Here is a 70,205-nt window from a genome sequence, read left to right on the forward strand (position 1 = left end):
TATCTTTTTGATGTTTTTATACTATTTACACAGTTTCTTACCTTAAACTTAATTTTAAACTAATAATAGACCCAAAAATGTGTACTACCTGGAGGAAATTTGGAAAACTTGGAAAAAATTTGAAAAAACAAGTGGCAACCCTGAGGAAAATCCATAAGCTTAAATTTCAAAGCATGTTTTTACAGACATTGCAATTAATAAATATACATGCAATCCCACTGACTGGTCACTGCATTATCTAACAGCGTTAAAATTTTTTTCAAAGTTTGAATTACTCACTAAAATTTATATAAACAAAATTTAACTAAAATTTATGAATATTTACTTATGTTTATAATCAGTGTTATACTCAGTTGATATCAGTATCAAAAAAAATTCTATTTAATTTCGGCATTTCATATGATTAATATTTTGTCATATTACCAAAATGTTTCAAATGATAATATATTTGAAATTAAATAGTTTTGAAAAAACATCTAAAATTCAAGCTGGATTATTTTGTGATTGTCAAGGTTATTTGCTTTAAGATTATTTGCTTCGAGGTTATTATTAGCATTTTGGTAACATTAATGCAACAATGATGTTAATTTATGTGAATATCTGTGAATATATTATATATCACAGTTAGCATGTTATACTTGAGTTACATACATAATAGTTTATAAATCAACTTATATATTTTAGTTTTTTTGTATCAAGTACAGTAAAAGCGGTTGTCAAAAACAAATTCCAAATTACAATACTTCTGTACAAAAGCTTTAGTACAGACTGTCAAATGAAATATAACCAAACAATAATTCTTTCAAGTTTTTTGTTCTAATACATATTTTTAATATGGCTTGAATAAATAGAATCTCTAGATAATTAAATAAATAACTAAAATAATTTTATTTATTCTAATAGAAACTTGAAGCTGTATTTCATTGCCAATGTTATAACAAAATAAAAGCTTTGAAATAATTATTGTTAGGTTGTAAGTCATTTGATTTTCCAAGGTCAAGCTTGTATAAGCATTTGTTACAACAATTAAGTCAGCAGGACAGCTTTTAAGCCTTTTCCATAAGTTCCAAAAAGTTGTTTTTCAAAATAGTACTGCATTTTTACTGAAAAAATAGTACAAAAATGTATCTGAAAAAGAAGGAAAAATTGGTGTTGTTTTTAAGAGTGTACTTTTTATACAATTGCTATGTTATTTAAAAAGTTGTTTTAAATGCTGATTTAAGTATTTGATGTTGTACAATTTGTTTTGTGCTAATTTATTAAAGCAAGTACAATTTGCAAGTACAAGTGTTATACTTTTAATAAAATACTTGTAGAAAGTTTTTGTGAAGTTTTATTAAAGACACTAGTAACTTATTAACTTTAAACAGTGTTTACATTAATGTAAACTTAAGATTAATCTACTATTTTAAAGACTTTTCTCAAATTTATTGCTAAACTTGAAATAAGAGCTAATAATTTGTAAAATTGTAAAAGCTAATTTAGGACCTGAACTAAACAAAATTATAGAATAAGAAGCCAGCTTTTGTGTAGAAACATAAATTTGTCTGATTACAAAAGTTAATAATAAATAAGTCCAACTCAGGTATAAGTTTATAGATTATTCATCAGTTTGTTTATTTTATTAAATTTTACTGAAAATTTAAGTATCATAAAATTTTAAGGTTTTATTACCATTGGCATTAATGAAATAAGTACAGGAGGGTTCTTGTATAGAAAAAAATGCACTCAATTTAAATAACTGAACTTCACTATGTCAATATTTGATAAGCTTAAATTTGAAGTTTCTCCAAATTAAATTAGTCTGTTTCATTATTGTCTATGCTATGGTGGTCTAAAAATGATATTTTTAAACAAAAGCTTATTCTTTGCTATTTTAACTACTAAAAAAATTTAAATTATTTTATCTGTTACTTATTTTCAAGTATTTTAAAAATTAAAAGGCAATTTAAACGAAAAAAAAACTTTTAAAGTTGGGTCCAAGGACCTGATTTAAGAAAAAACCTTTCAGTTAACAAGTCATACACCAGGATACAGTTTAATGTCATGTCCAGGACAAACCAAATTTAATTAGTATGTTGGTTTTTATAGAAACTTCAAACAGTTTTAAATATGTATTTCCAAATTAAACTGAATAACAAAATTGTCTCAAGTTTATAGGTCAACATAAATATGGCTGAATCTTTTCCAACAGAGATGTAAAAATGAATTACAGTTTGTTTAGTTTATTAAAAAAGGCTATTAACAAAGAAAAAGAAAGCTGCAATTAGCAAATGAATTACAGAAAGTTTATAAGAAAGTAATAAACCTATTACAGGATTGCAACTTTACCTGGAAAAACCTGGAATTTTGAACAAAAAATCTGAGAAAACTTTGAATTTTGACAATTTTATTATGTTCAGTAGTGAAATTTCAATTTGACTCAAAAAATCTATCATACACACAAAAAATTTTTGTCAATATCAAATTTTTTTTTAATAAAAAACACATTAAAGTAGCTTTACAGTATAATTTCAATGTTTTTAAACTATTCAACACAGTTTCTTACCTTAAAATTAACTCTAAACTTCAATAGACCAAAAAATATGTACCTAAAAAAACCTGGAAGAAATTTGGAAAACCTGGAAGAAATTTGGAAAACCTGGAAAATGTTTTGAAAAAACAAGTGGCAACCCTGCAAACAATTCTGCTTGACATAGTTTATTGATGTTTGGTTTAAACTATAGGTAACTAGTAGACTTTGTTTTTATTTTATTTATTTTTTATGCTAAATTATCTAAACTAATAACTTGTACAACTTTGTACTATGAATTTTTGAATGGTTTTGTTTGTTGTACAGTTGTATTTCTACCCTTTTAGAATTTGAATAAAATTAAGAATACATTGAAAAAATATTTTTACAAACATTAATCCTGTTAAAATCTACAAATCTACCCAAAACAAAAGTATGAACTTTAAAATTTTAGTTGCCTATTTTCCAAAAAAAAAGTGATATTCTTTTTTATTTTAAAGCAGTTAATCCAAACATAGGAAATTTTTTCTTGCGTTATAAGAAAAAAGAAAAAAAATGTGACAAAAAGCAAAGAAAAACTTTTTATTCAAAATTAAAACAATTTACTAATCTCTACCATTGTTAGATTAAGAAAGTTTGCAAATATTTGTTTGTAAACTGTAGTGAAAAATATAAACTTTTCTATCCTTTTGTTTTTGTCCTTCCATAATGACATAATAAATTTATCAAGATTTCTGACTTTTGAGCTTTATATATATCTCAAAAACTTATTAGAATTCACAAAAAAGGATACTATCAAATTTTAGTTAAGTTAGAGGTTTTTCAAGTTTGATAAATTGAAAAAAAAATCATGTCCCTAATTTATTTCATATCATATCTATCTCTGTATTTGGTTAATTCTGATACTTTGAAAAGTTTCATCATATATACTTAAAACTTGAAATAAGGGCCTATATTAGTTTTTCATAACATAAAATTCATTAACTAAATATGGACTTGATATATGCTAATATTAGAACTTTATTTACTTTGCTGAATCAAAAATTTAAAGTAAAACTAATAATATAAGTATAATATACATAAATATTATAAGGATAAATAATTTAATTTTTACTTATAGAATTTTAATGAATTGATTCGTAGCTTTTGTGTTTTAGAATTTAAAAAATTTGAACATGCAAAGTTCATAAAAATAAAACTCTGTATATTTTTGAATGAATTATGATTTAGTTTTAGATGTAATATAACACATAAAATTACCATCTTTTAATATTGCTTTTGACACAAATGTCTGTAAAGCTAACATTAATAAGAGTAAACTTTAAATATATCTGGATGGGTTTTTAAACAACATATGGCATTCTGATTGTTCAAAAAGTTTTATACATTTGTAATGGAAAAAAAATACAGCTGTAATAATTTTGATTAAAAAATTTTTTTTAAATATTTATTTTTAAATAGTTCAAGATGTAGATTTTTCGAATTATATTTTTTACAGTGAGATAAATATTTATATTAAAACATCTTTTATTGAGCTGAGTTGATTAATTATGCATGAACTGAAATTTTTCACATAATCACAGCTAATATTTGTTTTAGTATTTTAATGTATGAAAATCATAGTAATATAAACTTGAACCTGAAGAAAAATATTTTTACTATCAGGAAATAATTACTGATTATATTATTGATTATTAATAGTATTAAAATTTAATTAAATTAAACTTACAATAAATAAATTATGTAGTTCTAAGTACTTCATAATTGAGTTTCAATAAAACTTTTAAATTTTGATTCTATAGTACAGTTTTTTTAATTTGTTTATAAACCTCCTGAATAAAAGGTTTAATTCTGTACAAAATACTGCTTTAATTTTAACCTTTTGAACACTTAACAAACTTCAGACCAATTACTAAAATAAAAAATGACCAAGTTTTATTTTGTCTATTCTAATTGGTATACACATATTTATATTTTTACATTTAATCTGTAACTCAGAAAAATTTCTTATCTACAAGTAAAGAAAGGCCATAGGCTATTTCACAAAAAATCAATTTCCTACTTACTATAGTTTTTGAGCAGTTGTTTTAAATTTTTTCAGTATATTTTTATTTAACAGTTTGTAGGTGTAGAGTTGAAAAAAAATTTAAGTACTGTTTCAAATACTCAACAAAAAAAGTTTTTTTTGTTTTATTGCTCATAATATTTATGTTTTTCTTTATAAAAACTATTTTCTTACACGTTGTTCTTAGTAATGCCAGTAACAAAAGTTTGTGGTAAATTTGTTTTAAGTATATAGTAGATATATTTAAACTTGAAAAAAAGGAATAAAAAATATCCAAATTATTTTGCAAAACTGACTGTAATCAGTCTTTATTATTATTCTTATAAGCTGTTTTATAGTATGTATTTAAACTTAAAAAAGGTCAATAGGGCATAAGGGAGGGGGTAAAAGAATTTTATTTAAGTTAATATTTACATAAATAAGTAAGCTACCATTTACTTTTTACCATTTGTTAAATTTTAATATTGTTTTTTGAGATAAAAGCATTCAAAGATAGAGAGTGTTTGAGAGTTCAGTATGTTCTTTATGGGATGTACCAACTAGAAAGGCGAAAATGTACTATTTCACTAAAAACATGTCTTTAAGTTTTTAAAATAAATACCTCAAACTTTCAGTAAAAGTTCCGTGCAACATTTAGAAAAATAGTGTATAAATAATTTTAGGTTTTTAAATATATTTTGAAGTTTTTCAAAGATAAACAAAAAATTCATTTTAAAAACAAGCAAGGTCTTTTGTTAAACACAACTATATTACAACAAATTTTCATCAGTGTGATACAATTGTAACAAAATAAAGATTTTTTTGTTATAATTTTATCACACTGAATAAAGTTTGTTGAAATAAATTTGTATTTAATAAAAGACATTGTTGGTCTTTAATCAAGTATAATAGCAAACTAATGTTCAAAATTTCATTTTGTTTTATAGCTATAAAATTTTTATTTTTTTTAATTGTAAAAAAAGGTTAATACATGTTTTACTAACTATTGCAAGGAACATTACCTAAAACTTGAGGTGTTTATCTCAAAAAACTTGGAAGATAGGTATTTTATGATTTTTAGTTAAACACTGTTTTATTTTTCTCACTTAATAAGGAACATATTGTACTCACTGATTTTGACCGGCTACATCTTAAAAGTTAGTTTGAATATTCAAAAGTTTGTAGAAAACGTTGTAGCTTGTTACAAAACTCTACAGATTAAGATTAAGTTGTATAGTAAGTGATTTAGTTATAAAAAAGTGTTGGACCCCATCATGGCCATAAGTTATTTTTGGTTTGAGTTTGTTTGCAACTAAAATTATAGTATTACAAATCTGAGATAAAATAGTATTAGGCTTTTTTAGCGGTTTTCATATGTTTTTTAAACACCAACTAGCATTTTAAACTTACCGGGTTTATAATAAAATAAAACTTATTTTCTTATTTATCACTATTTCTTAAAATTCATTCAACATTAGCATCAAAACTGTGTTATGACACATTTAAATATAGATATTACACAAAAAAGAATAAAGGGCAAAATTGTTGCAGTATATTGCAGTATTTGTTTAGTATTTGTTTTCATTCACTTCTCAGTGCTAAATTAATAATAAGTTATTAGTTAGTACTTTTCGTGTAGAACTTTGTACTAGTTTAGTCAACTCAAAGTTTAGTCTAATATTGTTAAATGCCATTGCATCACATTATTTGCATATTAAGGTAAAAGGGGTAAATTTAAAATTCAAACATACTGTACTATAAAAAAAGCTTATGTAGTTTTTCAAATTTCTTGCACAATAATAACTTTTTCGTTTATATTAAATTAGAAATATAGAAATTTTTTAATCTGAAACTAATCCCTTTTATTCATACTTGTTAGAGACATAATGGAATTAATCCAAAAATAATTATAAGCAAATTTGATCAAAACCTACACTCTTAAGCCTAAAATTTGACTTAAAGAACCCTGCATTTTCAATGAGCAGTAGCAAATTAGTTATGATGTAGTAACAAATTAATGATGAGAAAAAACACTGTTTTTTTTATACTTTTTAATTTTCAGTTAACAAGTTTTTGAAAAAAATCCGACTTCAAGACATTGTGTAATGGTGACTTCTTTTTGATTACAATTAGTTTCTTTTTCTTTGTATAGTTTAGACTTTTTTACATACAGATACCATAAGAAAACAAAAAATTAATGTTGATATATTGGTTATAAAAACTTTAAAAGTTGCTTGTAATTTTTAAGACAATGTTTCCTAAAAATTCAAAATGTGGAATGACATAAATTTTTTTCAATTTTAAGTTCTAAAAAAAGTTGTCATTAAAAATCCCTATCAATATGGTTATACCATCTCTATAAAAATTAAGTTATCTCAAAAATAAGTTGTTTTTTTACTCTAAAACAACATTTAATACTAAATACTATGATAAAACTACTTTTATTATTCAGGTCAATGTTAACTATTGTACAAACAAATGTTGTATCCCTTAATTTGTTACTGTTAATAATTTTTATTGTACTTTGTTAGTAATATAGTCAAACCTACCATATGTGCTTATAAGACAATTCAAATTTGGACAACTCAAATTCTTTAAAAAATGTTGAAAGGGCTACAATTAAAAACCAAAATATTTTTGAAAAAAATAAAAACATTGTAGGTTTAATTAATCAGATTATGACAGCAAAAAATTGGAATAAAAATATTGATAAAGAGATTCAAAAACTACTAAAAAATTAATATATTTAGAATATTATATAAACCATATCTTAAGAAGTATTCAAAATTTTTCAAAACAAAAAATGGTTTGTAGATATTAATTGGATTTACTTAAACAATTTTTTTTTAAAAACATATACTACTTTTTGAGCTGTGGCCCTTAAATTTTTTTACAAGTTTTAATTGTCCAAATTTTAATAGTCATGCATCCCCATATGTACTGTTCAATAGTTATGACTCTCATCTAAGATTTATTTTTAAATTTAAGTGAGAATTATCTGATTGAAATTATTTTAAAATAGAAATATTTTCACATAATTATCTAGCTATTTTTACCTATAATATCAAATTTTCTAACAAGTTATTCTTGATTTAAAAATAGTTTGATTGAGCTTTGATTTTCAGATACAATAAAAATAAAATTTACTGTTTTGCTTGATATATTTCAGTTCTCGTGCACAATATAATTATATAAAAAATGTTTAGTATTCATATGGTCACAAATAAACCCTTAAAAAGTGTATAATTTTGAATTGTTTGAAATTTTATTATATGGAGGTATCCTACAATGGTAATATTTAAGCTCTTAAAACACACTACACTAAAATATATTTACATTAAATATTTTTAAACAATTTACAACAAAAATGGTAATATTTACATTTATTGTTAAAAATAAAGATACACAATAGATACCTCCAAATACATAAATAGAAAAAAAGAGGTCAAAATGTTTAAGTAATGTTTGATAAAGTCATTGTACATAAAATAACTAAACAAAACTAACTAACTGCTTTAAAACTTGTATAATTTGGTCAAACTGTTAATAATGGTATGAACATCAATAAAGATATAAAAAGCTAATGTCATATAAAAATTTTGTATTTAAAAGAGTATTAAAATTAAAAAAAATAATCTGTTTAAATGTACAAATTGGTCAAACTTTATGTCAGTAGTTTTTTCACAATCGATAAGTTCAAAATATAAAATATTTTAAAGCACAACATTTATGAAACTGCATTTTACTCTAAAATGTTCAAAGAAAAATACACCCTTAACTGAGTAGTAGTTTAACCTCATTAAAAACAAAAGTATATTTCAAAAGCAACAATACAATTTGTACAAAAACAACTAATTTCTTATCATTATGGTGTGTAGTAATTTTAACTTTTTAAACACAAAAAAAAACTTACAAAAGTACTAATTAAAATATTATTTTATTCACACAAAATTCACCAACTAAATATCATTGAACACATTTAACTGAGTAGTAATTTTACCTTTTTATACAAAAATACTTACAAAAGTACTAATTGATACATTATTCTATTTACACATACAATCAATCAAATATCATTGAACTGAAGACAAAACTAGTTCCAACATTTTCCCAGCCGCAATAAACTCTGCACTTTCCTTGGTGAGACCAGTGCCCTCTTCAACGTGGTCACCCAATTTGCACCTGACGACAACCTCATGGTTACTAGGCGACTGTTGCTCCTCGTAAACAGGAACGTTCCACCCTTTCTCACCTAATTTAATTTCAATTCAGTGATAAAATAATTTTTAACTCGGTTAGAGTTCTTTAGTTATAACTAAATTGGTAATAAATTAGACTGATTAGAGTTGTTACTTTAGAGCTACTTAAAGAAAAGCCTATTTATTTTTACCTAAAATTAAGAACTCTTTTAAATTGTTGTAATTAAATAAATAATTATCACCTGCAATTTGATTGAGTTGGTCAATGGGGTGAACTTCCGGTATCTGATCACTTTCAACTGTGTCTATTTTTTGCAACAGAGCTTTGGCACTGGCAAGTTTGGCTGAGTTTTCACTTGCGCCAACTCCCACTGAGCTCACATCTCCAACCTAAGAAAATATTTGTTAAATATCTGGTGTTTTTTTGGCAAAGTTTGAAATTGTCTATGTACTTAAGATTAAGTACACTAGAGTTAGTAATAGCCTTATAATGGTAAAAATTTATTAAACATTTTAGAAAGTTTAATAAACACTATACTATAAATACTAAGTTTTCTTATGTAGTTACAAATGGTACTCACATGACAGTTTTTGTTCTACTAAAATATTCTGGTTTTTGTCTCTTTAATAATAAAAACTTTCTGAAATTATGTTGTGTTTCATGAGAAAGATGTAACCTTATTTATATAACTTATATAAGTGTTGTGAATAATTGTTACATTAATTACTATTGCCAGTACAGGTTCTTTAAAAGTAAATTTTGATTGAATTATTTCACACCTTAGATAGCAGAAACCTTAATAAGTACAATGTAAAGTAAAAAGCGCCCACATTTTAAACAATAACTCAACAATATAATTTTTAATTTTAATTAATTTATTGATTTAGCGTTCCTTATATATAAGTTTGTTACATTATTTAAAACTTGAAGTATAAATGAAATGCAAAACTGTTATCTATATGAAAATAATTAAATAGTTCATGGCTAAGAACATAGTAACATGCTTCAAGTATTTTACTCAAAATTTAAATGTTAGATCAATATTCAACTTTTTGTCTTTTCAAAAGTACTCAAACAACCGACCGAGCATTTGATGTTGACCATGTTTGTCATGTTTCCCATCAACAGCTCATACATGCAATTCTTGTTCATTTTCTTTGCAATCTCGTCTATTTTCACTATAGGGGAACTTTTCAGGTTCTTTCTCACACCCCTGCGGTTTCTGATTGATGATGATTTTCCTGATGGCTTTGTTGGAGGCATTTTTTAAGTTGTAGTATTTATATTATCTCTGGAAAATTGTAAATTAAAATAGATTTTTGTAGAACATTTTTTTGATGTCTCTTTGGAGGCATATAATTATTTTATAAAATCTCTGTGAAAATATTAAACATAACTATTTGTAAAAGAAGTTTTGATACACAGAAAAGTTAAAGTGCAAACTTTAAATCAAGTTACAATTTAGTTGTTTACTAGTTTTGTTATTTGTTTAAAATAGTAAATTTAATTAAGATATGCAAGCATAATAACATGATAATGTTAGATTAATATATTTTTAACTATATTTACAGTTGTTTACTACCTATGCCTACAATCAATCTCATCAATAATAAGTACCATCATATTTTGCAGTTTTAAGTAAATCTAAAAAGTCACAAATCAAAATGGACTCATTGCTAAACGAGGTGTGCAACCCGGAAAAACTGAAACAAGTAGAAGCCAAGTACAAGCAGGAGGCAGCATTAGGACAAGTGTCAAGCGAAACATCATTCGAGTACGTCATGCTATTAATAAGATCAAGGTACAAGCAAGACTGGGAAAACGGGCTTCAGTTGCTGAAGCAGTTGTACTATGAAACAAAGGACGAGCAGTTGAAGAGAGACTACACTTATTTCACCGCCTTCACCTACTGCAAGCTGAACGAGTTTGACGAAGCTGTGAGGTGTTGCGAGGCCTTCCTGACTGTCGAGCCGGGTAACAGGCAGATTGCGCAGCTGAAGCAGCACGCTGAGGAGCTGAAGAGGCAGAAGATGTACAGGGAAGCGGCGACTGTCGGTGGTACTGGGTTGGCGCTGGGGCTGGGAATTGCTGCTGGGGCAATGTTGCTGTCAAAAGCTCTGAAAAAGTGATTCTGGGTATATTTTGTTTGAAATATTTGATTTTCTTTTCTCGGCACTTGCTTCTGCCTTCCATGTTTTCTGTCATTTGGCTCAAAAAGAAAAGTAATTTTCTTGATGTGCCCTCTACAAGACCATTTATTTTCTGATAGCTAGCTCTAAAAATTTCTGAATTTGTTCCTTGCCTGAGAGGAGTTTGTTTTCAAACTTTGCCTGGCGTCTGAAAAACAACTTTTTATTTTATTGCATGATTTATTTTATGAAACTCTATCATGAAGTTGTGTATTAGACTGTGTTTTGTTTTTATCTTTTTATATAAACTAGTATTGCAATATTAATCTTAATTTAAAATTGTGCAGTGTTTTTTGACTAGAAATTTGAGTCCTGCATACTATTTTTACAAAATAAAACAATTTTCAAACAATTCCATTTTGATTAATATTTAAAAATAAATTTTGATATGCTTCTCATACTGTTTTTAAATAACTGTTGTAGCTCATAAAACTTAACTTTTTATATTTTAAACATTATATAAATTTATTCAATAAAAACGATTGTTGAAATTTTTTTTTGATATCTTTATTCAGGTCTAATATTTAAGTTTTTTTCAGGGTCATTATATTTAGTATGAGTAACCACACAACAGACCCAATTGAAAAGTTTCTACAAAAAAGAAAACCAACAAAAAGAAGAATGGACAAAGCTGACAAATGGTTGACAGACAACAGAGAAAATTTGGCTCGACATTTAATGACATATGACAACCAACAAGACCTTGAGTTCAGTTTGGATAGCTTCATTGAACTTTACGACGAAAACTTGGAAATAAAAGCAAAACAAGGAACAAATAAAAGTAAAAAGAAAACGAACAGGTCATTAAATCTTCTGTCTAACATAGTTTACTTAAATCTCATGCTTCAGGATTATGAAAATGCTAAATATTGGCTAGAAGAGTGGCTGAAATTAGAACCTGAAAATGAAGAGGCTAATAAAGTCTATTCGAATTTGAATGATAACATCACGGTTGAAACTCAGCATAATCAAGTTGTAGAACATTATGATGACAACGCTGGTAGAAATAATCAGGTTGTAGAGTATTATGATGACAACGCTGGTAGAAATAATCAGGTTGTAGAGTATTATGATGACAAAGCTAGTAAGCATAATCGAGCTTTACCTCAAAAACCTAGAAATAAAAACAAAAAAAAGAACAAAAACAAGAGAAAAGAAAAAGCTAGTAAGAATTATCAAGGAATAGATAACTTGTATGAGCATGAAATTGTTCAGTATAATCAATCTTGGAATAACCAAGATTTTGAATATATCATACCTCATGATGAACCAAAAGTAAAAGAAAAAGTTACAAAATCCAGTTATTTTACTATGAAAAATTTCTTGTTACTTGGACTAGCTTTGTTGGCTTTTAATCTTTTCAAAAAGTAAATAGTTATAAATTTAAATAATGAACTTTCTCCCAATTTAGTCTTATTTCTATTCTATACTCAATACTGAACCTTTAAGAACCTATAATTTTGCCTCTGAATTTGACCGGCTATGTCTCAAAAATTGTTATGAATTTTAAAATTTGTAAAAAGCATCTTGTAGCTTAGTTAAAACTTCAAAATTTAAGATCAAATTGTGAAAAAAGTGATTTACTTTTTACAACCCCCTATGTCCTTAACATAAGTTGGTTGTAGTTTTTAAAATAAAGTATCAAATTGAATTAACAAATCTCAAAATGTAGTTATTGAATAATTAAATAAATTAAAATGAATTAACTACTAAGTATTAGATTGGTTTTTCTTTGTATAAAATCATTAAAGTTTCAGCATAGTTCAGCAAAAACGTTACCAAAATATTAAACTAAAATTAGGCTTATTTTGAATTAATTTTTGTCTTTCAAATCATAATTAACAATCAAATCAGTAATGTTTAATCAAACTAATAATGTGCCTTATACTTACCATCATGTTATTATAATTATATTTTGAACATTTTTTAATAATTGAACCTGTTTTATAGTTATGCATTCTATACTCAATACTGCTTTTTAATTACTTTGTACTACATAATCAATTTTTCCAGCTTTTCAGAGAACTAATTTACATAAATAAAAATGATCCACAATTCTACCAATCTAAAACCAAATCACAACATCAAGCAAGCAGAACAGAAGTACAGAAATAACAAAAGTGCTGAGAACAAATACAACCTGGCCTCCTGCATGCAGGACACCAAATCTCTTGTAAGGGACAGCTTGAACCTATTTATTGAATTGCACAACGAAGACCCTCAAAATGAGGTCAAGTTCCCGCAACTTTTGGCAAAAATCACCATCATTCACATTCAGATTGGTGAGTTAAAACAAGCTGAGTTGTGGTCGAAAAAGTGGGTTGATTTGCAGCCCGACAACAAAAAGGCAAAAGATGTCCAAGAGTATTTGGCTTTTCGTAATCATCCATCTAAATTGGACCCTGCAAATAATGAAGATGATTTTTCAATAATGAGTTATTTCACAAAAGGTGACCCAACAAAAATGGAAAGTTCTCCAGAGTCTGGCAGCAACTTGAAAAAGTTCTTCATATTTGTACTTGCGGTTTTAGCTTATAATTGGTTTTACCCATCCAAACAGTAGTTTGTATCATCATTCTGGTAAGAGCAATACAAATAACAATCTGACCATATACTTGATGATCAATTAAAAAAAAATCCTAATGTACTTATAATTAAAATTTAGTATTTATTTTGCTATTTTTAAACAAATTTAAATTATTTATTAATGTGTAAAATTTTCTGATAATAAATTTGGCCTGAAACTTTATTTGTATAAATAAAGTAACTTGAGGTAAATTAACTTCAACAAGTACAGTTAAAAATTTCTATAAAAAAATAATTACTAATAAAAGAAAGTTAGACTTTTTTTGTAGCATTACTAATATTAAGCTCAATATTGTTTGTAATACCCTAATTTTACTATTTTTCTTCATTAAAAACCATAAAAATTATACTAGTGATGCTTATATCTAATCCCCAATCATTTTCTCTAATTACTAATCATACCTTTTTACCACTATGCTATAAAAGTTGTTAATAGTAAAATTAAACAAAAAAATAAAAAATATAAAAGATTAGCTCTTTATTTAAATGTCATATGAGTGTATAATAAGTTATTGTAATTACAATATGTAAAATATCTTAAGTTGTACTGTTTTAACAAAGTTGTACTGAGAATTTCCCATATATGTAATAGTCAATTCCAAATAATGTTTGCTCTCAGTCTAATATTAAGAACTATATTTTAGGTTAAACTAATTATTTATAAGTAACATCAAAATGAACCCAGTTGAAAGATATCTGAAAAGAGGGAACAAAGACGGTTTGGCCCCGGTTGATGGTTTTAGTAAGGACTCTCGCGACTTTGGACTAGGACATGGACTTTGGAATAGTCTGAACTACTTGATACAAGAATTCAACTTCATTGAACCGAGGGTACGCAAAAGTGACAGCAAAACAGTGTTGTTTGTTTCTAACATCGTGTACATCTATCTCAGGCTCAAAGATTATGAGAAAGCATTAGAGTGGTCAGGTGAATGGCTGGATGTCCAACCTGAAAATGAAGAAGTTCAGCTGTTGACCAAGTATTTGGACTACCTTGTTTTGGAGCTTGCAAGGGAAAAGAGACTTGGGATAGTAAGAACCGAGAAATCCAGTTGTTTTATAATGTAAAGTTTCTTGCTTTTAGGACAAGTTTTATGGGGTTTTAGTTATTTGAAAAAAGTTAAGTAGCTATATATATGAACATTAAACACCTTTAAAAGAAATTTAGTGAGCTTTATACAATATTTATTCACCAATTGGTATAAGTAATAAGTTTATCATTTATAAATTGATTATAAAAATTTTTATTATTTTGATATCTTTATTCAGGTGTTTTAATTATTTAAAAAATGTTAATTAGTTGTAAGAATTAAATAGTGGTAGGAATATTCAAATGTACCATTTGACTAAAATTTTAATAAATATTGCGTTAAAATTACTACTAACAAATGAGTTGATATATTTTAAAACTAAAGTAGGTTTATAGTATTATAACTTCTATTATGTTATTACAAAATAGTGTGTACATACTTTTGTACTATGTTTAGTGTTAATACTTGTAAAACTATACCCAAACGATTTTAAACTATAAAGTTGTAATTGTACTTCAAATCTTGACAAATCTATTTAACATGATATATGTGTGCTTAATCATGATTTAATAACTTTTACCATTCTTATTTAAATAATCAGTTAATGTGTCTTTTTCAATATGCCTTTTACATTCCATTTTATCTATCATCATATTAAAAACTTAATCCATTTGAGTTTGACCATTTTTTGCTACTTACTTTAATGTTTTGTGTTAAAAATACCTAACAAGATTTTGTAGCTTCATTTGTACTAGCATTTTAGAATTTTATCTTCTTTCAGACTAACCATGTAGCGTAAGTAAAGTTGCAATGAATCCAGCTGAATTTTGATTGTGTTCATCAATTTCTCAATTTTGTTTTTCAATTTCTGACTAAAAATTACTCATCTGCACATTCCAATAACTTTTTTTTAACCTATTTTTTACAGACGTTAATATAAATAATGTCTTACAACGGAATAGGGCTTTCTACGGCCAGGGGTAGTGGTACCAACGGCTACATCCAGAGAAATCTGTCCACCGTCAGAAGGGCTAAAGACAGGGTCGACTACAAGACTGATGAACAAGTCAGAGAGCTTGATTCGAGGTTTGATATTATTTTTTTAGTATTTAAAAGTATATATAGCTTATTTTTGATGTGTAATGTATAACTAGGTTAAAAAACTGATGAGAAAGTTAGAGAGCTTGATTCGAGGTAGGATATTTTTTTTAATTTAGTAATTAATTATATAAAGTTAATTTTTTGATATAAAAGAGTGATGTGTAAGTGTAGGTTTGAGGTTTGATATTATTTGATAAATAAATAGAACTAGTAGATATAACAAGTTAGTACCGACAACCAAGTCAGGTAAGTTAATTTTAGTTTGATTGATTTTTTAGTGATTAATAAAAAGTTGAAGTAGTTTTTAGCAAGTCAGGGAACTTGATTCGACAAAAAGATATTATTTTGTTTATATGTAGATTTCTGTAATACAATTAGTAAGACACTTACAACACTGACAAGCAATTCATGAAATTTGATTCAAGATTGTTTTTTTTTTACAATGATGTAAATAATAAGAGCAAATAATTAAGAGAGCTTGGCTCAAAGGTGGATTATTTAGTAAATTTTAAATAAAGAACTGACAAATTAATAAATTAAGGAAAAAAAAAAACTGTATAACTTATCAAATCAGGAAATGATAAAGAACTAATTAAAGTATTTTTTCAATCTAATTTACTGTAAATACTGATAAGCCAATTATGTTTGTTACAAATAATAAAAACATGTAATTTTTAAGTTTTTATATAGTACATTATTACGTAAATATTAAATAAATGTAAATTACTAAAAGTTAGGACACAATCCTTATAAAGCAAAAAATATTATAAATACAGAAATAATTAATGTCATCGTCTTGAAATTTATTTTACAAATACATTAAGTATGCTGACTCAGGGGGTTGAAAATCAATAAGCTTACAACTCTCTTTTTTGTAGAAAACAATTTGAAAATTTGTCTCTAATATTTAATGCTCTTTTCAGAATTCACATAGTCAAACTTCTTTTTTTTTTTGAACAACAAATAAAATTGAATAAAAGTAAAGTTCAATAAAAACTTGTATCAGGTTATTAATAGAAAACAAGTTTTGTTTTTAAAAGCTTCAAATTAGTTTCTACATCGGTTCAAATGTTTGAATTTTTTTTATGTTAAAAAAGTTTTAAGTTTGATAACTTTCCAAAGATAAGACAAGTTGAACAAGTTATTTTCCAAAAAAATGCTAAACAAAATCTAAGTTGTCAGTCATGAATTAAAAAATGCTTCTTAACTTCCAAAGTTTTGTTCAAAGAACGAGTTTTATTTATTTTAACAAAATTATAATAATACTTGAGTTTTTTTTAACTTCAAAGAAAAGCTGTTCTCCTTTTTAAACACAACTCTATGTTGTAAACATAAAACAAATATTTAAAAATCTTGTTTACATGGAATGAAATAACGTTAACTGAAATAAAAACAAAATAAAACTAAACGTACCAACCTTTGAACACAAATTTATTTATCAATGTATGAAAATATTAAAAAAATGTATTTTATTAAATGACAAGTAATCATAACAACTAAAATATATCTAAAAAGTTAAAAGTGCCTAAAAAAATTTAATATTACTAAAAAAATCTAATGTAGGTAGTTTATATATAAGGTAATGTAAAAGTATATTAAGTTAAAATAAATTCTATAAATTAATTAATTTGATTTTTTTTAATAATTGTAGTAAACGTTTGTTAAACTTGGATACATTATGTTAGTTTAAAACACTTTAATTAAATTAAATTAATTTAATAAAAAATAATTAAATTTAAACAGACTTGACAAAAAACCAAATGCAGAAATTTTGCTTCACGAGAAAAAACGAAAAGTTGAAATACGCTGCTGTGAACTTGAAGTTTGTTTTTATTTATTTATAAATTACTAAAAATTAATAAACAGTTTATTTAACTTATGTACAGTTTATAGTTTCTACTAAATTTAAGCTAAATGAATCTTATCACTAAGTTTCTTTCTAAAAAAAACAACTTTCTACTCTTGCTAGCTAATTTATCAAAATGCAATTGAAAATAACTTTCCCTTAAAACTTATATTAAATTTTTTTCTACTGTACTCATGAAATGACTGTGTTGTCTTGTGACCTCAAGAGAAAAACACTTTTGAAATAAAAACTTGTTGCGAGCATTTAATTGCATATTAAAAACAAATTCATAGGCAATTATAGAAATTCATATACAAAATGCATTAATATAAATCAAAAAGTTGTACTGTCTTTTGTAAAAAAAACTGTTATCATTTTAAAAGCATAAATTGTAGTCAGATATGTAAAAAAAAAACAAAAAAAACCTTCTGAAACTTAAAATCAATAAAAGTTGTTAAGGATTTTTGTGTTAGTCAAAATCACAAAATATTTTCAACATAAGTAATTATAAGCATAATTAAATATAAAAGCAGTTAGTACTAATAATTTTTTTTAGTTTTTAGATAGTAAAAAGCTTTTAAAAGCTTAAAATTTTAATTCTATATTTAAACCAATGATTAAGTAATTAACGTAAAAGATAAACTAACATAACTCGAGCTAAAACTGGATTAAATCATACTGGACCATTAATCACACAAATAATAATATAATTGTTAAAAGCAGCTGAAAAAATAATTTAAATTGTTGTCAGTAATAATAAACAACTTTTTTTTTAGTTGTGGCAAAAATTACAAGTTGAAGATAATCTCACTCACAAAATTAATAAAAATAGCTGAAAACATAAAATTGTTGACAGTAGTTTTTATAAACTGTTACTGCATTATTGTTGTTGTTTTGATGAAAACAAAAACTTTGTCAAATAACACTACAAAGCTATTAAAATTAAAACAGTAAATAAGTCACAAAGTTTAAAAATAATTAATAAAATCAGCAAATAATTTAAAGTTGTACTACTACTGCTATCTGCTATCTACTATAAGCGAGAAAAAAACCGAATAATAATATGCGTCATAATATTAGAGTGTCTAAATCTCAAAATTAAAATTAATAAAAACAGCTGATTTTTTAAAATTTTTACTACAACTGCTATCTGCTAAAAGCGAGAAGCAATACTGAATAATATGATGCGTCACAGCGTTTTGAGTCTAAGTAGTTTCCTGTTATAAACGTTTTATAAATAAATTTCTTCAATAGCTGAATTATTATTGAAAGTTTTTATTTGAGCCATTAATTGTCGTTGAACTCCCATAATTTTCAACAAAAAATAGTCTGGAAATTTCAAAATGAAAACATTGGAAGTTTATTATTGTTGGAAGTAATAAAAAGTAAAATATTATTTTCTTTCTTGAAGTTGAACTCCAGTTTCAAACTAAAAAGTAATGAATTATTGCACTAAAACTCCGTAAAAGTTTATTTATGAAAAAACTCAAAACTGTTTCAAAGTTATTAATATAAAATTTGTGTAAAATAAATTAAATATCAATTAATAAAACTTCAAATTCCACAAAATAAAACTTTTGAAACAGTAATACTAGTCTTATATTAGTGCTCACAATTACCTCTTTTTAAAAACTTTACAAATGTTTTTTTTTTCATTTCTCTCACTATTAATTAAAAATAAAACTGAAAAAAAAAAAATTTCTTAACTTGTTTTGCATAATACGCAAAAATATATAAATATAAAAATATCCATTTTGCGTTAGAATATAAGCTACATTCTCTCTTTAGCACTTATAAATAAAATCACTTTCTTTGCGTGAAAAATATTTTCTCTATTAGCATTTAAAAAATAAACACTTTCTTGTAGTAACATATTAAGCTCTTCTCTATTAGCAAGTTTAAAAATATTTTCTAGACATTATCCAACTTGAAAATTCATAAAAACTAACAACTTTAAACTGGAATAAAAACTTTTAATAATTAAACGCTTTTTTCCTATTTCCGCGTATGCATATGTTGCAATGTAGAAACACAACATTTTATTTTCAGCTGTTTTCTAAAACTCGAGCAGCGAATATAATTGTAGTAATTTTTTCCCCATTGCTCATTTTTCTTACCATTTCTCTTTTTTCTCTTAATGTTTTCTTGTAAGTATTGTGTAGTAGTTTGTATTGTTAGGATTATCTATTGTATTGTTGTTGTAACTCAATGACATTCTGTCTTGAACTTTTCTAAGGAAATAGCATTTTAAATGTTATTGATGAATAAAACTTAAATTGAAAATGTTTATTTATGTGTTGATGTAAACTTTAAATGTTTAAAAATGTCTCTTTTTTTGTCTAGGTTGAACACTAAAAAAGTTTAAAAACGTTTGTTTTTTGTGTCAAATACAAATAAATAGTATATTGATATTTTTAAGTGAACTTTTAATGTGGTTAAAACCACTGTTTATGTAAACTCAATCTTAAAGTTTATAGAAAACCATAAACTTAAAAAAGTTGAACTAAAATTTTATAAATTTTTATTCAATCAAAAAAGGTTTACAAAAATAATTGTTTTAAATGTTAAGAAGAGAAATCTTTTAAATTTTTTATTTAAAATTTTAATGTTTGTAAAAACTGGACTTGATTTATCACTAAATTGATGATAGATAAGATTAAATATTCCCAACTACAAAAGATTTACTGTAAGTTGAAAAACTTTTACGTTTTTATCTCATTTTAAAATGCGCCAAATGTATTTACAATTATTTTAAAAGTTTTCAAGTAAAATTTTGCTTAATTAAGTCTTCGGAAAAGTATTTTCTTTGGGTAATGAGTTTTTAATTTGTTGTTAGTTAAAATAGTGTTTTTTGTAGTAGATATGATATTTGAAACATTTTCGTACGTTTGTATTATTTTATACATGACACGAGTTGATATTATTACAAAAAAGTTTAATATATTTATAGGAAAAATAATACAAAAATGTAGAACTTTCAAACTTCAATTTATTACTTGATAATTATTTGTTTAAAAGACTTATTTTAACTTGTAACAAAATATTATTTATACAATTAAAATTCGAACTAAATGTTAGAGTTGAATTCCAGTTAAATATGTGTAAAATCTAAATAAACATTTAGTTTATATTAGATTTTTAGTTATAAATTAGTTAAAATATTCTCACATGTACTAAAATTACTATTATCTTATTTATTTAAGATAGTTTTTAAAATGTATTTAGCTAACAAAAATCATTGTTATTTACATACTTGTCTGGCTCAAAGTTTTTAAGCCTATATGAAATGTATTATGATGTCATAATTAGTTATACCTCTTAATAATCAACTTCTAGATATTAAAATTTAAAAGGGGTTAAAAGTGAAGAAATAGTATACAATAAATATTGTTTTAAATGGGTTTTTTAAGGGATGATATAGCTGTTTTATATTAACTATTGTTTATGACCTAAATGTTTTTGTTGATAAATTGTTTGATAAGTAAACTTTTACTGTTTTATATTTCTCAAATCTTTTATTGAAAAGAAACGTTTAAAAAAAAAGATTAATCGGCGACATATTTAATTGCTTAGTATAGAAACAAAGATATGAGAAAACTACAAATATGTTACACCTGATTTATAAAATATAGAAATAAGTTTCTAAAATTTTATTTTACAGCAAAAAAATTAAATATTGTTAATTTATAATACACTTTTAAATTAAATATTGTTTAATCATGATAAATTTTTATTAAATATTGTTTATTTGTGATAAATTTTTTTACTAAATATTGTTAAATTATGATAAATTTTTCATGAAATATTGTTTATTTATGAAATATTGTTTATTTATGATATATTTTTTATGAAATATTGTTTATTTATGATATATTTTTTATTAAATATTTTTTATTTATGATATGTTTTTTTATTAAACATTGTTACTTAATAATTATTTTTTTTAACAGTCGTTGATGGAGACTCAGGGGTATGAGAAGGAAAAAATTGATGAAAAAGTTACGGCTTACAGGTAATTAAGCATGTTTACAAAATTAATAATTAAAAATCTTAAAAATATAAATACAACATCAGTCAGGATTTGCAAATTGTGTAGCAGACATTTGTATATTTTAGCTAAAATGTAGTTTCTGAATGAAATACCATTATAATTTTTTTTCAATAAGGTTGATTATTTTTTTTAAATTGGTTGTGAGTAAGCAGTTATGCTTATTAAATGATTAATTAAATATTGCTGTTAAACATTTTAATTTTTATTTTAACTATATGTTTAAAAGTTAGTGCTCTCCCAAAAAGTTTTATTAACAAATCTGGCTTAAGTAAGAGACTAAACCATTGCTATATAAAAAGCTGCTAACCCCTGAAATGCGTGATGATATGAAGTAATGTAAATAGAATAATCATTTAAAATAAAAGTAAATAAATAAACTTTTTACAGAGCAATGTTGTTGAAATCGAATGAAGATGAATTAGAAGGTGATAAAAGTAGTAGTTTGAGGGATACTCATCAGGTAATAATAATAAGTAGTATATATATTAACTAAATTGATATGTTATTTAAAATATATGGGTTTGTAGTTAGAAGGGGATAAAAGTAGTAGTTTGAGAAATACTCATCAGTTTATTTAAAAACATTATTTATAAAAGTTTCAAACAAAAAAATTCAAATATACAAAATAATTTTAAACGTTGTGAGATATGTGCAATATAAAGCCAAAAATGCAACAATTTTAGATTAAAAGTTTATAATTGATACTTGTTATACTATGCAAATAACTTATACTTAGTTAAATACTTGATACATTAGGTTAAATGCAATTCATAATATATTTTGAAATAACATAGATCAGATGTTATAACTGTCAATTCATGTTGTAAATAAATAGTTGTACAAATATGATTTTCTACTCACTAGGTGGCAAAAGCAAAACGTAAAGAAAATAATCGAATCAATTTTTCTACAATATTTTTAATAATCAGATTGTAACTGTATATTCTTGTAGTTAGATAATTATTGAATTGTTATTTTTTACTCACTAGGTGGCAGAGGCGAAACGTAAAGAAAATGATCGAATCAAAGAAGCTTTTGGAATTTCAAAGGATTATGTTGGTGGAAGTGCTTTTGACAGGTTTGTTACAAATATTAGTATTAGAACATTTAATTGGGTATATTAAAAGTGTCTTATTGTATTATCTTTAATAAATTCCAGCTATTGGAATTTAAAAAGTCTATTTTGGTTGTAGCGCTTTTGATTTGTTTTCTGTTACAAATATGTTTATTATTAAATTAAAAACAATAAATTATGATATTAGTTTTTTAGTTATTTTATAAGTTTCGCTTATTATTCTTGATATACTAAAGATAAACAAAGAAGAAAACTAAGAGTTGAAAAATATTGTATTGTTTATTTGTTAGCCAACATTCCAGTTTATATGTGTAGGTTGTTATTTGTATGAAAATAAAACTAATTAATGAAAATTATTTGATAGTATTATTGTAATCAGTTTTGTGAAATGTTTAATATATTAACAATATTAGTGTTAAGTTGAGTTTATTTGGTACAACTCAATTTCACTGCTTAAATCAGATCAAAAAACTTAAATTAATAAAAATACAAATAAACTTAACTAAGCACTGATATTGTTGTTACCGCTCACTATTTTATGTTTAGGCATTCTGAATTATGTCTAGTTAGAAACTCAATCAAACCTATTTAATATTTTTAAGATAAATAATGAAAATAATGAAAATTATATTTATTGTACTTTTGATAGCCAGGAATCCAGCGCTTCTAGTGATTAAGTTGGTGATACTGTTTATAATAACTTAAAAATAAATATCTTACCACAAGAATAAGTAAGTTTTGCAGCCAAAAATGATAGTTATTTTGATATTAATGAGAGTATTTCTTATATTTTTACCAAGATGTTTTAAGAAAATAACTTTTATACAAATAAACAGTTTATAGTGAACTGATTAACATAATTTTTGCTTTTTTGAACTTCCAAAAAATCAATGATACATAACTAAATAAATAATTGAGGGTCATTCATATTTATTTTGTTTAATGATTAGAGTATGTAGATATTTTCTGAATAGTTTATTACAAAAATAGAAATACTTAACTAAATAGGCAAAATTAATTGATTCTTAATATAAGTTATTCTGTTTTAAAGTAACTATTTTTAGATCAATTGATACATTAGTCATCAATTTCTATTCGAAATTTCCCATATATGGGTATAAAAAGGTATAAGCTTAAAGTTAAATCATTTAAAGCTAGATATTTCTGAGTCGATTTAAAATTTATAAAAGCTTATAACCTTACTTGAAATTTCTTAACGCAATACAGTTTTATTTGTAACTTTGATAATCTTTATTTTACTGAAATTTAAGTTTTTAAACTTCGCAACTACCATAAAAGTGCATAAAAGTTTTCCAAATAAATGATGATTCATCAAGTTTAACAAAGTTTATAAACTGTTTCTTTGAAATACTATTCTATGTAGACCATGATTTTCAACTTTCGTTAAATAAGCTTGATGCATTTTGAGAACTTTCTTTAAAAAAATATTTAAATATAGTAAAATGTTAAATTTGAATATTTTTAAAAGGAACGGAGTTCAAGTATAACAAACAAATACTAGAAAACCTTAATAGTTTTGATAATAGACTGTAATTTAAGACGTATGAATATATATTACAAATTTTTAAATAAAAAACTGTTTGTACAAGTTGTTGATTTAGTTTAGAGTGAACTGATGTTAATAACTAACTCAAAGAACAAGACAGAAAATTGGAAAGGTAACATTTATGCACGGGTTTCATTAATAATCATTAATTAATCATTTAGAATTAAGGTTTCAAAATTGTTTAAGGTGATAATAATTACCTAAAATTTACTCAAAAAGCAGTTTAAATCCTATCAAATCTGACACAGTTATTTTAATTTAGGAAATAAACAAAAGAACAAGTTGTTCTTGCAAGAGTTCAACAAATCTATATGATATCAAGTTTATGCTTGATAAAGTTTTTATGCATCTACCATGTTTTAAAATAACTTTTATCAAAAACAACTTATACATTGTTGGTTGTCACCTTGGTAAAGTACTAATACTAATGAAAGCTTATACAGTTTTTGTTTCCAACAAAAAGTGTGGCATTCTTGACCAAATGTAGCATTGAAAAAAAAAAGTTTTTATTTCACATTGATTTACTAGTTGTAATTATTGAAGGTAAACGAAACCTAGATAAAAACTGACATAATAAAACATTGTATTGTTAATAAAATTTAAAATTTATCATAATAAAAGTCCAAAATGTAACAAAGTGTATAAATAAACATTGTTATATTAACAATTAATTTAATTTCATTAAAACAAAAACATTTTGAAAAATCAATTAAATAAAAATGTTTATTCAACAGAGAAGGCCGCAACGAGCCGAAGAAGGACGAAGCGGAGAAACACATTTTGATCTCAAGTGAATCAGAAAGCGAGGAGGTCGTAAAGAAGAAGAAGAAATCCAAGAAAGCCAAGAAGGACAAGAAGAAGAAGAACAAGAAGAAGAAATCGAAGAAGTCGAAGAAGAAGGACTCCTCGAGCGAGTCGGACTCGAGTGAAGACGAGAAGAGCAGAAAGAAGAAGAAGAAGAAAAAGTCGTCGAGCGAGGAAGAAGCGAAGAACTCGATCCAGATGAAGATGCTGAAGATGGCCGGGCAGGAGCCGATCAAGATCGAGGACAGTTCAGAGGAGACCAGCTCGAGCAGCGAGGAGGAGCGGAAGAAGAAGAAGAAAAAGTCGAAGAAGAGCAAGAAGATGTCGAAGAAGGAAAGGAAGAAGGCGAAGAAGCAAAAGAAGAAGAAGAAGAGGAAGGACTCGAGCTCGTCGGAGAGCGATTCGGACTCGGAGAGCGAAGTGGAAATTGTTGAGGTTTTTATTATTTTGATTTTATTAAAAAAAACAGAGTTGAGATTTTTTATAATGTAGAGGTGTTCATTAAAGTTTTTTTTTTATATATTTATTTTAATCAAATTATTTTCAAAGGTGTCCAAGAGAAAGAGAAGGGATTCCCCTGAAGTGTGCAGAAGGGGCAGGAGGGACTCTCCCGAGGCGAGGAAGCGAAGAGAGAGTCCTCGCGGCAGGAGGTCACCAGTAAGGAGAAGGAGAGAATATTCGATACAGAGGTCGAGAAGGAGGGACGACTCGCCGCCGAGGAAGCGGAGAAGAAACTCTTCGTCGTCGGGAGAAAGCGACGGTGACCGGAGGAAGAAGAGGAGAAATGATTCTTCGAGTGGTGGAAGCGACAGTGAAGTTGAGAGGAAAGTTCCCGAGCAGGTGATTTAGTTTTTATCAAATTAATTTTAACTGTAATTATGTTTAATTCTATTAGGTGACAGTTGCTTTTTAAATAATAATTACTTAGTTACATTCGTTTTTACTAGGTGGCTGAGATGGTTTTAACTAATATTTATTTTTGTTTAGGTTACAGTAGCTGATTGGGAGTGCGTTGCTGAAAATACTGAGGAGGAACCTTCAAGCGGAAGTGAACCGGAGGGAGAGGTTTGTTGTTGATGATCTTCTAATATTAATGTTTATTATATGTAATATATGTTTTATATGTTAATATGTTTAATGTGTAATACATGTATGTACATGTGTATATTAATCCGAGGGAGAGGTAAGTAGTGAATTAAAATTATATTTATATATACAAGCATGTTAGAACGTATAAAGAAATTAACCGGAGGGAGAGGTAACTGTTTTGATATTTATTATGTTATGTTTATGTACCAAACTTGAGCATTCAGACCAATAAAAATAATAAATTAACGTAAAATGAAGCTAGAAAAGTATTTAAACCTCTTAAACTCCTACCAGTTTTACCTCTAGGCTGCTAAGAGAATAAAACTAGTTTATAGTATATCATGCCTAATAAATTACGTTTCTCCCAACTAATATCAATTTGTTACTTAATCTCAGGTCGACATGCAAACGATAAACGCGAAGAGAAACCAGATAAACAATATGAATAAGTTTTTAAAAAAGATAAAAAAAACAATAAATAAATAATAATAATATAAACCTAGGTCGACATGCAAACAATAAACTTGTGTTCGATGTCTTACATGAAATAAATATTAAAACAAATAATATAAAATAAAATTAAAAAAATAATAGGTGGACATGCAAACAATAAACGCGAAGGGAAACCAAATAAACTTGTGTTCCATGTCTTACATAAAATAATATTAAAATAATAATAAAAATAATAATTAATAGGTGGACATGAAAACGATAAACGCGAAGGGAAACCAGATAAACTTGTGTTCGATGTCTTACATAAAATAAATATATAATAAATTATATAATAAATAATAATAAATAGGTCGATATGCAAACAATAAACGCGAAGGGAAACCAGATAAACTTGTGTTCGATGTCATACATAAAATAAATATTAAAAAATTATTTAAAAAATAATTTCAGGTGGACATGCAAACGATAAACGCGAAGGGAAACCAGATAAACTTGTGTTCGATGTCTTACATGCTGCAACGAGCCAAGGACGCGACACCGCCACCATCGCCAAAGAAGAGGAGATCAAGATCACCTGATAGGAGAAGGAGATCTAGGAGTGGTAGAAGGAGCAGGAGCCCCAGGAGGAGGTCTTCAAGGGACAGGAGCAGAGACAGAAAGTTTGTTTTGGTTATTTAAAATAATTTTAAATTTAAAAGTAATTGTTAATTACAGCTCATAATAGCTCATAATCTTCTTACTGCCTTTCATGTTGACTAATTAATATATATTAATAATAATCCAATCTAACGTCTAATAATTGGAGCAGAGACAGAAAGTTTGTTGAAATATTTTTATTAGTTAATAATACTTTTACAATTATTTTTAAATTAATTTATACTACAGCAGGGTTTTTACTTGAAGGTGGTGTTGCTCTCTTGGGGTAGGTTTTATCTTTCAGGGGGAAATGATTAAATAAAGGGCGAAAAGCTATGTGTGGTGTTAATTAGTATATAGGGGAATGTCTGAAAATTTTGGGCGATCATTTTTTGAATTTAGACCAAGTAGTCGATTTTGATATCGAGTTTGGGAAGTTTTGAAGTCAACAATACTAGTTTTTAATTAAAGTACTTGTCCTGTCATAAAAATGATATTATGTTAATTCTGAAATATTTCAAATAAGGTAAATGATATAAATATGTTTTTGATTGTAAGGTTCTTATATTGTATGTTGGTTAAAAACAAAAAAAAATTGAATTCAATAATACCAGTTTTTAACTAAAATACATGGACTCGTAAAAAAGATTTTAAGTTAATTCTGAAATATTACATTTGTTGTAAAACTATGACATCATAATAACAAAAACCAGAAGTGTAAGGTTATAATCGAAGATTAAACACACCCTAAGGCAAATATATTTTTTTTTCAACTTCATGTTTAACTTGTACTGAACAGCAAGTAAAAGTTGAGATAATTTTAACAATTAAAATCTATGTATCAAAAAACTAAAGCTAACACTTTCGCATCAACAGATCAAGTTCTACTGTGAATAACTTCTTGTACGGCGTCTAAGTAAAATAAATATTTAGAAACTTCTGCCTGAAGTCCCAATTAGTTGGAGCAAGTCAAAAATTAATAGTAAAAATTGAAATTTTGGTATATTTAGCATGGTTACAAGGTTACAGAAAAACAAAGATTATGTGACGTCATAAGCCTTTAATAAAGCTGTTCAAACCAAAAGTGAAATAAATTACACAAATGAACAAGCTCACGTTCTGTAAACTACATTCATTTTAATAAGCATTATATTATATTATCAGAAAATTTCCAGATAAAACAGTCTTTATGAAATAAAAGGTGGTAAATAAAGTTTACCAAGCTGAAATTTTAAAACCTAAATCAACAAAAAGATTCGTTGTTGTTTTTGAATTTAAAAACCTCTGTTTTAAATAATAATGATTTTATCAGAAAATTTCCAGATAAAACAGTTTTTGTGGGATAAAAGGTGGTAAATAAAGTTTACCAAGCTGAAATTTTAAAACTTCAGTCCGCAAAAAGATTCATTGTGTAACTGTTACGAAATTACAAACTTCTGTTTTAAGTGTTATGCCTTACCTCTGTTTATTTTCAAACAATACAAATTACCTCTCCACAGTCTAGGTACTAAATTAAATTCCTGAAGTTGTAGCCTAACCATCACTACTGAGGTTGTATCAAAACTTACAACTAACCCTTTACAATCTTTAAAATAAAACATTAAATTTTCTTCACCGAAAGTAGTCTCGTTATTACAGCCAAGGTTGTACAACTTCCTCCCAACAGACGCTCTTGGTCAAAAAGCAACAGGTTTACACTTTACAAGCATTCATGTGCGTTGACTCTATGACGTCATAAAGCAATTTAAATGAGAAATGAACTTAGCAATCTCATTCAAGCTGTTGTGTTTTAAACAAACAATCAAATAAGACTTCTTGAAACACAGCTTTCTAACATTAAAATAATAAAACATATTCTCACCACAGACGCTCCAGGTCACCGCGTAGGCGTCGTTCACGCTCGCGTGAGAACAGGAGGAGGTCGCGTTCGAGGGACAGGAGAAGGTCCAGGGACAGGAAGGAGAGAAGGAGATCACGTGACAAGAAGGAAGTGAAGAAGGAAAAGAGAAGGTCTTCGTCGTCAGGATCGTCATCATCAGGTTCTTCATCCGGATCCGAGTGATCTGATTGGCTGGTTCGATGAAATGCTCGAATCTCATTGGTTTGTGAATTTTCCCGCCATTTTTTTGGTGATTTTTGTTTTCGTGCACACGCGTCCAGAATTATGTTGATAAATATTTAAGTTTACATTTAAAAATTATTGTTTTCGTTGAAAAATTTTTAAGTGTTGTAAAAAAATTTTAAGAGAAAAACCTTTTCTTAATTAATAATTTGGTTAAATAAATAGGTTAAGTTTTAACTGTTTAAATTAAAATGTTTTTGTTTAAATAAAAAATAGTTGAGTTGCTTATTAATGTTTCATTTGAACAAATTTCACTTCATTTGTTTGTTTTTTGTAAAAATAATATTTTCTTGTGCATTAATATGTTGTGTACTTGGATCTTGTTTCAATTAAACTCACACAAATATGTCAAATATAATATATAAATAAATGAAATTAGGTTTTTCAGAGATATTAAGTCAATAGTCCACATTTAATTTCCGCTAAAATATTTAATTTGTTTAATAAAGAAAATAAGTAGGCCTTTACTAAATTTTGTTTGGTGAAGTTCAGATAGTTTATAATTTATAGCTTGAAGTAGCTAGTGAAATCAAGTAAAGATTTAAAAGTCTTTAACTTCATTTAACCATAGTAAATGTTTTTTAAGGGTTGATAAAAGTTACCACTTTATTATAAAGAACTTAAAGTTTTAAAATACACTATGAATAACGAAATAGTCCATATTAGTGAAGTACAATAATGATTATTCCATCTGTTAAGTAGATTTTTTATAAAACTTAGGTAGTTTCAAATCTTGCCCTTCTAAAATTGCCAGCTTCTAAATTGTTTACAGAACAATTCATGAAAGTTCAAAAACTAAGGAGTCCTAAAAATAAAATGTCAAAAACTGCATAAGTTGTTTAAGACCGAATTATGTAAATATTTTGTGATTTACTCTATATGCGTTATAAACATTTATAAAGCAGCTCAAGTTAATAAATGTCCAAATAAATAAACTAGTACACAGATTATCTGTCAAGAAGTTACCAACAAACTTCAATCGAAGTATTATAAAAATGTACATTTAATATAAAACAAATTGTATTTAATGTTTTAAGTAGTTACAGTTGCGAGCCTTATACAATCCAATTTTAAAATTTAACTTATGTGCAGTATATAGTTTCTAAAATTACTGGAAAAAATTTAGGATGTTTTAAAATTTAAAAAGTTGACCAAATCTTTTATTTATATTGCCACCAATAAGTACCTGTAAATCTAATTAATTTATAAACTTTACTTATTCTTTAATTCGAATTTATTTTTAAAGAAATCCTCCAAATACAACAAGTTTAAAATTAACTATTATTAGTTATTAGCTTAAAGGTGTGATTGTTTGCACTACTTCTACTTTCCAACCTGACATTTAAAGTTACGCGGCAGACTTACAATATTAATTTGTGTGTAATCTCTAAAATAAGATGTCAAAGTTCGGAAAAATTAAGATTTTTAAGGTTCAAATTATAAAAAAAATAGATCGCCATTACTCAAAAAGTAATAAAAACTTTATACCTCGTTAATAACTACAAATATTTTTTTTGTAAAATTGTAAATAGATTTTGAGATGTGACTACGATAAGTTTTATAACGTAATTTTTTTTATGTAATTTTGAAAATAATTTCTAATAAATATAATTTTTTACAATGAAAATTTTATTAATTAGACCTACCTAAAATTTTCTTATTTTCAAACGTATACCACTTTTGGGAGTTGTGTCCTTTTAAGATTTATTCAGGAATTTGACAGACTTAAAATTTTGCAAGTTAATTGCACAAGTTTTCAAAACATGTATGTTTACTAAACTATTACATTTTATAAAACTACTTGAAATCGTGCCAGGTAATTGCACGAGTAATAATAACTTACAAAAGATAATAGTTTAAAGCATTATAAAACTCATTACAGATATTGTTCACAGCAGTATTAAATATTCAAATTCTTTAAATTTATAATATTCATTGTGTTTACTTAGAGTTCTTAGTTAGCTATTTGATTAAAACTGTGTTTGCCGTTACCTGTTTTAAAAACATATTTTCTATTTGTAAAGCAAAATTTTATTTGTGAAAAACTTTTAAATAATAGATATGAACAAGACAAATAACATCTGGAAACAGCTATACAATTGCATAGTTTAGTTAATAACTTATAAATTTCCCCGATTAAATAAAAGAAAATAATACTATGTTTCTACAAAAGTAAAGACTCTGTGAGAGTTTATTTAAACTCCTGACTATTTTGTATTTGTACGTCTAAAATAAAACTAGAAGTAGATGCACCAGATACTTTTATTTAAATCAATTAAAACATTTTGAAGGATAGTATATGATTATCAAAAAGTATTCATTATAAAAGTTTAATAAACAAATAATTTCGACACAATAGTTATTCAAACTAAACACTAAGTAAAATTTTAACAGTTTTAAAACCATCTTGTCTTTGAAAAAACACAGTTTAGATTGATAAAAAATTACAAAATATACTTGTAACTACAAGACTTTTATATTAATCAATTTTAAGATTTATCGAAAAGATCAATTCTTACAGTTTTAGCTGTCTAAAACCATACTCAATAAAAAACATAAAAAAGACTTAACTGAAACTTTTTCTCTTGTTTAAGTTAGATAAGAATCCATTTATCTTATATTACAACTTACTAATCTGTACTTTATTTAATATAGCTTAAACAGAAAATGCAAAAAATAGACACCAAAATAGCTTACTCTTTGCTGGTATGACTTGTGCATGATTTATAGTTTTTATATTGAGTATTAGTTGTCACAAGATAAGTTTATACTCTTTAAAGGTTATTTTAGTTTCAGGGAAAGTTTAAAAACAAATGGAAATTAAAACATTTTACTTTATAAATGACTTATAAATATATTGTAGAGTTTTTTGAAAAACTTATAACTTAAACAAGTTACATTAAACAAAAATTCACATGTGTAAAAGTTTAAAACTTTTGCACTGTAACTTTATATTACAAAGTTATAATTTTAAGTGTTTTTATGTAGGATTAATCTTTCAAATAAAGTAGAATTTTTACAATTTAGGAGTTATAAATCGTTAATACTGTTTATAATTTGTATTGTTGTAAAGTAGTACAAACTTTATTAGAAAAAAAACTTAAGTACCTGTTTTAAAACTAACTATCTGTGGAGTGTGCAAAACTATGAATAAGCAGATAACATTATAAATTAGCTCTTATAAATATATATTTAAATAAAGTAACTTTTTAATTGTTCTAAAAATTAGTTTGACTAACTAATGCATCGCATTTAATATTAACAAAATATCTACATTTTGTCACGTTTTTTTATTATGTTGTTGATAAATAAATCTCGTGACATTTGTTAACTACCTTACCATTTTGTCGTTATAAGTTTTACTAAAGGATTAAAAATAATTATAAAACTTTCTCAAACAAACTGTTTAGATATACTTATTAATTTTTGTTGTATGGACTTAAGTATGAATTTTCTTAATTAAAAACAATTTATAAAGGTTGCACGAATGTAAATTTTAAAAGTTCTACAACAGTGAAAATAGAAATAAATCATATTAAACTTATTACTTAGACTTATTTCAAAATATGTGCTACGTTACAAAAGAACTCATTTAAAAAACATAACCTGTTTTTGTTTTAGTTGCCTTGCAAAGTTAGTTTATGTGGAAAATAAAGTTAAGCATAATATTACTGTATAATGTATCTCTTGTTTTTAATGTGTTAAAGCCTACTTAAACAACTCCATGCAGAAACTTCCTTTTTGCAAATAATAAAACATGTTTAACCAGGATTTTTAAAACTCATTATATGCTAAGATGAATTTTTGGTAAAACATTTTTGCGGGCTGAAAAAGCTTTTCTTGCTTGATTTTTCGTTATTAAAAAGATTACAGTTAAAAATGTATTTCAAGTCAGTGTAAAAGTGATGAAAAGAAAATTTAAACATTCATATTACAAAACCAGTTTGCCAAATAAAGGCCACATTGCAGTCTGCGGCCCAAGGTTATGGTTAAAAATTATATAAAAACACTGTTTTATTTAAAGTAATTTTTTTCACAACTTTTCAACAAGACTTTTTTTACTAAATTTAGTAGTACAAACTTAAGTTCTGTATTTTTGAAAACAGTAAGTTATTATAACATTTAGTATACTACCTTATAAATTAGTATTTTTAAACCATAACTTTACTTTTAGCCTAATCTAAACTATATATTTTCGCTCAACTTATTTATTTTTTGCTTCATTACAGGTTCAAGTCAAGTCCTATTTTTTCTGTTGATTTAGTTAAGTTTTATAACAGTCTAAGCAGCTCAACTTTGAAAAAAATATTATAAACTAAAATTCAAAGACTTAATCCCTTAAAACTTAATATACGCACTTTGTAAAGTTTACATGTGTAGTTATGCTTTATTTAAACTAGTTGCCTACTGTACCAAACTTACTATTTAATGATTATTTTTTTGTTTTTCTGTTACTAGTTTTTTGCTTTAATAAATAGTTCTTAAACATCAAGTAAAACTACTGTGAAATTGTAATTTTTTACAAAAAATAAAACTTTTGTTACTTTTAGTTATTAGAGTTTTATAAAATTTTTAAACTAACTTTTTCCAACAAATAAGTCTTCGTCATTATTAGCTGTAGTACTAATATTTTTATTTAAGTTAATGAACTTTTCTAAACTCTACAAAGTAAACTTTTTCTTTTATCGACTTTTTCGAAACATATTTCATTGTAGAAACTGTTTTTAATACTTCAACTTGATCAAAACTGCTTAAAGACTTACTTTTGTTTTAAAACTTTTGATTAAGTTTTTAGTTTCAATCTAAAATCTTAATTAAAAGTAATTTCGTAAAGAATATATAATTACTTAAAAGTAACTTAAACAGTAACATTTTCCTGCTATTTGTTTTTTGTTTTACATTCAATATTTTAAATAGTTTATAAATAGTTTTTGTCAAATTATTTTACAATAGAAGATTATGAAAAACAAAGCAAAATTTATATAACCTTTTTTTTTCTTATAACGTGACATGGACTTGTTGTTGAAACAAGAGTTAACATTTTGTGTGAGATTTTTTATCCTTATACTATCACAAACTGTGTGAAATGAAAACTGTAAATTTTTGGGTAAAAGTGGTTTGTTACTGAATAAGAAGAGTAAGAAATAAAACTTAACACAGAGAAGTTATCTAAACCTAAAGCACAATTACTTGTTTTAATATAAAATCTGTTGTATTTAGTCAAAAAATGACCAAAAATGATAAACAGTTGTAACAGTTTTAGTTTGAATATTTTATTTAAATAGCAAAATAAAAAGAATCAAAAAGTATTGAAAAGCATACCTATTCTACATCATATGTTTAAACATCATTGCTTAATATCTTTAGCAAGTTTATCGGTTATAAAAAATCGTAAGAGGTTTTTGTACAACTAATTATTGAGAAATCTGAAAAAAATTGAAACCATTTAACAAATAAAGTTCATTTTTATAAAAAAAAATTATAACCAGATATAAATTTATTGTTTCAAAAAATTATTTTACAAACTAAGTTTCGGTCAAAGACCGCCAGTGCTTAAATATATCTAAAAGAGATATGTGACAGTCATGGAAAATAGCATTTAAACAATTAAATTATAATCAAACCAAATTATTACTGAAAATTTTTACTTAAGAAACTAAACAAATCAAATTTTAATATTAAGACTGAGTTTCAGGTGAAGTTTAAATTTTAGCTAAGTTTGAAAGAATAAATTCATTATTTCTTCTTAAGCAGTTAAGATCTCTCTATTTGTTTTCTTAAAACAAAAACATATAATAATCAGATATAGTTGTGGTTTTTGCTTTTTTATTCTAACAAGCTCACTGGTCAGATAAAAGTGAATTATAATTTTGTAAGTTGGTGCAAAGTTCTTTTACAGGTTTTGACAATGACCACAAAAAATTTTTTTCTATATATTTTTTATACATTACAAGGTCTTCAAAAAAAATGAATTTTGTAAATTAAAAACCTTGGACATCTGATTGTAGCCTTACTTTGGTATCCATATAATTTACTGTTTATGTTTTTCTAGACAAGAAGTTAGAAGGTATCTTTGGCGTGCGACTTGATAACGGAAAGGTTCTTCGTGAAAGGTCCTAGCTCCAAGAACCAATAGTTTGGAGCATATTTATTGTCATTCAATAAACTTTTAGGAATTTTAGCTTTAGTGTTTTCCAGTACTTTATGTGGATATTTTAACGTTGTGAAGGTTTGCAAAAACCTTTTACCAAAATAATTTTTCCAACAAAAATGCCAGCTTTAATTTCGAATAATCTATAGTTATCGTTAAAGCGGGGAGTAGTAATACACACTGTGATTGCTTGATCTTTAAAAAACTTTTATCTGTATACAGGGAAGGAAAGAGTAAGAGTGTCTTATATAAAAACAAAATATAAAAGAGTATTATTATTAGTTTACTGAACGACAAAAAACGCTCAAAATATTTGGTTCTAGGACTTGGTGCACGAAGAACCTTTCCGTTATTGAGTTGTACACCACAGATACCTTTTAACGTCTTGTCTAAGACGTTAAGAAACTATAACAGATTTTACTACTTATCAAAAAACTAAAGGATATTCTTATGTGTTTTATAATTTAGTTCAAATTTAAGCACGCTGGTAACATTTGTATTATGTATAAGATAAAAAAAAGGTAAAAAAAAAAACACAATTTTTACACAGTAAAAAGTAATTTTGAAGCAAAAAATCTAGCCAGCAAAAGTTTTATACTTTTTTTTTTCTTAAGGTTTGAATACTTAATGTTTGCAATAATTTGCTATTAATCGCCGTAACTTAAGTTTTACAATGTCTATTCTATATACTGAAAATTCTATCTTTTATACACTCAAATCGTCAATTTTGACAAATTAATTCCGTAAATTTTTGAACCTGTAGATTTCTAAATATTTAATTATGATATGTTTTCTTTAACAAAATACTCACTTTAATATTTTCAAATTAACTAATGGATACCCTACCTAGCTAGACAATATTAACTTTGTTAAGGCCCTGATTTAAGAATAAAAAAAGTAGAAAAACCCCCTAGACCATAACTTTCTTACTTCTTAATACAAACATGTGATTGTGATATGCCCAGCTTACAATAGTTGCTAAACAAACATTTTGTTTGTCTTTAATTTATAGTGTTTAAAGAAAAAAAAGAAAATTGAAACTTTAAAGGTTAAAATAACATAAGATGTAGTATAATTGAAATGGTAAAACCTATTTATTGTTAACATCTAAATTATAGGGAGGAGATAGTTTGGTGTAAGTTTTCTTTTCTTTCTTTTTTTTCTTGACTCCATGATTCATGGTTAACTGTGTGGCTTGATGGTTTTAGGGTCCCATTTTAGCTAGAACGGGTCAAATGTGAACGAAGAATTTTTTTCATGAAAGGTCAAATATGCACAAAGGGAAACTTTTGCATGAAGAAACTTTTTTACAAAGGGTCATTTTTGCATGAGAGCAAAAATAAAAATAAATCAATAAAAAAAAATTACCGACCAAGGGTAAGGGTTAGGGGTAACAATGACAGTAAAAGAAAATAAATTGATAAAAAAAAAAAATTAAATTAATAAAAAACTTAAATTTATTAAAAAAAAAATTAACCTGTGCTTAAGTGTTTTTTTGCAAAAGTGTCCCTTTCTGCATATTTGACTCCTACCCCATTTTAACAGCACTGCTTACTAACTGAGTTGAATGTTAAAACTGAGTTGGATGATCAAAACCTAGTGATCTATACATGTTCAAAAAGGTATAAATTGGCAGTAATAGATTAAAAAAATGCTTAATGTTTACTTAACTTGAATTTGTTTAGTTCTATTTAATTAAGCCGTTTTTTATTGAAAATCTCTTAACAAATGATGAAAGCTTTTAATAAAATAGTTTTGTAAATTTCAGTTAGATAGCTTGTTTTGAAGATTAAATTATCAGGTACAACTGCCTAAAAAATAGGAAATTAGAGTTTTTTTTGACTCGTTTTACAGCTTGCTTGATATTCACTATAATGATTTTTTTTTACTTGTTTAGTTTTAATTATTTTTTTCTGTTTGAAATTAGAGATTGTATAAAAGCAGACTCCCACAAAGTTTTGATGCATACTATTTTCATTTTGTTTTTAACTTTTAATCACTTTGTGTGGTGTATGCATTTTAATGACATAATTCATGCAAACTCTCTGAGATGAACTTTGCAAGATCAAAACCAAGTTGTCATTACATACTCCAAATAAAAAGTCAAGGTCTCATTCTTACGTATGTGATAAATAACAACACGTTATTTATATATACTATAAACCACCACATTCCTATAATAATAACTTCTGGTCAGATTGCAGTTTTGGTTGAAAAGTTTGGCAAAGTACAGCATATATTGTTATAAAAATATGTGATTATAGTTTTTGAAAAATTAGATAAGGTAATTTTTAATTTGAGTCAATCTGTTCAGTAACTATCATGTCACACAGTAAAAATTAACTTTGTTTACTAGTTTACTTTAATCTTACCTTAATTCTTACTTAAACCCTAATCCTAACTTTTTCAATTAAAAAAATCAATTAAAATTAATATATTTTATTTGACTTTAACTGCCCTCAGATAATGTTTTAGAAAAGTTTCACCTTTAATAGAACTTTATTAAATATGTTTAATTATACAAGAATTGTAGTTTTTAAACTTTATCATAGTGTTTTGTTCCCAAGGCCTCTAATATTTACTAGATTAAGCTGCAGTTAAGCACCAGCTATACTGAGGGAAATCATGTAAATTCAACTTAAAGTTTAATTCAAGTGATACTAAGATACAACATGTTGTTATAAGTTTATAGTACAATTCTTTTTATGTTTGTGTGTATAATAAAAGTTTTAAAGAAATTTAAAATTTCTCAACAGTTTTATAGTTTTTGTCACATATGGAAAAAATTAAGATTTTCAGTGTTTCAGTTTTAGTTTAAGTTTTATTCTACATTACTAAAAAAATATATGTATATATAAAGTAAAAGAAAAATCTTATAGATGCATAATAAAAAAATATATATGACTATTTTTCTTGTTATAACCAGCTAATTTTTAAAAATAGTTGTACAATTGTAGAACTTTTGTTTATACTTTATCCAAAGATAGTTTTCATTTGTAAATAATGAAAATGACACAGCAAAAAATCAGTAAATTTTATTTATGCAAACAAAGTTTTTATTGCCTTGATACTTAAACTAGTGAAATTTTTCACTAGTATTTTAGTTATATCTTTAATAGTGCCAACACTTTTGTCAATAAAATTTGTTTTAAAATGAAAGAATTCAGCAAACATCTTATCAGATCTTCATAAATTGAAAGTTCTATCATCATAACATTTTAGTTTGTTTTATTTTGCAGTGTTTTTAAATTGTACAAATTATATTTTGAATTTTGTAAACAAGAGTAAATAAAAACAATCATAGATCAACACTTTTACAGCGTTATTTTAGTTAAATATTTAATAGTGCAAACATATTTCAAAATAAAATTTGCAATCATGATGCAACAAGAGCAATTCAAAAAGTTCATTGATCCAAACGACCCAACTTACCAGAACTTTGATGATAAAGAAGTTAGTGTGAGCATTTCAAAATTGAATAAATTCATTGCATGTCCTCTGTGTGCTGGTTAGTAATATAAATTAATATTTATATATTTTTTTTGAAAAATTTTTATTTAGTTAAATTTTTTTATTAAGAAATCAAATGATATTTTGATAATTTCAAAACTGAATAAATTTATCGCATGTCCCTTGTGTGCTGGTGAGTAATATAAATTAATATGTAATTTGGATAAATTTTAAATAAAGTTGCTTGTTATTACTTTTACACATTTAATGTCCACTTTGGATTAGTTTTACATGCATTAAAAGTTATGAATTTTTTTAAAAGTTATACAATTTTTAAATATTTTAGTATTGTTTTAGATAAAAAACTTACTACTTATAAGCTGTTTTTATCTTTCTTGTAAGATTGTTTTAGTTTGTTTTAACAGTAAAAATAACTATTAAACCCATTATTTTGTTTTGTTTTTCTGATAATTTGATGCTGTAATGTTGTGCATTGTATTTTTATTATTATTATTATTATTATTATTATTATTATTATTATTATTATTATTATTATTATTATTATTATTATTATTATTATTATTATTAAGTTTATTGTCCAACGAAGGACCTAGGCATTAAAACCTAAGCCGCTTAAACTGAAAGACACTAGCATAAAAAGAAAAAAACAAATTACAGTTTTTAACAATTTTAAACAATTTTTAAAATAAATTAATAAAATTTTCTTAGTTAAACTAGTAGGTTTAAAAAACATTAAATATATTATAAAGCTCTAGCAATGTTATGAGTAAGAAAAAAAAATACTTTAAAAAATATTTTAAAAATAATAGTTTATGCACACTTAAAAAAAAACCTTTAAACTTTATACTTTCATTTTCAAGTTTTTTTAACTATATTTGAAAACATACAAATAAAAAGCGTTAATTTTATATAAAGTTTAATAAAATAGTTCTGAGGTAAGTATAAGGTTGTATGTTATAACTTATCTTCAGCATTTCGATAAACTAAAATTTTCAGGAACTTAATGCTTCTGCTTCAAAAAGTTAACTTGTTACTTATGTATACAATAGAGCAGTGGTCTTCATAAGTATCAATTGTGTTTACTTTACTCTTATATTACATATTTGGAAAATAAAAAAAGTATATTTTCAATTAAGACTGCTTTGTCTGTTTCTTATTAAAAAAAAATTGTTAGTTATTAGATAGTTATAATTTAACAGTTTTTAACACAGCACCTATATATTAAGACACTCAAAACAATATAATAAAATCTTAATTTTAGTATATAGTATTTTATATTTTGAAGTCTAGTGTGCACAGATTTTTTTAGAGTACTGAACCCAATTTTTGAATAGGTTGAAGATCACTAGAAAAGAGTATAATCTCAAATAAATGACCTTTTAAAAGTATATTTTTTGTGAATTTAACTCTACCACTAAAGATTTTAGTGTTTTTATAATGATTTATACAGAGCTTAAAAAGTAAAAAAAATGTATTAAACATATATCATAAACAAACTAAAAGTATTTTAATGCTTATTGCTTTTAAAGACTTAAAATGATTTATAGTAGGTAAAGGGTTATATAATAATAAAAAAACAAGGTGATTATATAGAACCTTGAAGAATCAACTGTAGATAACTATTTATAAAATACAGAAATGATATAAAACTTTGAGGTATGTTAAGTTTTGTAAAAGTATTCAATTTTATTGCATTAATAATGTCTAATAAATAGATGAAAGCTTTGTAAATGATAGTTTAGTTTGTATTTCACTTGACAGATAGTTTATGAGATATATTATAGCCTTTTTGATTGAGTATTCAAATACCTAATATATAAATTCAATTGTGTTGTTGTTAATTTACAAGTTCACTTAATACCTATGATCTTTTTTTTTTAATTTTAGTTCATAAATTTCAAGAAACATTAATTAAATACTTTCAACGTTTTATATGGTTAATTTTTTTAAAATACCATGACTAAAAAAATAAAGTTTTAGATGAAATTACACAAGAAGAAATTTTTCAAGCATTTTTTTAATTAAAAATACCCTCAGTAAAATGAGTTAAGTACTAGTAATGGGCTCACAGTAAATATTCAGGAATATTTTTAAAGTTTAAAGATAAGATAAATTTTTAGGAAAATAGTTTTTGTCTTTCATTTTTAGTTTGTGTTTTGAAAACATATTAAACTTACTAGCTTCACATACAATTTTATTAATACATGAATATATTATGTTAAGATAAACCTCTCCAAAATAAGATTATCAAAATTATTCAGTCTAAAACATTTAAGTTTCAAGTGTAGTAGAACATTATTTTTTTTTTTTTTTGGTTTTTTCTAAATAAATTTGAAGCTTCTTGAAATGTTTTATAAACTAAAATTATTAATAAAGTATTTTTATGTTATTTTTGTTACTAAGACTTTTTTTAAACTTTTTTTTTCGTATGACTAGCTGAATCTAAAAAAGACTAGTTTTTCACTCCAAATTTTTATGTTGGTAGTTAAATTTTTTAAATCTTTCCTTACTAATTTCGAAATATTTAAATAAATCATCAAAAGTTCAGTTTTGAGTTTACTTGTAAGTTTTCACTGTTATCTAATATTTTTGTAAATTATTTCCTTTTGAATTCCAAATGAGACTTAAAGTTTATAAATCAATAAAAAGTTTACTGTTGTAGTAAAATTTTTGTGTATTTCACAAAAGAAAGTTATCAATTTAAAGTCAATTAAGTTTTGAAAAATTCTGAACTATAAACTATAACATTTCATATTAAAAGAAATAATTTGTTTTGCAACTATGTTATTTGTTAATATTGAAGATTACATTTTTACCTCATGATACAAAAAGTTGATTGTAATGTAGTTTTCTACTAATATTAAAGCTAATATAAAATACTTTTTTTTCAATTAAAAATAAATTACAAGATAAAAATAAAATGTTGAATATTCATTAAAGGAGTTATAAGAAAGTTAGAAGAATAAAATATTTTTATACAAGCTATAATGTTCTAATTTTGATTTTTCTAAATAATAACTAACACTTTTATTGTAGAATTTTTTTCTTTTATGTCTCCTTTAAACAAAAAGTTTAAAATTTATTTTTTGATAAATGTTTAAGTAAATTTATTTGTGAACTTAAATTTAACACCTTGCTAAATAAACACAACACTTTTAAAATTACTTTATTACATAAAAGAAAGTTTGTAGTAGAAAGTAACTTAAAAAGTACAACAGTCTTCTAATAAGTTTATTATATAAAAAAGTGTTTATAGTAGAGTGGGTAGAAACTTCTGTTATGAATTGCCTACACAATTAGTTTTAATATAAAACAATAACACAGAACACAAAAATAAGACAAAATACGGTCAATACATAAAATAAAGAATGTAATAAAAGTGAATTTAGGAGCTTTTATTATGTTTTTTTAGCCAAACAAGTTATGAATGTACTCATAAGTATTCATAAAAATTCATGTGTACATATGTATACATTTAAATAATTACTAATATTCACCACTTTTATAAGTTTATGTCTATAAATTACAAACAGGAAAAAATACTTAAAAAAAGATAATTGTTTTGTAAACTATTTTAAAATATCAAAATTCATTAGACATAGTAAATACAAAGTGTTTTTCCAACATGATACCTCTCTCAAAAGAGCACTCATAAATTCTGCAAGTCTTGTAAATAAAATAAGTTTATAATAATTTTTCTTACAGGATACCTTATAAACGCCACAGTAATCAAAGAATGCACTCATGTTTTCTGCAAATCTTGCATTGTGAAGCATTTCATGAAGAAGAACCAGAAATGTCCTCAATGTGATCTCCTCATCTCTGAAACTGATCCGTGCTCCCATCTTGTACCTGACAACCCAATGCAAGAGGTTTGGATAAATGTTTAGTTTCATTATTAATGATAAAAGTTTCTTTTTTTTTTGTAAATCAAATTATCTGTTGACAATACAATGTTTTGGTTTAGATTTAGTTCATCTTGAAGTTATTTTGGTGATTGCATTTAGATATTTTTTTTCTTAGAAATACAGCTGATTTAAATTAAAAAATTGCTATCAAATAATTAAAAAAAATTTTAATTTGTAATAAATAATATATTTATCTTGTATTTACACAAAAAAAATTAGCTTTTAAATTTTATTACAATAAAGGTAAATACATGGATATTTTGAAGTGTTTTTAGTTTATGTTTTAAGAAAAATATATTTGCAGCAAACAGTTTGAATAATAAGTTTTCTGTATTAATTGTTATCTGATGTAAAAAAAACTTTTGAAAAAATAATTCAAAAGGTTAAATTTTAAAGGTGTTGCTTAAAATTCAGCTTGACTTCTTTTCAGATTAAATTTAGTTTTTGAAAAAAATATAATTTATAAATGCTGAAAAGTTTTTGTATTTAATGTTATTAAACTAAACATTGAACAAGCTAGTACTTAAATTACTAATCACATGTTAAAAACATGTTTTCTGTTTGTACTTATATAATATAATTTATTTCCAGATAGTGTACAAGTTAGTACCTGGGTTGCTTCAATATCAACTCGAAAAAAAATAATTTCGTATTTATGATTAATTTACTCATTTTATTACAGATAGTATACAAATTGGTACCAGGATTACTACAAGATGAACTAGAGAAGGAAAGAAGTTACTATATGGCCAGAGGCATCCATTTCAGAGATTCCAAATCTCATTTGTTGCAGATAAATGAAGTGCAAGAACTGTTATGCAAAGATATCAATAATGTAAGTTTTTATTATGACATATGTATTTCCATGCTTTAGTTGTATGATGTTTTAGTTAAATGTTTTTGTAAAAAAATGTTTTAAATAAAATTTCATGAACAGTTAAAACATTTTTCATAAGTAAGTATACAAAGTACTAAAGTAGGAAAATAAAAAAAAAGTATCAATTTAATTTAAATTTTCTTTTTAATTTTGTATTGAGTTTTAAATTTAAATAATATACAATTAATATACAGTATAATATAAAATATATCTTTGTAAAGATATAATTAATTCTTGTTAATCTTCAATGTACCAAAAATTTTCCTTTAGCTATTTTTTTACTTTAGATATTAGTAATTAAAAATAATTGACAATTTTAATATATTTTCATTAAAAGTTTTGACATGTCAATTATTAAAGTTAGCTATTTACTTCTATCAGAATAGTACTTACATTGTATACAATTAATTAGACTATGTGAAAGAGATACTTACTATGTAATATTTTATAATTCATATATTGTATTGTTAGTTATTAGTTTATATGGTAAATAGTTTATTAAAAGATAGTAGTCAAATTTCATATTTGTTCAAGTAAAGTAAAACCTCAACGTTTTTATTTTTATTTCAATCTACAAATAAAATATATTTAAAGAAATTTAATACTTAGAATAGACGTCCAAATTATTTTGTGTTTCATGTAGTAAATATTTCAATTTATATAACAAACATTATTCTTGAATAAGTATTTTTTTGTAAACAAATGTGCAATTGGCCTTAACAACAAATATACTCTTTGTTTGACGTTTTGATTTAATTTCATTATATTTAAGCTTCTTTAAAATTTCTCTTTTTAGTAAAAAACGGAATTAAAATCTCCTTTCAGTTTATTGATTTTTCAAACGTCTTAAGTTTTACTTTTCTACAGCAGTTTTTTAAGATTTTAAAGTTTATCACTTTAGTTAACTAGTTAAAATTAAGTTTACATGATACACTATATATATTTTAAATTAAACTATAATATTTAAGTTTAAATAACTTATAAAGTTATGATATTTTTACTAAAATGTAAAATATTGATTTTGTACTTTTAAGTTTACAAGATTTTACAGTCGCTAAATACAAATAATTTGATAAAAGAGTTTTTATTTGTAATTGTAACTGTTTTTATAGTTTATATAGATTTTGTCTTTTTAAAAACACATATTACCAGACTTAAGCTTTGTTTATTATGCTTTATTTTGAAATTACAGTCTTCAAAGTTATGTTATATATCTACCAGTAAAATAGAACTAATTTTTCATTCAAGTTGTTTAAGATATAATATACATTAAAATATATCTAGTATATAAAACGTTAATTTAATTCTTATTGTTTTTAAAATTTGTATAGAATCTGTAACCAGTAGAGTAAAAGTTTTTACAAAAAATTAGTAATTATTATAATTTTCTCATTTTAAATTGTTAATTTATTACATTCACTTGGCTAACATTAATAAATTGTGTTTGTGTAAAATACTACTTAACTAAAATTTTTTATTTTACTTAGAGAAAAAACATATACTATAAATATACTATAAATATACTATATATTATACTAAGTTAAAATACAAAAACTAAATAACTTTTGTTTTAGTATTTGTATATTTCTTTAAGTATATTGTTATTTTCTACAATGAAACAATCTAACATTTTTTTTTGTAAAATAAGTTGAAGTATTTATTATTTGAAACATGTAGTGTTTGTGATGAAATTGATTTTAAGGTAAACTTTAAATAATAAATTAGGTAGAAGACTTTAAGTTTTTTTGAAGGAACAAAAATAACTGCTATTTGAGATTGAAAAAAATTGATTGAAACTTTTTGTTTTGTACATTAATAAATTCTGTCCTTCATCGAGTTTGTTGTAACAGAAAACTAATATTCTTGAAAAATTAAACAAAATAAACTAGGTCAACTCTATTACGAAAAAATATTTGTTAAAAAAGTAATTTTTTAATCGCAATTGATAACTTGTTTTATTTTTATTTAAACAAGCAAAGTTGTTTGATAAAGTAATTACTCTGCTATAATATGATTCATTAAAATATATATATTAGTTTTAGGAGTTTTGTATATTTATTGATATTAGTTAATGTGTAATGTAAGAATGACATTATGTAGTTAATAGTTATTAGTAAAACTATATACCAGTTTCAATTTATAAATCTTATACAAAGTTTTATAGTTAATTTAATTCAGTTATCATAGCTTTCTTTTGGGACATCAATTGATTAAATTAAATAAAAACAGAACTTAAAAAACAATTAATTTTAGTTATTTTATGGCACAACTGAGATGCAAAAAAAATAATTTCATAGTATAGTTTAGAATTAAATTTTAAGAAAAATATTTTAATTTTGAGAATTTCTATTATATACAACTTTGCTTAAACTAATACTTAAGTGTGTTTCTAAAAAATTCTGTTTATTTAAGCTTTATCTCAGCATTTCTCTTTAAACTTACAAAATAAAACTAATTTAGTTTTTCATTTTTACTGTTTTTTACATTTTTTTCCAATACCAGCAAAAAGTCTTGTTCAAAACGATGTTAATTTCAGCAGTTTATTAAACTAGTACAACAAAAAAATATACGAAATTTTAAGCAACTTTTCGTATACTAGTTCAAACAAAATTTTACTTCTTCATTATAATAAAATTTGACAAAAACTTCTTTCGTTTTCCAAATTTTGTATAGCGCTACATATACTATACAAGTATACAATATTGTACAAATCTCTGATTTATACGTAAAACCTTTTATTTTTTCATGTGTTAATAAACAAAAGGTTAAATACTTTTTAAATGGTGTCAGATTACAGTTGTTCGAAAATTTTGCATACTCAACTAAAATGTTTACAGATTTGATTAAAGTTTATCAGTGTAATACCATGTTTATCTTATTTAGTTTGTGAGATATAAAATTTTTCCCAATAAATTAAAAGAATAAATATTTATTATAAAAGTCTATTTGTATCTTCATTTTTTTCAACATATTTTTTCTTAAAACAGTGTTAAGGAAAAAAGAAAACTTAAGATTTGAGTTAAATATAATATGGTAAAAATATTTAAATAAATAAAACTATTTTTAAAGCTACATAGACTAATAAATCATAAAAAGCTTATTATGACTAGAAGTATTTTATATTTTACACATTTAATCACAACTAATAATCTCAAAACAGTCGCAGCAACAAAAGGAGACACGTGATTTCAATTGGGAAAGTCCCCATAATGATACGTTAGTACGAGACAGAAGCAGGGACGTAAAGTTCACGGTGATGTTCAAATGCAACAAATTTGATGATTGTGACGTCATATACCCTGACAAGTACGTAGTCGCTCCACAAAACGTTTACATGAAGCATTTGAAGAAAGTACTGTACAAAGTTTGTTGAAAGTTATCATTTATTATTTTATACCTGTTTGTATTATGAATTTAACTTTAATTCAAAAATATTAAAAATAAAATGTATTCAGTGTTTTATTTTAGCGTTAAAAATAAATAACGTTACTATAAAACTGCTATTAAACTATTGAAGAAAGTGTTGTAAAAAGTTTAAAAATTAAAGTGTTTATGTTTTTTATACCTCTTTGTATTATGAATTAGAATTAAAAAGTAAATTTTATTGCATAAACTATTTTAAAAATTTTGCACTAAATAAGTTGTTTTACTGATTTGTTCCTTAAATATGAAAAAATCTTGCAATAATATCGTATAAAGTTTTTGTTTGTATTGTAATAGTTAAATTACTTATAATTTTTTTGGTATTTTTATGATTATTTCGGTACTGATAATATCAGGGTTGCCACTTTACCTGGAAACCTGGAAAAACCTTGAAGAACCTGGAATTGACAATTTAGGCGAAAAAAAACCTGGGAAAACCTGGAATTTGAGAAATTTTGAAAAAACCTGGAAAAACCTGTAATTTTGAAAAATTTTCACATGTTTAGATGTAAAATTTCGATTTTAATCAAAAAATCTATCATATAAATAGAAAGTGTTTCTCATCATCAATTTTTTTTTTAACATCTTTAAAGTAGCTTAACAGTATATTTTCAATGTTTTTATACTATTTAACTTAACCCTTTAACTTAACTCTAAATTATAAATAGACTCAAACATGTGTACTTTTAAAAACTTGGAAGAAAATTGGAAAACCTGGAAAAATTTTTGAAAAAACGAGTGGAAACCCTGTGATATATTGGTAAATAAGTTACTTAAATTATACTCAATATAAAATGTAATACCAATAAGGTTTTTCTTAATGTTTATAATATTAACTTTACTAGGTTTATCATATAAAACAGTTTTGATTTAGTTTTTAATTAGAAATCAAATTTTACTTTGCTTGTTTTATTTTTAAGACGTTAAATAACTTAAGAATACCCATTTTTAAACTTTGTTATCGTAGTCTATAATTGAAAGTTTTGAAATAAAGTTTGGAGTATAGAGTAATTAACTAACTTAACTAATAGTCATGAAAGATAAAAATTAAAATAAATAAAAACAAACTGTTTATACTTTATCAGGCATTAGAAATAAACGCTTCGGAATACAAGATAATATTTGATGTAGAACAGAAAACTAATGAAGAAATAGAAAATTATTTGTTGTTGCAAGTTTGTAAATTGATGTATGACAACAATAAAAAATGTGCCGTCGTTAATTATAATGTCTGTAAAATTTAATTTTTTATTAGCGAAAATAATGAAAACTTAACAAAATTGTTTGTTGAAAATAATTATTTTCAAACTGTTTAAACTTAGTCATTTTTAAAACTAAAATAGAGACTGTTTATCATGTTTTTAAATTTAATTGTTTTTTTATAAAATAAAATTCATCTAAAGTAGTTATTTTAGAACAATTTATTTTTTGGTCAAATAAATAGTTTTTAAAACTATTAGAGCTTAATCCTTGTTTTTCTGCTATAAAAAAAAAAATTGAAACTTTGTTTAAACTGTCATTTTACTAAGTAAATGTTTCAAAGCTACTCGAAATGGTGTATGATAAAATTTCTTTAATCTCTTAAACCTGTCATTTTAACTTTTATTTTATTGTAAATATTTGAGAATTTAAAACGAAAGTATTATTCATAGCTTACTTTGGATCAATAACTTAAAACTTTAATAAAACTTAAAGTTAGTTGTTCTGTCATTTAATTACAAACTTTTTTTTTTGTAAATTTCAATTAGTTGCTTAGTTTTGCTATCTTATGCATATATAAATCGACTGAAATAATTTCTAAGACTAATTGTACTTGGTAATTACAGCATTAACTTTCTACTTTATTGATATTTTTTACAGTATCACAATACATATTTTTGTGGGACTTTATTTTAGTTTTGTCAATCTATTTTCTTATTGTTTTTTATGAAATTTTATACCGCTCTAAAAGACCGTTATTTAAATAATCTCAAATTTAATGGCTATTTCACTCTATGATTTACTGTTATCTATCATATTTCTAACGATGTATTATTTTCTTTCATATTTTTTTGCTGCTTTAATGAATTATTAATTTATTTTCATTTGAATGAATTTTACAAGTATTTTATTACAAGAACTTATTAGAATTAATCAAGTATTTTAAATAAGGTAACTTAATAAAAGATTTACTATTTCAACTTTTTTCCTAAACTCAATATAAAAGATCTTTCTCAAGTTTTGTTAAAGGCTATGGTTTTCATTAAAAAATTATCATAGAAAAAGAATTATTCGGTTTTGGCAAATTGGTATATCATGTAGTTCAGTGCTTCTGAAATGGGGTTCCGCGAAGCCTTTCGAAATTTAAAAAAGAACATTTATTTAATTAAACATTTTATGTAAAATTAAAATTAGGGGTTCCGCGGAAAAGTTAAACTTTGGAAAAGCGTTCCACCACTATAAAAAGGTTCAGAAGCACTGATGTAGTTGATATGATTTTAATTTCAATCACTGCTTAAAACTATTTTTTACGAGCTGTGTTTTTTAATTTAATTTTTTATTATTATCTTTTTTTTTAAGTGCATATGCTTTAAAAAGCGGAAAAAATTTAACACCTTTCACTGCTGAAGTATATTTCTCATTTATTTTTAACTTTTTTATCTAAATCATGTTTTTATGATGACTTTGTTGTAAACATGTTACAATTGTGTTATAATTCTAGTTAAGTTTATTCTTTTTGATAGAATTTTATAAATTACGTTTTAATAATTAAATTGTACCATTACGAATAAAAAAACAAGCTTTTTTATTACATACTGTTTTTCTTTTTAAATATGATCTGTTTTAATGCTTCTTTATTTAGTTGTTAAATGTAAAAATAAACTTTTAATATGTACTTTTTTTATTATTCAAACCTGCATTTATTAAGTTCTATATGAATAATTAGATTATATCAATATTATTTGTTATAAAGTTTGTTTAATAAAATACTTATGTTTTATTGATAAATATTTTGTTAATTTTTTTAATTCAAGTAAAAAATTAACCAGTTTTGTCAACAGTATCAGCTTTTACAATTAAAAAATACACTTATATAATTATTAAAAATTCATGTTTCAAAATCTTAAAATAAATTAATTATTTCAAAAATTTTTACATAAAGTCATTAAATTATTAAGTTTGTATTAAAATTTTTACTTTGGTATTGTATTAACGTTTTTACTTTCAATTTTTTTAATTTAAAAAGTTTACTTATTTCTTTTAGGTATATGTTTAAGAAAGAATAAGTTTGGTATGATTAAAGCTTATTTTCTATAATAAAAAAAATATCAACATGATATTTATACAATTTGTTACAAAATATTTTTTTCAAACTTAGAGTTTAATCGAATCCTAACTAAAAATAAAGAAAAATTATTTAATGTTAATACATTTACTTCTTAAAAATAATAAAGTTTTTATAATACTTTTAATACATACAAGTCTTTTAAAGAAATAAAATTGTTTATTTGTTTTCAAATTTATGAGGTTTGATATATAAACATATTTTTTGATTATTTTATTATAAGAGTCTATGTACAAAGGTTATCAATAAGTTTTTTCAAAGACTAATTATCATATTCAGTAAAGAAGCCTTAATTCAATCAAACTTTATAAATCTGTGAAATTTTTGTTTTAAAAATCGGACTTACTATTTTTAAATAAAACTTTGTCGTATTAACTGTTTAAGTTTGTATTTTATTTCTAAAAATTAGCGTGAGAATTTTAGTGGTGTCTAATAGGAACCTTGTTTTTTTTTAAACTATTGGTCAAAGTTTTTCATTGTCTATAAATTTAAATTTTAAAACCAAAAATACTTTGAAAAAAGAAAACACTGCTAAACAAAAAATGATAAGATGAAAATTTATTTCTAATAATACTTTAATAAAGAATAAAATATTAACTTTTAAAATACATCATTTATTCTATTAAATGTAGCATTTACATGTTTTTTTTCAATATCTTAATAGTTGTAATGCAAAAGTAAAAAAATCAAAAATTTGGTTCTTAATACAAACACGTTATTTTAAATAGCATAAACACTACTTTCGTTAAAACGATCAAAAATTATAAAGTTTTGCTAGTAAAACTTTTGTGTTTAAATTAACTAATAGTTCTAAAAGTTTGTAAAAAGTATATTTTTTAGTCACTGATAAAGCTTTTACGCATACTGAAGTAATTAAACATGTATCCACTATCACTGTTACCCCTTATCCTCGATCGCTAAACGGTTCTTGAATTTGACGGGGTGGATTTTGATCGGATTGATTTTAAACTTGTCCCATTTAATTATTAAGACAAACTTAATTAGTTAGGAGCAACATAAATTTAAAGCAGCCATGAAAGTGATTTTATTTTTCCACTGTAACTTAATCATTTTGCTCACTGTTAAAAATACTAAAAAAATGCTTAACTATTAGTATTTTATATTACAACAATAAGCTTGTTTTATCTCTAAAGAAAGTATTACTTGTTATGAGTTAAAATTATAACCTCTTAGTTAATTTTACGTGGTTTTGTAAAAAAACAAACTCTAGATAATTTCAGTCTGATTAATTAGATCAAACCAACAAATAAAAACTTTTGGCAACGAAAGTTAATGATATATAAGTTCAAATTGTTACTTAAAACCACTTAACTGTTTGATATTCTTAAAAAAACTGGATCAATAGGTAAGTCTAATTATTTTATTCTTAAAACACTAAAACACTTTTGAAACTTTACATTTATGATTTAGTTTTTTAACACTTAGGAAACATATTACAATAAGCGTTTAGAAAAGAAAAACTAATACTATAAGACTTTATGACATTAGAATAAATCCTTAACACAAAGTTATTTGGAAAGATTTTAGTAATTAAATTTTTAGTGGTTTTATTCAAAAATACAAACCACTTTTTGATTTAGTTGAATAAAAGTTTAAAAACGCTTCTATTCTTTGTAAAGTTTTTCATTACGGTTATTAAAATAACTGTTTAAAAAATATTTTACGTTCTAATGTTACATTCATTTTACTTATATAATACTAGCATGTGCTTTATTTTTGATATAAAACTTCTAGCTTTCTAACAAGTGATAAGAAAACCACAGAAGTTTATTTATACACATGACAAGTTTTATTTTATTTTAGTTATCTCATAAAGATATTATAAATGTTTATGTGACGTTAAAGCTACTTAGCACAAACGATGTGTTCTTACAACAGTATATAAATATAATAATATTAACTAACGATACATATTGTGTCTTCGGCATTCCTATTGAGAATGTTGAATACCCAAACCTACTGTGGTTTTAATCTCAAACATCCAGCTGCAGAAATAAGGTCAGCTAAAAGATTTTATTCAGATATATGTCATTTTGTTTCCTGAGAAAGTCTTCAAATCAGTATACTTTATGACGTCACAAACAAACGCAAGGGTCTTAGAAAAATGTAAGTCAGATGAAGATACCTGGGCGGTGTGGGTGGGATAAGCAAAAACAGTAAAAAGTGTCTCATAAAGTAAAACTGTTTGGAAGTGTTTTTAAACATAGAAGTAGTTAACTAAATAAACAAGAATCTAGTTTCAATGAGAACTACATTGTTTTAGCCAACCATAGGTCTTTATTGTTTTTAAATTTTTGGTATAATGAACTTTATTGTACCTTTAAAACATTTTACAATGCATGAGTATCATGACACACTACCTTACCAGGTACCTAGACTTTAATGAAGTAACAAGTGCCTTGTGTGGTTTTGAAACTGCTTGCGTTCAAAGTAATACTGTGAGAGCAAGCTTCGTCATTTAAAATACAAACATATTTGATTATATTGTTATGATAAGTAGCTATCGATTGTGGTAAGTTCGTTTATCGTCACAAAAAAGATAAACTGTATGAAGTTAAACAGGAGGAGTGAAACAAAAGCAAGCATTTATGATAGTTATTAATTTAATACATTTACAAGTAAATTAATTTTAAGACAAAATATTTTATTCAGCAGATTGTTTGAAAGATGTTACAAACATATTTTTTGATGTTTTTAATAAAGATGTACTTAGTAAAACTACTTAAATTACAGAATTAGGAAATGTTATTTGTACCTTATACCTTTTTGATCTTTAGAGCTTTATTTTTTGATTCTATGAAAAATTAAAGAAACATTTGTTTAGTATTTGAAAGCTATTGTTTTGTGCTTAAAGCTTAACACAAAAAGAAACTATCTAACTACTATTTAGTATATAACTAACTATAAATATATATTTGTATATGTTGTTCATGTTAAGTAAATTATATAAAGCTTTTATACTTTGTAAAAAAACATTTTCTAGACTTAATTATAGTTAGTTTTATAATTACAATTTTGGAGTGTACACTAAAGTCTGAATGAACAATTCTTGACATGTAGTTTTAGAAACGTATAAAGTATGTTAGTACTTACTAAATTATGGCTGAAAAAGTATTAATTTCATTTCCTATAAGTTTAAAAAACCTAGACTTTTTGTACCAAAGATTTAACATAAGTATGTTTGTTCTTTTATCAAGAACTAAAGAAACTTATAAACATTGTTAAAATACTATCTTAAGTAATTGTTGTCTTGAAAATACTTATGACTTATTATTATAGTTATTTTTAAAGAACTAGTAACCTTTTTATATAGTTTAAATGCATATTTTGAACTACAGTATGACAGTATAAATTTTGGTTATAATACTTTTAAATTAATTTTTAAAATATGTTGCTATAAAACGCAAAACTTTTTATATTAAACAGTTTGTTTCAAACTGTAGTTTTTAAATAGATAGACTTCGAAATAAAGTACGCTTTTGGTGCTAACTATTATAGAATAAGTATAATAGAAAAGCTACGAGTATTTTGTACACCTCATTTTTTTTAAATATGGTACAATTCATAATTTGAGTTTTATATTCTAATTATAAAAGTTTCCGATGTTGAGCTAAAAAGTTTATTTTGAGTAACAGTTTTACTTTAAGTTCTGTTATAAAAACCAACATTTTTAATCGAGTAACAGACTTATAATTCATAGCTGTGGTTGTTAAAACGTTTAAACATTAATTAAACACATATAAGGGCAAAACTAGCCAAACGTTACGAAAACTTTTTAATAAATATATAGCTAAATTGTTAACTCACAAAACAAACGAATCATCTTTTCTATTTTATTAATCAAGTTGTTAACCTCGATTATGCAAACTATTTTGAAACACACAAAACGTTTGTAACGAAATGAAAAATCATTATTAAAGCCTATGTTGCAAAAATTTTTACTGCATACCAAAAATATTTAGTTTTAAAATAACTTGGACATAATCAACTAACTTAATAAAAACTTTTATCTCAACAAATTTTCTATCATCAGTAATTAGCTTTGTAGAATGAATAAAACACATTGAACATAACTAAAATCTGCTGTAAAATATTTTTGTATAATGTATCTAGATTTATGAAGCTATTTTGATTTCAAATCTCTATTTGTATTCTGTTTTATATAAACTCGGTGTCTAAAAATAATTACAAATGGTTTTCTAAACTTCTTCAGACTTTAAACATTTTTATTACAAAAGAAAATTTTCTATAAAGAATTCTTTTAATTTATAGTTTTAGTCATATTTGTTTTAAAGGATAGCTTTGACAGGTTAATTCGTTTTTAAACACTTAAAACAGTTTGTAAACTGCACCCTAATAGCTGAAAAGGTTATATAACATCAAGCGGACATTGATACTTTCTGTGACCATTAAATCACACCAAAACTTATAAATTGTTGATTAGAACTAGATAACTTTTTTTCAAAACTTGATTTTTTACTGCTTAAAGTTTTTCAGAAATTATAGAAGTCTAATCTCAATCAGTTCTAGCAATTATTTAGTTGATGACTTGCGAAAAAATACAATTTTTTTTCAATAATTTCTGTTAAATATTTATTCTTTCAAAAATTTATTTTACAAACTAAGTTTCGGTCAAAGACCTCTTCAGTGCTTAAATAAATCTAAAAAAAGATATGTGACAGTCATGGAAAAAAGCAATTGAACAATTAAATTAAGATAAAAACAAAATATTACTGAAAATTTTTACTTAAGAAACTAAACAAATCAAATTTTAATATTAAGACTGAGTTTTTGTAGAAGTTTAAATTTTTAGCTAAGTTTTAAAATCAATATAACAACAATACTAACAATAATCAAAGCTGTATGTAGCTTTCTTTTATCTTCTAAATAATTTACAGACTAAACATTGCTTAAGTAAAAGTGTAATTAATGAAATGAGCTTAAAATTTAATTGAAATTGGTGTGGCTTATTTTAATTGTGACGTAATTATTGAAAATTTGAACAATTTTGTGCTTTTAATCGTTATTAAAATTTAAATTTCCGTTTATATGTTTTATATGAAAGCTTACAGTTAAAACAAATTTTTACCTTAAAACAAAACAAGTTAAATTATTACCGAAACTTAGTTTGTAAAATAAATTTTTGAAAGAATAAATATATTACTTCTCCTCCAGCAGTTGAGATCTCTCTATTTGTTTTCTTGAAACCAAAACATATTATATGATATAGGTTGTATCAAAAAATAAGACAAGTTTTTTAAAATCATAAAGTTTTTAAAGTAAAATTTTTAAAAAAGTTTACAAAATACTGGTTGCTAAAACCTAAAAAATATTTTATCTTTAAAAAATTTTCGTAAACAATTTTCTGTTTTTTTTGGTGCACGTCTATTCGAAATTCAAACTCTAAAAACAAATTGAAAGGGTCACAACTAAAAAAGTAATATATATTTTTAAAATATAAAAAATATATATGTAGGTCCAATTAATATCTAAAAACCGTTTTATTTTTGCAAAACATTACATATTACTAGGATATGGCTTAATTAAAGTAAAAAAGATATTTATTTTTATTAATTTAAAAGTATATTAAAAAATATTTACAATTTTGCAAAAAACAAAAAGTGGTTGTAGATTTTAATAAGATCTACATATGTACTTTTTATCAAATTTGTATTAATTTTTAAGATAGTCTTTCAAATATTTTTAAGAATTTGAATTGTCGGAATTTGAGTTGTCATGTAACCTATTTTTTTTAATGTACTCTAGCATATAAACATAATTTTACTATTAACACATACATGATTATTTTTTCGGAAACGGGTCAAAACTGCACGAAGTTTCTAAATTGTACGAGGGTTCAAAATTGCACGAGTTACATTTTTGCACAAGATTAAAAAAACTGAAAAATAGTGTATAACAAAAACAAAACAACTAAAAGATAAATTAATAAAAAAACAAAAAGTTACAAACCGAGAGTAAGGGTTAGAGGTAACAATGATAGTAAAAATAAAAAAAAAAAGTTATAAAAAAAATCTACCGACCGAGGGTAAAGAGTATTAGTGAAAGTAGAAAATACTAATTAATTTAAAAAAAAAGTTACAGACAGAGAGTAAAAAGTAACAGTAATAGTTGAAAAAAAATTTAATAAAAATTCAACCCGTGCAAAAATGTCACCGTGTAAAGTTGTCTTCGTGCAGTTTTGACAGCTAACCCATATTTACAAATGTCGTTTTTTTTTAAGATTTAGCCCTTAAAAAGAAACTTTCATATGCTCTTAAATTATTTAAATTACAGTGGAATTTTTAAATATAATAAGTTTTGAGTTTTCGAATAATGTACTTTCATGGATATTTTTTTGGTATGTTTTGTCGTGAAAAACTAGCTTTACTTTATTTAATATACACCTGGAGAGGTAAAAATTATAAATTTAGTTTACAACAGCGTTATTTACATGGTACAATATCCAGTGTAATGGCGGTTTGTCAGCCTACTGTGGGCTAATGACTTTATCTGTGACATAATGTTTACTGAAAGACCAAGTTTTCGATGAAAGTTTTCAAAGCAGAATCTTTGGCCTATTTATTTTAACAACTAAATTAATTTGTCTCAGTTTGCTAAAATAGCTTCATAACGCTCTATGCAAGAATAATCACAATAATAATGTGCTTCATATAAGTAATCCTATACATATGCTTTAGATATCAAGCTAATCCCCTGATCAGTTTATTTCTTACATAGAATTATATACAGGCCACATAGAATTTTAAGTTATTTAACTGGTCCTTTATACAAAATGCTGACTATTATGTGGATGCTATTACGTTTAAGATATTGACTTTTTCTTAAAATGAAAGCATATTTTAACAGCCATAATATTTTACTAGTCAGCGTTTTGGAGCAATATTTTTAAATTTGTCATTCCAAATTATACTTACCTTTTTTGTTAAATACTATTACAATCTAGTTTTATGACTTCAGTTATTGTCGATTTACATATTTACTAAAACTTTTTGTTCGTAAAACGTTGGTTGTTAAAACTTCTGAAAAACATTTTTGTTTTTAAACTAATTTTCATTATAAGCTTCAATACGATAAAAATAACCATTTTATCAATTAATACTAGTAAAATTAATAAACATGTACAATCCATGCTTCACGGATGTTAACTATTTTTAAACTTGATACCAATAGTTTTTTTAACGTTTTAACTTAGCTCGATTAGCATTTAATAAAAGATGTTCAAACTTCAGACCCAACTATTGTCTTGATCTTTAAAAGCTAACTGTATTTCTTTTTATTCTAGAGAAAGCGCCTTTGACTAAAATTAAAAAAATGTTTTTTTTCCAAATTTTTGAGTAACACATACAATATGCCCGAATAAAAATTTCATAAAGAATATAGAGGATTTAATGTTCCATAATTTTTAATGAAACGTACGTTGGTCATATATCTTACATAAAAACAGATTAGATAAAAAAAGCGTTGCCATTTAAAATAGTGATAATGCATAGGTTTTTTTAGTTTGCTTCAGTGACCTTAAGAAAATTGAGGGTCTTTGAAATTAAATTTTTTTTATATGTTATTAGAAAATTAGGAAAAAAACAACCATCATTGAAAACACATCAAAGTAAGAATATTGAAAGAAAATTATTATTCCTGTCTAAAACGTCGGATGGAGTTAAAATATCATAAAAAAATTTTTAGGGGCCCCACTAAAAAAGTCAAACCCCATCTAATGGATTTATTTGAACTAAACGAAGTTCTCTAAGTAAAAAATATAACTTAAGTTAGCTTCAAAGGTAAACAAATAATTGGATCGAAAGTTTGGACATTTAAAGAAATGCTAATTAAGCTATGTTAACGCTCGTGTTTTTATAAGTCTAGTTTTTAGTATATAAAAGATACTCTTTAACTGACTAATTCATTAGGAGTGCTTAACTTCTTTCAAGATTGACCACTAACTAATTTGTTACAGACCCTTACATTCTCTAATACTGGAATTGTACGACTTTCAATTATTGGCTTGACAATAAACATCTAGCTACTTTTAATATCGTTTAAATAACATTGATAATTATTCAGAACCCGAAATTTATTGTTATTATTTATAGTCTAACTAAATAGTTAAATTTGGCAATCAAAAAATTGCTTTATTTTTAACTATTAAATTTGGACATGAACAGTTTTAAAATATTTGTTTTACACTTGCTAGTTACTGTATTGGTTATAAGCTGTTCTTATTTAAATAATTCTTTTTGTACTATGTAATTAGATTAGTTAAAGCTACTTAACGAAGAAGTTCAAATAAATTATATCTTATAAACTGATGCTAAATTGCTTAAATTCAATCGTTAAATTAAAACTTAATAGACAATAAATCAACAGTGCGAATGTCATTCAATGCGAGAAGCATATAAAATTACTATTAAGTAATTTAAGGACTGTGTTTGTGCAATATAGCATCAGCTTTCCATATATACAGAAAAATTGAACCAGAGTGAACAAGTTTAAGTTGTATACTAGCACAAACCATAAGATATTTTTAAGGGTTAGTTTGACTAATATATTTCCTAATATAACTATAACTTTTTATGTAACCAATATTTAAATTTCCTACGACCTATATAAAGTAGTCTTACCAATTAAAATTTACCGTCAGTTATATGGATTTGCTCTTAATAAGCATTTCTTACTTATTAAGAAAAAACTTAGGATAGAAAACAAACTCAGGCGGATAAGTACATAACAAACAATCAAAAAAATTGTAAATTTAAATAAATGTTATTTACCAGCAAGAAGCAAAACTATGAATTCTCACTTAAAACTTTTTACACTACCTCAAATAATAAAAGTTATCAAGAAAAAAATTATATATTTTATACATAAAGTGAAGTTAGCTTTTACTTCAAAGCAAAATTACTTTTCACACTAGTTTAAGCTTCTTGCTGTTAAATAACAAAAATCATAACAAATTAAATGCTGTTATGAATTTTACTTATTTGAACAACTCTCCAAACATGGCATCATATCAGTATTTGATGTCCAACATCAGTACTGCATGTTGCTGCAACATTTCTTCTTCTGATGTTTTACGAAAAAGGTTCCTATGAAAAAAATATACATTTAAAATTTATTGACATTAATTTATAACCTATGTGGAAACAATAATATAATTTTATACAAAAATACAATTTTTGCATTTATAGGTTAGTTCTTTATTAAATACATAATTGATAAGTAAATGTAATGAAGATAAATTTTAAATTTTAACCCCTTCCATGGACGATTGTATCATATTTGTTTAATTAATAATAAAAATTAACAAAATATTTTTATTCAAAAACTAAAAGCTAATCTAATGGTTTGTTAATACATTTCCTAACAAAACATGTTCGTTGTAATATATGTAATAATAAAAGCAATTTGCACAGTAATTTTTTTTATTCAATTTTTATTCATATATTTCTCTTTGTTAACAAGTTGACACATCTCAACGGAATTCTCAAAATTTGGTTCTGCGACAAAATAATAGAAGATTAAGTAGGTGACTACGCGTATTTATTTAAATATAAACCATAATTATAATAAATTTAATACTCAACCTTTCTTGCAGCACTTATTTTTTACAGAATTCCGTGGAACTGTGTTAATTATTTAAAACAGAGAAACATATTTAAGGAAAACAAAGAAAAGCAATGTGCAAATGTTTTTATATATATATAAAAGTAATTTTGTTAAAGCTGATTAATACGGTGGATCAGTTCATAACAGGCTTGTCGCCTTTCAAAGAGAAAAGCTAGGTTGTGTTTATGAGAAAAAAATATTAAAACTAAAAAACTTCAAAAACTTACTGTGGATCAAGATAGAATGTTTAAAGAACATAACAATTACAAAAGACTAAATGTTTAGTAATAAACATTTATATATTTAGAAAATAGTTGTTTTTGAAGTTTTAAAAAATAACCTGAGACTTAAGAAATTTTTTTTTAAGATTTAGCATTGTAAAAAACTTTAAACAAACATAAGTCAGCCTTGTTTTCTTTTAAATCTGAAAAATTTCAAATAAACCTTAGCTTAGCTTGAGTTTTTAAATTAAAAACTAGCTGACAAGCTCTGAGTAGCCTTAGTGAGTGGCCATCCTGTCATATAGAATTTATCTTTTTTTTTAATCCAAACCTTATAGATTGCACAGATTCTTAAACTAAAAAAAAATATTTAAGAAAACGATAAACATAATAAAAGTTATGAATATCCATCAGCTTAAAAAACAATTCAGGTGTTTCTAAAAGCTAAATACATAGTAAAACTCATAAAAGTAGAGCCTTTATATCAAATTTTCTGAACTAGTTTTGTTAAATAGGTTTTGAAAAGTTGAATCAATAGAAATATACAGAAATGGCTATCATCACATAAAATATTTTTTGAGTTAAAGCTAAGCTTAAATGAATAAAGTTGAACAAATAATTTACAAAAGAAAATCGGTATATAGCTAATTATTTTAAAATATATGTATGCACTAGAATTAAAAAAAAAAGTCTTGAAGAAAATTTAAGACACAAACACAAAAAATTCAATAAGTTTGTATTTCATTTAGAAACTGTTTAAGAAAATTAATGCTGACAACAATTATCTTAAATCTAAGTACAAAAACTAGTCGAAGTAGAATACCAACTTTCTTATAAACTACAACTTTCAAATAATGTAAAAATAAACGAGAAACATAACCAGCCTTGAGAAAACAGGTCAGTTTCTTGCTTCTTCATTTAAAAGCACGTTCCTTGGTAGTTATGGATTGTTTGACCTTTATCAGCATGAGTTTTTCTTCAAATTACTTTTGAAGATACTTTTCTTCTGAACGTTAGAATACCTCAGCTAGCATAGTCTGTTTTAAGAAAGTATTGTTTAAGAATATATTTAGTGACCTATTTGTCAGATTTGGAAATTTTTTCATAGGAAACTCTGGTATAGTTATGTTTTGTTTATAGTTTAGTACAGTTTAACAACTATTTCAAAGTAACTTTAATTTATTAAGTTAGAAAAAAAAGTTTTAATTAGTCAGATATAATAAACTTAAATTGATAAAATTTTTAAACAGTTTAGTTTTACAATTTTACAATCCTCATAACCTTTTAAAACTTAATTTTTAAACATAAATTATTTGATATCATGTGGAAAAGAAATAAATTTCGGAAAAGTAATTAATCAAATAACAGTGGTAGTAATATAAACTGACACCCATGTTATAAAGTAACAAAAAGGTAACAACATGATGACATCATAGGGGTGTGGAGTAATTCAACGCACCTCTGATTATGTTTATTTAAATCATTTAATTAATACTGTAAAACACAAACTAAAGTTTGTTATTCAAGCATGAAAGAATACTGTATTTGTGTGGTTTATTTTGTTTTCCTACAATTCATTGTGGATTACCATAACACAATAGCAGAAATTTGTAAGAAAATTTTAACAACACACATTAGATTTGTAACAAATAAAATATATGTAGAAATACTTTATTTTTTTAAATTACTAATATGTTTAATTATTTTTTTCATTTATGACAACAAGCTATAAAAAAATAGTAGCTTTTTGATAGAACCAATATGAACTTACACAATTAGTGTGCACAGAACATTATCTACAACTATCAACCATGCATAACTTTTTAAATACATGAGTTGTACTGATGATGAGCCACAATATTTTTCACAGAGACATACCCAAGGATCTCAAGAGTGAAGGCTGCCATACTACTTCTCCATGTGTCTATCTGTTTGGCAAAAATTAAGTTTTTTTTTTTCTTAGAGACAGCTAAAATAATATAAACCTAAAACCAGAAGGTATAAAAACTAAAAAAAAGCTTTGTGTACTAGGATTTATAAAATATGTATACTAATTCCAATTAAATTAATTTAGTTATTAAGACTTTAAAACCACAAAAAATTTTTGGTAAGAAGGTTGAAAAAAGAGCTTTAAAAAATATTTTAGACTTATTAAGTATATGAATACATCATATTCTTAAAACATATAAAGATCATTTAACAATATCATATGTTTTGATGTTTAGAAAACAAATCTCAACTACTAGAGGAGAAATAGTGTATTTAATTTTCAAGACTTCATTATGCAAACTAAGTTTTGGTCAACTGCGAGGTCTTTGACCAAAACTTAGTTTGCATAACAAAGTTTTGAAAGAATAAATAGATAGTTTTACAATGAAAGATGATTTAATATTTTTAATTTTTTAGTTTTTGCTACCATTTTTTTAGTTTAATGAACTTAAATACATTTCATTTAACTTTAGATCAACTTTAGGAAGTCAACAACATTCACCATGAGATTGTTAAGAAGTTAAGTGTGTCTTATTATATATAAAACAACAATTATATTTGATAAATTACAAAGCAACAACAAAAACATTATACAAGTAAAGTAGCAGTTTTTGTTAATTAGTTGAATTTTTTTTTAAACAACAAAGTACAACAATAAAATTAAACATTATAGCTAACCAATTACATCCAACCTAAAATTGATGAAAACCTAGTTGCTCACAAAAAACGCTATGTACAAATATTTTGAAAAAGTTTACGTTAACTTGTATCAACAATTATATTTAAGTTATATTTTTTTATTGTATGCGCTTAAGATTGTAAGGTTCAATAATGTTTAAAAACTACAGAATTACTTATGCTATTATTAATGAGCACATACCTGAAAATAGTAGAACTTTGGTGTTGTATTTTACTTGTAGTCAAGGAAGGTAGGTGTCAGATTTGCAATGGTAAAATATTTTCACAGTTCAAGACTTAAACCTTAGCTGTTTATTTTTATAAACTTAGTTTTGTATGAATATATAACATTTGATTACTGTTATATATAATATTATAACAAGTTTTATTTATAAATTTATCAGAACAAAATAAGAATAAGTTTGACCAGTTTGCATGTTTATTCAGTTTTGAAACTTTAATTTTAATACATTTCACAACAAAACTACCTTGTCTATTTTTATTTTATACTGAACAACCATTAAAACTGAGAAATCTGAGACTTAAAAAAATTTAATAAATTTATAAGATTTGTAAGTTATGATATTATAATTTGAATAACAGATACCATATATTCAATAAAAAAGTCTAAAAAAATGAACAACACAGGTATAATAATACATATAGTCAATAGAAAACAACAATCAGGCTTTACTTAATAAAAAAAAATAAAACAGCAGTGTTTTATTCAAGATATGCTTAATTTTTGTTTTAAAACTAAGTTAAGTAAACCATTACTAACCACAAATAATCATATAAACTGAGCAAACTGACATTTGAGTTATGATAGTAAAACTTGTTTTAGTGTAACTTAGTTTTAAAACAACATAAGATAAAATTGGGCTGTTCTAGTATTTTTACTTGTTTCATTACTTATATAGTTAAACCTGATTTGTATAAAATACCAACTTTTAATTATCATTATACTCTACAGCCTATTTTGTTTAAATTGTCTTCACTTTATCATGGGTGAGTCTATACTCACAATTTTACACTTTTGCACAAAATACCAATACCCACCTTAGTCCCATAATCGAGGGTCAACTCTTAAACCTAAATAAAAAACCCTGTTCAAAAGGGACTATATGTGCAAAAATGTCACCCTTGTTAATATTTTAATCCATGCAATTCTGACATAACCCCATCCAAAACATTTCAAGTCATAATCTGAAGTCAACAATATTTTTATGTGCAAATAATATTTCAGCTCATTGTTATATGTGTTTGTAAGTACTATTACAAAATTCCTGTAAAAATATTTATATCAAGTTTTGAATATTATTGAATGTTAATTGAAACTAGTACAAAAGTGTTTTCTATTTTTATTTTTACTATAATAAATGTTAGCCTGCTCTATTTTTTGTATATCTGTCAGCTATCGTTTTAAATGTCAGATACTTTTCAAAGCTGTCATTAAGACCCATACCTCAAAAAACCAAAACATTTTACTAGCTATCTATAATAAAACCAGTTACATACCTTAAAAAGAGTAATTTAGTTTTTTAATTATTTTGACAAAAGTAGTTTTTCTTGTAGAAACCTATTAAAACTTATAGATCATCTAACAAAAAAAAACTAATTTATTTTATTATTTGTGTAAGAACTAAAAACTATTTTAACTTTTAATGAGTGAATTTTATGATCTCTGTAAAATAACTTATTTAAGTTAAGGACTTTATTTGGTTTGTATTAAAAATTTTATACAGCTCTATAATAATAACTTTTATACAGCACAAAATATATATACTTTTCTATCAAAAGTGGTATAAACAGGGTGGTCTGGTAACTGGTTTTTAAAGAATTTCTTCCAGGTTTTCTTAAGTACAATTATTTTTGTCCTTTTTAAATGAAAATAAAATTCAAGATGTTAAAATTGTTTTAGTTGTACACAACTACTGAAATGATATTGTAATACTACTACAAACGTGTTTTATCATATGTTTAACTCTAAAAAATATTTTAATTGAATATAACATTTATTTTTTGTGTAATGTAAGCTTTTTTGATTTAAAAAAAAATAAAAATTTAGATTACTTTACAAATAGCTTCGAAAAAGTGTAAATGTCAAATTTTATTTACATAAAATTTCAATTTTAAAGTTATTCCAGGACTTGTTAGATAAAATTGCCAACTATATATAATTGAAAAATGGTCCAACATTAAGTAAAATACTATATTTTTCAAAACTACACATTCTATACTTTGATCAAGTTTTCTGTACATAACGACTTTTTGCAAACTTAAGTACAAATTCAGATAAACAGCATAATAAACAACAAGTTACATCAATAGTAAGTACTGGTTTGGTTATGTTATCACCAAGGCTGTCACTAAGCAAGTGTTGTTGTTTGAATTTGAAAATTCAAATTTGAAGACTTTGTTACCAAGGCAGTTTTTTTGGAAATTTAAAAAGTTGTACATCAGGTCGCTAATTTAATAAAAGTCAAAACTTAAAAAGTCTGCTGTTTTAGCGTTTAATTTAAAAAAGACGATTAAATTCAAGTTTACTAAAGTTTACTAAAAATAAACAATTAAATTCAAAATAATTGTATCTAAAAATAAGAAAGTGAACTATATGATAGTTTTTATTGCTGCACCAAAACTAAGTTAAATAAAATTTAGACCTTTTTTTTTTAATCAAAACTATTTATATTAAAAAAAAACATTATTTTGTAACAAAAAAACAAAAGTTTAATTAAACTCAAAAAATTAAATTTTAAAATATATTTAACTATAGAAAGTTGTGGTAATTAATTTTATATAAGATTTTAAAAGAAGAATAGGCAATTTTTCTAATCGTTGGGAAAGTTTAAATAAAAAAACACGAAAAGTTTTTTTGCGGATTTTATTTGTTTAAAATATTGTACAGTAAAAGTGTTAATTCTTCCCAAAAGTATATTTTAATTAAAACTGTAAACTTATAATGAGGTTAAAAACACGTTTAAAATGTTTATTACAAAAAAGGATTTTATTTTTTTAGAACAAATTGTTTTCAATCTAAAAGTACTTCACAAACCAAAAATGTCTGCTTGACTGGCTGAACGCTGCTAATTTTTAAATTTTTTCTTTTTTGAAACAAGTTTTCCAAAAAAAGAACAAACAGAAATTTTGACGCAGCAAATTTTTATATAAAATGGTATGATATAATACATTCACAGCGAGTAAATAAAAACAAGTCATTTTAAATAAAAGGCACTAATATTCACTATAACACATAATAAAAACGAAAAAATTGAAAAATAATACGTTTCTGTTTATTTTTTTTTATTAATGTATAAAATAGTTTTAAGTAGCTGTATTGATAGCAATTTAAAAAACTACCTTCAATTGAAAAACTGACCAAATCCATTTTCTCCCATCTGCCCATAGCTAAGTTTCGCACCCAAGTTAATTTACTATTTAATGTGTGCTGCAAATTGTACATCATGTTTTTGTTTAGTATTAGTTTTTTTTTCTTTATAATAAACCAGTTAAATAAGATCATTTTTGTAATAAATCTGTTAGATAATATATGTTTAAATAAGCCTAAAAAAAATTAGTATCTTATTCTCATTATTCAAACAAGATTAACATTTCTTCAAAAGTTCATTCTTTGTTATGCTTTTGATGATAAATTTTATAATGTTGCTAAAGATATTTTTTGAAAATATTTTTTTTTTGTAAAAGAGATAACATTTGCAAGTAACAATTAAAAAAAAATGTTTTAAGTTTTATCAATACAAAACTAAGAAAAAAAAGGTAAATAAATAAATTTAGTATAGCAGAAGTAAATTTCATAAAATTGTAAAAAAAAAGCTATAAGTTAGTATTTGCAAAAAACCTAGAATCCTTGAAAAACCCTGAATAAGACAATTTAGACAAAAATAAGCTGAAAGACTTTAAATTTTGAAAAAAAATAACTAAAAAACCTGGCAAAACCTGGAATTCTAAATAAATTTAACTGTAAAGTAATTAAATTTTTTTAGGTAGCAAAAATCTACCATATATAACTTTTTTATTTTATCACTTGAAAATTATTAATCGTAAAACATTTTTAATATTGCAATATCTTTTATATACATATTTTATTTATACTGATTTTTTCACCTTAAACTTAACTTTATACTAAAAATGGACAAAAAATTTGAACTTTCAAAAATCTGGAAAAAATCCAGAAAACTTTTTTTCAAAACCCTGTTATTACTATATAAATTGGTCAAAAAGTACTTTTATTTATTGTTTTTAGATTTAAAAATTCTACCTAGTGTCAAGAAAAATTTTCTTTTTTCAGCATATAATACTTTTTATTATTATTATAATTTGTCAAAATCTTAATAACTGTTTTTAATCAGCTTCATACATTATCAAAATTTTTAAACATAATTTTTTAAGTAACATCAGTGATTATTATAAACTCAAGCATTAGTTAAGAACATATTTTAACTTCAATAAAAATCTTATAGTATAAATTTATTGCATGAAAAAGTTTTGCAATTTTCAAAACTATAAATGAGACTACTAGAATGAAAAGTTGTATTTAAATGTATGAACTTTCAATTCATTTAATTAAATTTTAATTTCAAAAATTCAAAATATATTAAAAAATTATGACCTACTAAATACAGTTTACTTGATATTTTTAAATACAAAAAGTGCTTAATAAAAAATTTTTGTTATGAAAGTTTTTTTTATTTAAAAAACTATTAAATTAGTTAGTTTGATAGTTTTTTATTTGTTGTTAAAAAGTTTTCTTTCAACAATTTTTTTGTCTTATTTAGTGATAGTAGAAAAATAAAAGATAACTTATTTTTTTTTACTTTTGAATTTTTAAAATAATATAAACTGAACTTTCTTTTTACAGTTCCTAAATAAAACTTATGTTTTTACTTGTCTCTACAACTTATTTTATTGCAGGTCACAGCTCTAGTTTATAAAAAATAAATTTGAACGTTTAATTGTTTTCCAAAAATATAATTTAATACACATAATAAAAAATTATCTGTCAAAGTTACTTTGTGTAATTTTTCTTGTGATAGATAAACTTAATACAACAAAATAGAAACTTTTAGTTTCTTTTTTTTGGTATACTAATTAGTTTTTAAGCTATTTTGAATTATAATGTAAAATTTTATATCCAGTTTCTTTCTTTTGGTATACTTATTAGTTTTTGAATTATAATGTAAAATTTTATATCCAGTTTTTTTCTTTTGGTAAACTAATTAGTTTTTGAATTATAATGTAAAATTTTATATCCAGTTTTTTTCTTTTGGTAAAGTATTTAGTTTTTGAACTATAATGTAAAACTTTATTTCCAGATTCTTTCTTTTGTTTTACTAATTACTTGTTGAGTTATAATATAAAATTCTATTTGTAAAAGATTTATACACCAGTTATGAAATATTGACAGTATGTAAAATTAAATTTTACTATCAGCTAGAACAATTTAAATGTACACAAATTGTGTTGTAGCTGATAATTAAAGAAGTAAAATGTATAATATGCTACATTAAAATATTTTACTTAATTAACTTTTATACAATACTACAAAACAGTCAAACAAAAGATCTAAGTTTTTATATATATATATAGTTATTAGTTATTTTGTTTTTTACTCTAACTAAAAAACAATGTCATTCTAAACAGCACAATATAAATAGATAAACAATGGACTTCTTTTATCTTAAGGAAAATATTAAGTCTTTCTTTAAGACGCCACCAGAAAATGATCCAAAGAACTTTGTTCTGGTGAACGATTATCTAGATAAAAAACAAAAAGATGCTTGTCAGAAATTTGAAAACTCGTTAGAAGTTGAATTACAAAGCCTTGGCAATTGGACCTCCGAAAAGACGACTTATGAAAATGTTTATGACCGTAATTTTCAAAAAGCCGTTGAAGAATTAAACCAAGATATTGATGCATTCCAAATGACTTGTCCTGATGTTTCTAAAGTTATAGAAATGAATAAACCAAGGTACATTCAAAAGCTGAAAGACTCCGTTGAATCTCAAAAATCTTTCTACCAGAGTTCAATCCAGAAAAAGCTGCCAGAAAACGACCCTAAAAACTTTGTTCTAGTAAATGATTATCTGGAGAAAAAGCAGAGAGAAACTATTCAGAAATTTGAGAATTTGTTGAAACTTGAGCTGAAAAACTTTGGTTCCTGGCGCCACAAAGAATGGACTTACGAAAGAGTTTATGAGAGATATTACGCAAAAGCTGTAGAAGATTTCAAGAAAGAAATCAACGCTTTTCAAAACAGTTGCCCTGATGTTTTGAAAGTCGTTGAAAACAACATGCCAAGGTTCATGCAAAAGCTGAAAGATTGTGCTTTGACACAGAAGTGTTCGTTGTGGGAAGCAAGCAAGCTTGAAAGGAACAACGCTATATACAAAAACAACGCTGATATATACATGAAGAATATTTCTTCTGAGTTGAGGAATGTTGCTTATGATTTGAAATGGAATGTGAAGAGTATTTCAAAAAATATTGAGGAGATGCAACGCACTTATTGTAACAAACAGCAGCGAAGATAATCTGTGTATTGGATCATTTTGAAGCAGCACATCTGCCACAGTTGACGCTTTTTTAAATATAGTAGATAATATAGCAGTACTTTGATGATATCCCTATTTTCGCAACTTCTAGAATTAGAAAAATTTATAGTTGCTGTGCTCGGTAGATGAAATGTTTACTCTTAAAATATTTTCTAAATAAAAGGATTCAAGTAAATTGAGTTTTAAGTAAATAATTGCTTTTTAATATATTTGCTGTTAAATTAGTATGTAGAGAAATTAAATTGTATACTCACAATATGGGTTACTTAAGCATAGTTTAGTTTATTAAAATTCTATCGTTTTAAATGCAATAAAAGTAAAAACTTATTTGATGTGTTATATATTACTTTTTTAAGTTTTGAATAAATGTATAAATTAATTTGGAACAGAGTTACATTTTGCAACGAATCTATTTAACATATAAAACCTGTTCAAAGTATATTTTACCAAGAATTACAGCTTAGAAACTGAGTGTTTCTTTAAAATATTTTTAGAACGGAATAAATGATTAGTTTTAATTATAAATATTAGTTGAAATATATGTTAAAGAAACAAAAATTTTTTCTAATCAACATTTTGAGTTCTAAAATAATTTAAAGTCTCAGCCTACTGTATAGCGTAGATCAAATGTCGTTAAG

At 24.5% G+C, this 70,205-nt stretch overlaps 4 protein-coding genes across 4 annotated transcripts; 3 read left to right on the plus strand and 1 right to left on the minus strand.

Moving 5' to 3' along the window:
• Positions 1–7,889: 7,889 nt before the first annotated feature.
• Positions 7,890–10,041, minus strand: LOC145831872 (interferon-inducible double-stranded RNA-dependent protein kinase activator A homolog A-like). The gene is made up of 3 exons (XM_082939219.1): positions 9,840–10,041; positions 8,998–9,145; positions 7,890–8,808 (listed from the first exon to the last, which is right to left on the minus strand). Exons 1-3 carry the CDS (start codon positions 10,017–10,019, stop codon positions 8,630–8,632), a joined length of 507 nt encoding a protein of 168 aa, XP_082795345.1. The 5' UTR covers positions 10,020–10,041; the 3' UTR covers positions 7,890–8,629.
• A 352-nt stretch (positions 10,042–10,393) lies between these two features.
• Positions 10,394–11,329, plus strand: LOC145831600 (mitochondrial fission 1 protein-like). The gene has a single exon (XM_082938906.1). It carries the CDS (start codon positions 10,421–10,423, stop codon positions 10,883–10,885), a length of 465 nt encoding a protein of 154 aa, XP_082795032.1. The 5' UTR covers positions 10,394–10,420; the 3' UTR covers positions 10,886–11,329.
• Positions 11,330–15,494: 4,165 nt separating this feature from the next.
• Positions 15,495–29,646, plus strand: LOC145831442 (uncharacterized). Its single transcript, XM_082938701.1, has 10 exons — positions 15,495–15,648; positions 17,407–17,485; positions 21,460–21,521; positions 21,948–22,020; positions 22,550–22,638; positions 24,937–25,441; positions 25,556–25,846; positions 25,994–26,071; positions 26,999–27,207; positions 29,051–29,646. Exons 1-10 carry the CDS (start codon positions 15,506–15,508, stop codon positions 29,244–29,246), a joined length of 1,725 nt encoding a protein of 574 aa, XP_082794827.1. The 5' UTR covers positions 15,495–15,505; the 3' UTR covers positions 29,247–29,646.
• A 9,141-nt stretch (positions 29,647–38,787) lies between these two features.
• On the plus strand, positions 38,788–48,689 carry LOC145831935 (polycomb group RING finger protein 1-like). Its single transcript, XM_082939290.1, has 5 exons — positions 38,788–38,965; positions 42,634–42,800; positions 43,519–43,671; positions 46,874–47,077; positions 48,222–48,689. Exons 1-5 carry the CDS (start codon positions 38,836–38,838, stop codon positions 48,378–48,380), a joined length of 813 nt encoding a protein of 270 aa, XP_082795416.1. The 5' UTR covers positions 38,788–38,835; the 3' UTR covers positions 48,381–48,689.
• Positions 48,690–70,205: the final 21,516 nt, after the last annotated feature.

This window comes from Thalia democratica, chromosome 3 (assembly GCF_965202585.1).
Source record: "Thalia democratica chromosome 3, ktThaDemo2.hap1.1, whole genome shotgun sequence".
NCBI lineage: Eukaryota > Metazoa > Chordata > Thaliacea > Salpida > Salpidae > Thalia > Thalia democratica.

Coding starts and splice junctions, on each gene's coding strand:
- LOC145831442 (XM_082938701.1), top strand. CDS start 15,506: ATGTCTTACAACGGAATAGGGCTTTCTACGGCCAGGGGTAGTGGTACC. Junction 25,442..25,555: donor GCGAAGTGGAAATTGTTGAG/GTTTTTATTATT, acceptor TTATTTTCAAAG/GTGTCCAAGAGAAAGAGAAG. Junction 27,208..29,050: donor GACAGGAGCAGAGACAGAAA/GTTTGTTTTGGT, acceptor TTCTCACCACAG/ACGCTCCAGGTCACCGCGTA.
- LOC145831600 (XM_082938906.1), top strand. CDS start 10,421: ATGGACTCATTGCTAAACGAGGTGTGCAACCCGGAAAAACTGAAACAA.
- LOC145831872 (XM_082939219.1), bottom strand. CDS start 10,019: ATGCCTCCAACAAAGCCATCAGGAAAATCATCATCAATCAGAAACCGC. Junction 9,146..9,839: donor TGGTCAACATCAAATGCTCG/GTCGGTTGTTTG, acceptor ATATTTTCTTAG/GTTGGAGATGTGAGCTCAGT. Junction 8,809..8,997: donor CCAACTCAATCAAATTGCAG/GTGATAATTATT, acceptor AAATTAAATTAG/GTGAGAAAGGGTGGAACGTT.
- LOC145831935 (XM_082939290.1), top strand. CDS start 38,836: ATGATGCAACAAGAGCAATTCAAAAAGTTCATTGATCCAAACGACCCA. Junction 43,672..46,873: donor TATGCAAAGATATCAATAAT/GTAAGTTTTTAT, acceptor ATCTCAAAACAG/TCGCAGCAACAAAAGGAGAC. Junction 47,078..48,221: donor TGAAGAAAGTACTGTACAAA/GTTTGTTGAAAG, acceptor ATACTTTATCAG/GCATTAGAAATAAACGCTTC.